Source organism: Anser anser, assembly GCF_964211835.1.
Source record: "Anser anser genome assembly, contig: HAP1_SCAFFOLD_50, whole genome shotgun sequence".
Classification (NCBI taxonomy): Eukaryota; Metazoa; Chordata; class Aves; order Anseriformes; family Anatidae; genus Anser; species Anser anser.
In genome coordinates, this window is record NW_028153903.1 from 1199804 (window position 1) to 1268555 (window position 68752).

General features: G+C 51.1%; 7 protein-coding genes, 2 long non-coding RNA genes and 1 pseudogene across 10 annotated transcripts in view; 5 read left to right on the plus strand and 5 right to left on the minus strand.

Moving 5' to 3' along the window:
- The window catches only part of LOC310891183, a 4585-nt gene extending 3615 nt beyond the window's left edge, over window positions 1-970 (plus strand). The window contains exon 3 of the long non-coding RNA XR_014577472.1: window positions 629-970. This is a non-coding gene — a long non-coding RNA (uncharacterized lncRNA). The remainder of the gene's footprint in view (window positions 1-628) is intronic.
- A 12093-nt stretch (window positions 971-13063) lies between these two features.
- On the plus strand, window positions 13064-14694 carry LOC310891181. Its single transcript, XR_014577471.1, has 2 exons — window positions 13064-13541; window positions 14359-14694. It is a non-coding gene; the product is annotated as an uncharacterized lncRNA (long non-coding RNA).
- A 2718-nt stretch (window positions 14695-17412) lies between these two features.
- On the minus strand, window positions 17413-19157 carry LOC310891180 (olfactory receptor 14C36-like). The gene has a single exon (XM_083853458.1). It carries the CDS (start codon window positions 18613-18615, stop codon window positions 17626-17628), a length of 990 nt encoding a protein of 329 aa, XP_083709584.1. The 5' UTR covers window positions 18616-19157; the 3' UTR covers window positions 17413-17625.
- A 5252-nt stretch (window positions 19158-24409) lies between these two features.
- On the plus strand, window positions 24410-25819 carry LOC310891182 (olfactory receptor 14C36-like; the record flags this gene model as incomplete). The annotated part of the gene is made up of 1 exon (XM_083853459.1): window positions 24410-25819. Exon 1 carries the CDS (start codon window positions 24887-24889, stop codon window positions 25817-25819), a length of 933 nt encoding a protein of 310 aa, XP_083709585.1. The 5' UTR covers window positions 24410-24886.
- Window positions 25820-32256: 6437 nt separating this feature from the next.
- LOC310891172 (olfactory receptor 14C36-like) lies at window positions 32257-33325 on the plus strand (the record flags this gene model as incomplete). The annotated part of the gene is made up of 1 exon (XM_083853452.1): window positions 32257-33325. Exon 1 carries the CDS (start codon window positions 32390-32392, stop codon window positions 33323-33325), a length of 936 nt encoding a protein of 311 aa, XP_083709578.1. The 5' UTR covers window positions 32257-32389.
- A 3691-nt stretch (window positions 33326-37016) lies between these two features.
- Window positions 37017-38112, minus strand: LOC310891174 (olfactory receptor 14C36-like; the record flags this gene model as incomplete). Its single annotated transcript, XM_083853453.1, has 1 exon — window positions 37017-38112. Exon 1 carries the CDS (start codon window positions 37980-37982, stop codon window positions 37017-37019), a length of 966 nt encoding a protein of 321 aa, XP_083709579.1. The 5' UTR covers window positions 37983-38112.
- Window positions 38113-43437: 5325 nt separating this feature from the next.
- Window positions 43438-53001, minus strand: LOC310891175 (olfactory receptor 14C36-like; the record flags this gene model as incomplete). Its single annotated transcript, XM_083853454.1, has 2 exons — window positions 52485-53001; window positions 43438-44376 (listed from the first exon to the last, which is right to left on the minus strand). Exon 2 carries the CDS (start codon window positions 44350-44352, stop codon window positions 43438-43440), a length of 915 nt encoding a protein of 304 aa, XP_083709580.1. The 5' UTR covers window positions 44353-44376; window positions 52485-53001.
- Window positions 53002-53492: 491 nt separating this feature from the next.
- Window positions 53493-54532, minus strand: LOC310891176 (olfactory receptor 14A16-like; annotated as a pseudogene). Its single transcript has one exon. The product of its transcript is annotated as an olfactory receptor 14A16-like (transcript).
- Window positions 54533-59653: 5121 nt separating this feature from the next.
- LOC310891177 (olfactory receptor 14C36-like) lies at window positions 59654-60601 on the plus strand (the record flags this gene model as incomplete). Its single annotated transcript, XM_083853455.1, has 1 exon — window positions 59654-60601. One exon carries the CDS (start codon window positions 59654-59656, stop codon window positions 60599-60601), a length of 948 nt encoding a protein of 315 aa, XP_083709581.1.
- A 4951-nt stretch (window positions 60602-65552) lies between these two features.
- Window positions 65553-68154, minus strand: LOC310891178 (olfactory receptor 14C36-like; the record flags this gene model as incomplete). Its single annotated transcript, XM_083853456.1, has 2 exons — window positions 67459-68154; window positions 65553-66533 (listed from the first exon to the last, which is right to left on the minus strand). Exon 2 carries the CDS (start codon window positions 66510-66512, stop codon window positions 65553-65555), a length of 960 nt encoding a protein of 319 aa, XP_083709582.1. The 5' UTR covers window positions 66513-66533; window positions 67459-68154.
- Between the last annotated feature and the right edge of the window lie 598 nt (window positions 68155-68752).

Sequence of the window (68752 nt, forward strand, 5' to 3'; positions counted from 1 at the left end):
CCTCTCCCCAAAGCACTTGTGTTGCACAGAAACTCATTCCTGCTTCTTGCTGAGACCTGCTGCTGGATCAGTCCTTTCCTCCCTGCCCTGGGCTTGTGATTGAAATATATACATATATTTTTCCCCATTCACTCTACGATACGTGACAGCCCTTGCACTGGTTTTAGAGGCGTAGATAAAGCCTGTAAGGTCCCTTGCTTTTTTGGTGTCTTCTCCCATCCTTCAGGCTACAGGGTGGCCACTGTTTGACGTGAGGCTGTAATGTCTGAAGCCCATTGCCAAATCTGCTGCCTTCCTCCCCTTGTATGCATTTTTCATCTTCATGTAATATGGAGAGTTTCCCCTTACAAGATGAATTCCTTGGGGAGAGCAGCAAAGCTGCCAGCCCTGGGGGGAACCTGATCTCTTGATGAGCTCCTCTGCTTGGGGCTGGGGTGGAGATCGGGAAAGGGAAGGCCACTACCTTCGGATAATTCTCTTTGGTGAGGAGTTTGGTTTAATTTTCTATGCAAGTCTCAAAATGCCATGTGTGGGGTAGATGGGAAGGAATGATGGGCTAGATCTCACTAGGTCTAAAATCTAATGTGGCTCTGGTCTTACTGACCCACCAATTGCCTATTTTTGACAGCACAGGATTAAACCTGATCCATGAATGTACTGAGTGTTGCTGACTTCCCTTCGCCTTCCCTTCCCACTCCATCCTTGGCACCCCTTTGAGATGAGAGTGGTAATGCAGATGTGCCCTACCTGCGAGCAAATCTGTGAGCTTATTTTTCTGCAGGAGGAAAAATGGTAAAAAGGGTGACTTGTATTTAAGTTACTCTCCTGGATTCTCTGTTGCCTATTGGAAAGGAATCTGCAGGAGTGACTGTTTCTCCCCATTCTTAAGCCCGTGATGTGCTTCTGTCTCATTGACTTCAACTGTGAATTGGTCCTTACTGGTTTGGTAAGGACTGAGAGCTGTGCACTGGGAAGCTGTAAGACAGTGACTGTAGACATGTCATCGGTTTTATTTTATTTTTTACCTGCCTACGATGCGAAAGAGTTTGACTGGCTACTTTGTACCTAGCCCCAGTTCCAAGTTAACAGACACATCATGTTTTCACATTCTCAGAAATCTTAAAAACATAAATAAAATTTAGTTAGCTTAGGAGAATGAGGTATATATTTTTTTCTGAGATATGGATCCTTTTCTCTACTCTTAGGTTCATCTGGGCATCGCCCAGCTTCAGCACTGGTGGCAGCTTTTGCATAGCCTCTTACAGCACTTTCTGGTCACTACAGAGAGCCGTCAGCACAAGTGTCTGACTTAAAAATTTTCCTCTGTGGCTTTTTTTTTTTTTTTTCCTGAGGACATCTTTCCTGCTGGGATTTGAAAGCAACTTCCAAAGAGAACTGATTTGGTGGCATTTTTTAATATATATTTTTAATATACCTACTGCATGAACTAATTCTACTGAGTCTGAACCATTTTTAATCGCAGCCCTTAATTATTTATTTGATTATTAGATTCTCTCTTCTATATTAGAACATGAAATATTCAGTTGTCTGACTATCCAGCAAGAAAACCTGCTTCCTTTTTAAGGGATCCTCAGCAATTCTATCAGGTTAGGTGCCGAAATGGCACAATGTGCTACAGCTCCCAGAACTCGTGGTGGAGGCGGGAGGTAAAACCCATCTCTTTTTTTTCCAAAGCACTGAAGATTGTCGTATTTAAGAAGCAGCTGGTGCATTTCAAGCTTCTTATATTTAAAGAGCTGATATGGAGTTGCGTTACTGTAGCCCTAGGTTTTCTTTAAACAAATGATTGATTTAAGTTCAGTGGGGCCAAGAGTTTGGGTGAGAGGGGCTGGCTGAGCTGAGATCGCTTCTGAGCTGAGATCTCTGTTAGTATCCTAACGTGTCTGTCTCAAGGTATCACGGGTTGGTATCACTAGATGATATTTTCCGTGCAAGGATGGGCTGAAGTGGCCTGTAGGCTGCTGGAACTTCAAGTTTGCTGAGCTCAGCTGGCAGTGAAAGGTCCAGCCCAAAGTCCAAGAAGAATGGCACGTATTTGAACGCCTTTCTTAATTACGAGCTTACAGATTCCCCAGCATCTTTCATATTTAAATATGAAATTTAAATATGACAGCTTAAGCTGTCAAAGGTGAAGGCTGAGTCTGTTTGTCTCCCTAGCATAAAATACAGAGACTTTTCGATGGTTTATTTTGATAGTAATAGAGAACATGTGGATGTATTTTGGGGTTGTAAACACACTGGATTGAGCGTATAGATAATGTCCTAGGGTGGGTCTCATGGTTTGCTGCTAATGACAGCTCTCAGCATCAAGGCTGGGGTCTTACAGAAGCAGGGAGCTGCCGGTGGTGGCAAAACAGCGAAGCCTGCAGGGGCTGGACAGAAACTTGCAGCCGAAATGGATGCCCCCAGGAAAGGGGTGGGAGGGCAACAGAGGATGGTGTTGCTCTGAGGAAGACGATGGGTGCTGGGGTAGGTGGAAGCAAAAGGTAAAAGCTCAGTTTCCCACCTGCTGAGGGAATTTGGAGGGTGCTGGAGCAGCCTGCGGTGGATTGAGGCATCCTGTTTGGGAGCAGAAAGGAGTGGGGGGCTCCTGTGCAATGAAGGGGTGCTCAGAGTGAGGACTGAGCCTTATTTATGTCTTTGAGCAACAACCCATGCTAAGCGAGCTGGAGCTAATCTGACCTGCTGCCAGGTGTCTGTGTGTCTTGTCCTGCTGGGAAATAACAAGGGCATTAGCTGTTTTAAAATCAGCTGGAAAACGTGTTCCTCTTTCTTTGTACTGCCTTGGTGTAACTCTCCGGTAGTGCCCGGTTTGTTAGGGTCAGCTCAGCCATTGAGAAAGCAAAACTGAAACCTTAAATAAAACCTGAATGAATGACCTGCTTCTCCTCCCCTTTGTTTCAATGACGCTTGCAGAAATGAATTGGGGGGTGCTTGAAGGAGTTGTGTTTCTCTGATCTGTTTTAATTAGATCTTACTTGATAGAGTAAAGTGACTTTACACTGAAAGCTGATGCAGAAAGTGTGATTTCTACCGCTTATTTTAACCGGTTTGGAAGTCATTAATGCTCTGAGAAACACCAGTGTGGAAGCAGGATGTAGAACCCAGCTTGAGGAGGAAGAGGAGGAGGCAGATGATGAAATTGACCCTCCTGGCTGCTTGTTGTCTGCCCAGGTAGAGCTTGGTGTCTGCGGTTCCAGGTGCAGAGGAGGAAACGGGGGAGGATTTGGGATCGGTCCCTAAAGCTGCCCTCCCCAGCATCACTTTTACATGGGGGGTCAGTAGGGTGAGGCTGATGACAAGAGCAGGACTTTATCACCTATATAATTGTTTGTGCAAGTGCCTCGTCCCAGCTTGGATTAAGGAACATCACAGGTTGGGGAGGACGCGTGTGCCCCCACAAGCCCCCTGCTGTAGGCTTTTATCCGCTTGTGGCTGTAGGGCAGAGCTGGGTGCTGGAAGTCCAAGAAACCAAGCCTAACGTGAAGAGGACTTTCCCAGGTCAGCCTCCTGGCGCTGGGAGCCCTGCCGAGCTCTCAGAAGCCATTTGGGTGCTGAGCCCCACGTCGGAGGGGGAGCTGGAAGAAAAGGGAACGTCTGGAAGGGGGAGCTGGCAAACTAGTTGGTGGTGGCACTGCTGCGATGTGCATCCCATGTCCTTGTCCTTGTACCATGAGAGCCAGGCAGCCAAACTGTGTCATCCTGCATCCTGCTTCTCCCCTCGTGAAACTTCACAAAGCCGGGCACCAGGCAGACCGGAGGGCCTGATAACGTACCCCAAAAGTGCCTGAAAAGTGGTAACGGGGCTGGTGGCTCTGCCAGTATTTCCCTCAACACCATTACTTGAGTGTTTATTATTTTATTTTATTTTATTTTATTTTATTTTATTTTATTTTATTTTATTTTAATTTAATTTTATTTTATTTTACTTTATTTTACTTTATTGTATTTTATTTTAATTTAATTTAATTTTTATTTTATTTTTTTTCCTGGGACTCTCTGTCCTCGTCCCTCTCTGCTTCTCCCCATGGCAGCAAGACCCAGGGCTGTTGGCAGCGCTCCCACCACCTCTCCTGCCCCTCTTGGCAGTGCCATGGCAAAGGAGACGAGCTTCTGCAGAGTTCCTGGTTGAAACCTCGTGGCTGCAAAATGCTTCCCAACACCAGTCCTCTCGTCCCACTGCCGCCTTTTCTTCCACCTGCACGGGAGGGAAATGTACCTGTGGTTATCTCAGAGGGGTCTCCCAAGGCTAAATATGCATTGGGAGACACAAAACCTGTCCTGGGTCTTTAAACTTTTACTTTTTCATACCTAAATTTAACGTTTTCACTTCTGAGCTCCTGTGCAGCTCTGGAGTTGCCCTACTGGAAGGTGTGATGCCTTGTGTTAGAGCAGGATTAGGGGGCGAAGAAGAGGAGAGGCTTTGGGGAACACACAGCATCAGGTCTGAGCCAGACCCAGCAACCTGGCAGCTAAATCCTGGTGGGAACAGTTCTGCAGGGTCTGAACTTATTTGGGAGCGAAGAGGAGGGAATGAGCAGGAGGAGAGGCAATATGCTGGTAGGTACAAGAGAGGAAGAGATATGTTAATTACCGCATGCTTCTGGGAAAACTGTTGCACTTCATATAAGTGTTGTTTTTGCTGCATCCCTGATTTTTATCGCCCAGAACGGTCCCAAGTTTTGTTCCCGAGGCTCATCTTTTGGGAGAATTTAGAGCTTGAACTCCGTGAGCTTGCCGGGCTTTCCTGGGTGCTCCCTTGCAATTCCTGGGGCTGTGATGCCCTCTCCCGGCAGCTGCACTGGGGATAATTCCTCTTTGTGTTTCCCTGCTGCCACTGCAAGGCTGCAAGTTTGGAGGCTGAAGGCAGGCAGCACACCCCAGCAGGCATCAGGAGATGGTTGTGGTGCTCCACAAGTAGGAGCTGGGGGAGGCATTGCAGCAAGGCTGTGGATGACCACACCGTCCTGTACCAGGAGCTTCCTTCCCCATAAATTCTCTGGCTTCTGCTCCAACAGTGAAGTTGGCTAAGAAGGATTTCAGAGTACATTTACCACTGGAATTATTGCATGACAAGGAATGGGAATGAGAGCACCTGGCAGAGACGAGGGGGAAGAGGAGTGTATTAAGCTCTGTCTTGCTATGAGATGCTAAGCTTTTTTTTTTTTTCCATTTTTTTCTCCCTTTTGTTTAGAGCCTCAGCTACAGTTTATACAGCAATGGATGTAGCTACAGGACAGGAGGTAAGTGCTGCCAGAATACCTCTTCAGTGGATTTTGGATCGTCTCCTAAAAGTTAGATTTGATGCTGCAGAATAAAGACATTCTTTCAAGGCTTTGTGACGTTTTGTTCTTAAAGAGACATTCATTTCCTTACTAATAAGGCATAGTCGAGTGGTCTGAGCAGAAAACTGGAAAAATGATTTCCCAGGTTTTAATTTCCATTTCATATTTGTAGGGAATCTTCCTGTGTCCACAAAGGCTGGAAGCAAATGTTGACACCGGATAGTTCCTCAGCAGGACTTTCTCTCTTCATCGCTGATATTTCTTCTTGTCCCCATTTAAAGTCTTTTATCTTCTACTCCTTTGTTTCCTATGCTTACACGAGTTGATTTGCATAGAAATAGTTCCTTTGCCCACCTGCTTTTTGCCCTCGAATTGAGAGATGAGGAGTGTGTCTTTTTTCTCCTAAATATTGAAAAGTGCTGTGCATATTGCATGCCTAGGTAATAAACTAGTAGGAATGGATATGCAGCTTCAGTGAAAATGATTATTGCTAGATGGAGGATTGTTAAAGAGTGAAGTGTGTACATGATTCCAGATATGTTTATGGAAGTCTGCAGCACTGCGTTTCTGCTTTGCTTTTGTACAACATCAGGGTTTCCCACCGGTAAATTTCATGGCTAAATTTCGTGACTGTGCTTTTGGATGAAACTGCCTCACCCCCCTACACAATTCCTGAAGAATTAAGGCATAATTGCAACCTCTGAGGAAGGGGCATCGCGTTTATTTTGAAGCAAGGAGAAATTTTATAGGAGGAGGAAATCCTTTGGTGGTTTTCTGCTTTCCTTCTGGACCCCTTCAGAGACTCCCCTGTGAATATTTGAACCCTTAGAGTACCAATGACTTTTAAAATGATTCCCCTTATACTAGTTTGATTTTTAAAGTTGCATTTGGGATCGCTCTATGGCATCCTGTTAACCTGTTCCTTCCCGTGAAGTGCTGCTGGTACCAAGCCTGCGAGCTCAGGAGCTCAGGGAAAGGCGGCACGTTTTAGAAGCACTAGAAGGAAATTTCTTTATTGCGCAACACAGAGGAGCCTTGGGCAGCTCCCAGGGTTAAGAATACTTGTGATTTTCACTGATGATAGCTATTTAGTATAAGCACAGCTGTTTAGTTTGTATTCTAATGCACATAACAGTACTAGGAGAATACCCCATGGATCAAGTATGCTCTTGGGCCTACTTTAGAACAGGAGTGCAGAAGTACTGGGGCTCCCTCGGTATCCTTGGTCTGGAATTTCTTTATCTGCAGCAAATGCCTTCCCTCTCTTCTTCACCTTTCATTTTCCTCTCTGGTCTTGTGCAAAGAGCAGCATGGGGCTTTTGTTTCTCCCTTATTTAAGTCCTGTTTGGCAGCCTCGTGAATACCATGGAAGAACAGCGCGGTGTCTGCCTGTTCTTGCCTTCTCATGTGTGGGGCTTTTCCTATAGAGTCTCCTGCCATACTATCAAAATGCTAGTTGTATCCATCCGTGTTGGCACTCTGTGGTTTGTTTCTTTCAGTCCTTGCTTTTGGGAGCCACATCAGTCTATACTGCTTTCTCTGCAAGTAGCAGTTTTGTAAAGACATAATTACATTTTGTTCCCTTTGCCGAAATATTGTGCTAAGGCCAGTTGGGCTGTTACATCTATCAAAATGTTGCTGCCTCCCGCTGGGAGGCATACAAAAAGGCAGAAGTAAATCCTTTAAAAGTTTATAGTTATAATTTGGAAAGAAGGAAGATCAGCTGTTAAGACTAGAGATGTAAATCCTAGAAAGGGAAAATGCTAAAAGAGTTTAGAAGAAATCTTCTGACTGGTCTTAAACGCTCCGTTGTACTTCGAGGGAAACTCATTAACTCTTTAAGGACTGAAGCTGAAAGTACAGGTTTTATGTGCTGAAGGGCATAAAATTATTGGAGAGTATCCAGAGGAGGTTGCTGAAGATGGTGAAAGGTCTGGTGGGCAAGAGGTGTGAGGAGCAGCTGAAGTCTCTTGGTTTGTTCAGCCGAGAGAAGAGGCGACTGAGGGGAGGCCTCATGGCGGCCCTCAGCTTCCTGAGGAGGGGAGTGGAGGGGCAGGCGCTGATCTCTTCTCTCTGGGGACGCGAGGGAACAGCACGGAGCTGGGACAGGGCAGGTTCAGGCTGGGCGTTAGGAAAGGGTTCTTCCCTGCGAGGGTGGCTGCCAATACTGATGCCCCCAGGCGTTGCTCTTGTTTGAGAAGTGTCCCATGGTGGTGGTTCTTCCAAATCCAGGTCACAGAAGAAGCAGAGAAACAGCCTGCATGTTTTCCGTGCAGCAATGTCTTGGCAGGCACTTTGAGAAAGCCAGCAGACACAGGCGCTGAGGAGAGAGGAGGCTTGTGAGAAAGCTGCATTTGCTCAGCATTTTCTGGCTGATGTTGTGGCCTCAGTCTGCAGCGCTCTTGCTGAGAGCGGCTCTTCCTGTGACTCAGCTGAGAGCTTTGTAATTTCTTTCCTTCTTTTTCCGTGTGCTAGCGCCCAAAGTACGAAGATGATGGCAATGCTGAACACAGAGGGCTCCTGGTTTTGAGAGCCCTTCTGCCCCTTTCTTAAGCATTTCCTGAGTAAGGGAGAAATGAGTGGACAGGAGAAACTGGACGCTCCTGTTGTCTCACTCCCAAGCCCTCGTGCAGGTCGAGGGGGCTCTGGCCCATCTCCGTGATGGTGGGGAACTGCATACTCAGTTCCAGTGCTCGAGTTAGGGCTAACAGTTCTGCTCGCTGTGCTGATGTTCCAGGTGGTAAAGGTTTTGCTTCGATTACTGTCTTCAGGATTGTTACTGCATACCCTGCATATCGTGCTCCATTCTTCACAAAACTACTACCATCAGTAAAAAGTTCCCAGTCATACCTTTCAAGGGGTACACCCTTCAAATCTTCAATCAAATCCATTCAAATCAAAATTCAAAGTGGCGCTGGGGCCGAGAAGCCTGGGTCTGAGCCCCTGTGGGGCTGAGGCCGCTGGCCCCTCTTGGGAAATTTCCACCTGCATCTTTGTCCCGTGACATTGCCTCAGCCCCCTCAGTCACTGCAGGGTGCTGGGGAAGAGGGAGAGCACAGCATGCCATGGCAACGTCTCTCATCTCTGCTTGATTTTAGATGATGACGGTGTTGCTTCTCCATATCCAGCTTCTCAGCTGGATCATGGTTTGGAGCCTCAGGAGGATCCCCGAGGTACGTTGCGAGTGTGCTTCCTTGAAGGAAGATGGCTAATGGGCTGTAATAGTTTATTCAGGGTCTTCCAAGTGGGTTTGTGCTTTGAGGGGGCTTGCACAAATGAGCCCTGAATATTTCTTCACTTGGAGAGATGCCACCCCTGCCCCTCTCCACAGAGAGGGAAGAACCCAGGCTTTTCTTCCTGTTTGGGCCATGTCATTACCTGACCCCCAGCCAGTGCCTCCCGGTCACTGAGGAATAGGCAGGCCCCAAGAGGCAATGGAAGCTCCCCTTACCTGTGTCTGATCCCACTTGTGCCCACAGGCAGTACTGGTCAAGTGCCTCCATGGAATCCTGCTCCTGAGCCTGCCAGTATGGGTCCCACAGGTGGTAAGTTGTCCGTGTTCATTTCCTTGCTGTTTGTTAACGGTTTGTTGAGCTAGCTCAGCAAGGGTTCAGCTGCTCACTGGCCAGCGAGCTTCTCCATGACAAACATGGATGATCATTTTTCCCGGGGTCTGCATGCTCCCCCTGCAGTGGGGTCTTCCTTTGTGTCCAGCAGAGATCTTCCCGTAAGAAACACCTGAGGGGCCACATCTTTGGCGGCGTGGTCCCTGTGGGGTGTTGCGCACAGCCTGGAGAGAGGATTTGGGAAGAGGCCAAGAGGGAGCCTCCAGCTCAGCAGGCCCCTTTGCGGCTTTGGAAATCCTGGCTCGTGTCTGGGTCCCACATCCTTGCCTGAGCCCCCTCCAGTCGCTGCAGGTCACTAAGGAAGAGGTAGATCACACCATGCAAGGGGAATGTTTCTCTTCTGTGCTTGATTGCAGCAGTTCTCGTAGGCTCTGGCTACTCCACACCTCAGCCTGATGTGGACCACGAGCCTCAGGTTAATCTGCCAGGTAAGTCAGCGGAAGGAAGGAGCATCTAGGTGCTGCAGAGCCAGCAGGCACCTTGCGCTTGAGTTGAGACCTGGGGTGGGCACGGGGAGGGCCCTTCTCCGGGCAGCTCCACGCACGCTTAGTTTGTACCAGCACGGTGCCACTGCAGGCACCCAGCAACTGTTTGCAAGATGCTCTGGAGTGGCAGGGAGAGACGAGTGCCGTGGAGCAGTCCCCTCTTTGAACTGCATTCTCTGTCACTCTGGTCAGAAGGAGTATGTTGGCGTAGTTCACAGGAGGGACTCCACTTGTGTTTACAGATGGGACCGAAGGCGAAGGTGATCCAGGCTCCCAGATGGGTTCCAGGACTGAAGCTCTGGGAGATGGCCTGGGTAAGTTGTGGCTTTTGACTTCCTTTGAGAGCTGCCAGCTCAAAGCCCAAACGTCAGCCAGGCATCTCTGCAGGTGGGAGGGTATAGACCGGCACGTGTGTGTGCCCTGTCAAGGCACGAGCCCTGGTATGCTCTCCTACTGAGCTATTGATGTAGATGGCGCTGGGACAGAAACTTCTCACGGGTCTTTGGTTGCAGAAGTGTCCCCAGGGAGGGCTTTGCCAGATTCTCGGCTGCTTCCTGCACTGGAGCCCAGCTGGTATCCCAGGGGTGGGTAGTCATTTCACTGACTTCACAAACTAAGCCCTGGTTCTCCAAATTGCACTGGTGCCAAAGTTAACTTCCTACTTTCTGTTCAGGTCCTCTAAGAGCAAAGGACAATGCTGAAATAAGAAAATCTTCCCCAACATCCTCTGACATCGTAGAGGATATCATAAAGGAGTTAGAGGAGGCAGCACCTGGTGGGTATATTTCACTCTGTCCGCCATAAGACTTGGGAAGCTGAGGTTCTAAATCCATGTGTGGACACACCGTAACCTGCACAGCAGGAAGGGATGGATCAGAGCGGAGACACTCAATTTCACACCTGGCAGGCACTGGTGAGCCTCAGAGAAGGCCGAGAGCCTCTGCTGCCGCTTGTGGGTCACGCCGTGTCCCGGGGGCAGCTGCTAGCCCAGCATTACCATTACTGGTCCGAGCTGTTCCATGCAAACATTGGTATCCAGCCAGCAGCAAAGGGCTTCTGCTGGACTTGTGTTCAGCTCCCGCACAGCGCTGCTTGCAGCTGGGCGAGTTCAAGGCAGGAGGCACAGCCCAAGCAGTCCTTGCTGTCTCATTTGCCGGGAGACACATGTCACCAGAGGGAAGAGCACCCTTGGGCAGAGGAGGGAAAGCGCAGGCAGATTTGGGGCAGCGGCTGGGATCGAAGCAGCCCAGCCCAGCCCTCTTGTTCTCCTTGATGTCTGAGGATTCTCGGTGACAGCCTGCAGGCAGGGGCGAGTTCAAGCTGCACACCCAGCTTGATGCCCGACCCCTAACTTGTAGGAGCTGAAAGGAAAGGCACTTACCTCAGTCTCAGCTGATTTAGCTGTCCACTTCTAGTTGGGTTTCAAATGACTTGGCCAAATGTCTAGGGATGGAGTCAGCATAATGGGATGGACATGCTTCTCAGAAGGGCTGTTCCTGCCTCTGAACTGGATGCAGCTTTTATATGTCCTCTTTGAAGGCACGAATTGAGCAACATCTTGCAGTGTACCAAAAATGCACTATGTGCGATGTGAACAAGAAGATCTGCAAACTCCTGGTCTCGCAGCAGGCCAGATTTTGCTGTCTGCTGGTAGACTGCCAGGAGTTGAACACTTAGATTTTTCTTTGTGAATGACATGTTGTTCGGAGTAGTGAGTACCTCCCCCAGAAGCCCAGGCCGTAGCTTCTAAACTTTAGGGATGTCTTTTGAGAAGCACTACCTTCCAAAGATACCGTCCTCGAAAGGAGGAGCAGTTCCTTAGGGTCACACTGTCCTGCTTTCTTTCTAAAGGGCTGGTTAGAGAGACTGTGCCGAAGGAGGTGCTTTGGCAAGGAAGCAGTCGCACGCTGCCGCTCCCTGGCAAAAGAACAGAGGCAATGAAGTCAACTGCCCCACCCGGTAAAGGCTGTTTCTTGGTCATCCGCTGTCACCAACCAGAACCAGCATGCGTGTGCAGGTTCTTGCCCTGGTACCCGCTCTTGCACCTCATGTCAGCAGCCAAACCCAAGAGTGTCAGTAGGCAGCAAGTGTTGCAGAGGAAGGCAGGAGTGGCTCCCTGAGGATGGCTGTCTTCCCCGGGCTGTGACAGCATGTGAGAGCAGTGCAGCGGAGAGACGCTCACAAAGCTCTGTGGCTGTGGCTAGAGAGGGGTCACCTCCCAGCGCACCCAGTTCCCAGGGATTTTGGAACCTTGCTCTTGGGGGAACGAGGCCGTCAGAAGCCCACTGAGCAGACGATGGGAAACGGGACCCCTCCTGTGAGCTGAGGCCCAGAGTGATGCCCTGACCCAGTGCAAACAGGGCACTGCCATAGAGCTACTGATGTAGGTGTCGATGTGACAGAAACTTCTCACGGGTCTTTGGTTGCAGAAGTGTCCCCAGGGAGGGCTTTGCCAGATCCTCGGCTGCTTCCTGCACTGGAGCCCAGCTGGTATCCCAGGGGTGGGTAGTCATTTCACTGACTTCACAAACTAAGCCCTGGTTCTCCAAATTGCACTGGTGCCAAAGTTAACTTCCTACTTTCTGTTCAGGTCCTCTAAGAGCAAAGGATAAAGCTAAAAGAATAAAACCTTCCCTGAGGTCCTCTCACATCATAGACGAAACCAGAAAGGACCTAGAGAAGGCAGCACCTGGTGGGTATATTTCACTCTGTCCGCCATAAGACTTGGGAGGCTGAGGTTCTAAATCCATGTATGGACGCACCGTAACCTGCGCAGCAGGAAGGGATGGATCAGAGCGGAGACACTCAATTTCACATCTGGCAGGCACTGGTGAGCCTCAGAGAAGGCCGAGAGCCTCTGCTGCCGCTTGTGGGTCACGCCGTGTCCCGGGGGCAGCTGCTAGCCCAGCACTACCATAACTGGTCCAAGCTGTTCTGTGAAAGCTTTGGTATCCAGCCAGCAGCAACTGGCGTGTGCTTGCAACTGTGCCCAGAATATGGTTCAAGGAGGAGCAGTTCCTTGTAGTCACACTGTCCTGCTTTCTTTCTAAAGGGGTGGTTAGAGAGACTGTGCCGAAGGAGGTGCTTTGGCAAGGAAGCGGTCGCACGCTGCCACTCTCTGACAAACGAACAGGGGCAACACAGGCAACTGCCACACCAGGTAAAGGCTGTTTCTTGGTCATCCACTGTCACCAACCAGAACCAGCATGCGTGTGCAGGTCCTTGCCCTGGTACCCGCTCTTGCACCTCATGTCAGCAGCCAAACCCAAGAGTGTCAGTAGGCAGCAAGTGTTGCAGAGGAGGGCAGGAGTGGCTCCCTGAGGATGGCTGTCTTCCCCGGGCTGTGACAGCATGTGAGAGCAGTGCAGCGGAGAGACGCTCACAAAGCTCTGTGGCTGTGGCTAGAGAGGGGTCACCTCCCAGCGCACCCAGTTCCCAGGGATTTTGGAACTTTGCTCTTGGGGGAACAAGGCCGTCAGAAGCCCACTGAGCAGACAATGGGAAACGGGACCCCTCCTGTGAACTGAGGCCCAGAGTGATGCCCTGACTCAGTACAGATGGGGCACTGCCTCACTGGCACTCCTGGGCTCCCGAATTTTGTTCAGTTTTGTCCCTAAGGCTCCGAGTGTGCCTCGAGCAGCGAAGGTGGGCAAGCACCTAAGAACTTTTAGAACTCCAAAGAGCTGGGGGAGCAAACCTGAGACACTGGGCCCTCAGCATTATGGCAGGGAAAACAAAGGATGGAGGGAAAACAAAGCTGAGAGGCAAAAGGGAGGCTCCAGAGTGCCTTGAGTTGCAGTGCCTTTGGCAGATTCCCCAGCTTCTGCTGAACCTCAGGAAGAATTGCGGCCTGAGGATTTTCACTTGCTCAAAGATGCTAACCAAATGAAACAGAACACTTCCTGGCAATGCCAGACCTCCTGTGAGATTACCAGTAGTGCACAGGACACAGCAATGTCCACAATTGTTCTTGCAGGCGTGGATGGGGAGAACAATGCAAACACCGCAAAGCCCCAGAATTTCCGAAGTTACTGCATAGAAGGCGCTGTGGCATTCTTGGTTCCCCTCCTGCTTGTGACAGTTGCGTGCTGCGTGCTTATCCGGCGTTGGAGGCAGAAAAATCAGTGAGTTGTTGTTCCCCCGCTCCCTCTCCTCCTCTCCCCCTCCCAAATTCGTTACCGTATCTTTGTCAACATTATTATGTGGCTGCTGCCAGCCAGGAAGCAGTTGTCGTTAGCGTATTGTGAAGTGAGCAGTTAGTTTTTGACCAGACTCTTCTGAAATTTCTGCTGTCCAGTGCTTTAGGTGGCCTCTAATTCCTGGGCATTCTGTTCTGGAGCCCATTTTTCTGTTGCTGGTCTTAGCGAAGCTTGGCCCTTCCGCAGCAAGAGCAGAGCCAGGGACAGCCGTAGGCAAAGCGAGGTCAGGAAGAGAAATGCAGGAGCTGAGAGAGGGTGCCATCAGAGAGAGAAGCGCAGCAGTGCCAGTTCCCCCCCAGCACAAGGCACCCTGTTCTGGGATGCCCTGAATTGCAGGTGTCCGCCTCAGCCAAGGTGTGCCAGCTACTGGGAGCATGGGGATGAGCCCTGCCAGCTGCGGGCATTGCCTTGGAGAGGGGCAGTCGGTGTGTCACAGCCGCACCTGAGCGCTGCCAGCATGCGTGTCCTCAGCACACACAGAGCTTGTGTGTTTAATTACACATCCCAAAGAGCGGATGGGCAGCACCTCACCGAACAGGGAGCCGAGGCCGTCACCTTGTTGGGCCAGGGCCAGGGCCAGGATGTGGAGGGGAGCAGAGTCCCAGCCGAGGGCACAGGGCACCCTGTTTTCTGCACAGAGCACTGTGTGCCCACAGCTCACGCACAGCCGGGTGCCTGCACCCTGCTGCCTCGCACCCGCCTGGCACCGCAGCACGGCCTCAGCAAGTTCCTCTCTCCGCAGGCGCCTCGCCGCAGCCCAGGCAGCCCAGACTGACACCCGCAGCCGCTCCGTGAGCCCCTACAGGCGGCCTGACCACCGTGGTACGCCTGAGAGCCAGGCCCGACGCCAGCGGCCACCATCAGTGCCTGGAAGACCGGCCTGCCTGCCACCAGCCCGGCCTCCACGGCCCCCACGCACGGCAGCAGACCAATGGAAGGCACGCGACCGGCCCAGTATCCCCCAGTCCTCGTGGGCACAGACATCACCTCCACAGCCCCCTCCACCCTCTTCCAAGGGCTGGGGCAGGCCGCCCCGGGATGCAGCCTTGGCCACACTTTCAATAAACATTGAATAATACAGCACAGCAGTCCGGGTCTTATGTACAGCAACACCCAGGAACCCACAGCAGGACTTTGTGACTGATCGAGAAGTAACCCTGAGGGTCCTCGGTGCTGGGGGTCAGCCAGACTGTGCCCACCATGCAGGGAACGCAGGGGAAGGGAGCTGGGGAGCAGCACAGCAGGAGCAGACAGAAGGGCTGTGAGCGCGGCAGCGACCCTGCACAGCGCTCACCCGAGAACCCCCTGCTCAAACTGGCAGTGCCGCAGCCACACACAAGCCCGGGCCCTTCCTGATCCTGGGCCGAGGCCAGGCTCCCCACAGCCAGCCCTCCTCAGGTCCTGACACTGCACGGATGGCCGATTTTGGCCAGGGCGCCCCATGCCAACGCTCCTACGGCTCAGCTCTCCTCAAGGAGTACAAGAAAAAATTCCTAACTCTTTGGAGTCAGGGCTGGGATTGCCACACGCTGGCACAAGCAACTGGGGCCAGAAGCCGAAGGAGAGAAGGCTCTCAGTTAACAGTTAATGGGTGCATGTTTAATGGTTGGACCTGATGATCTCAGAGATCTTTTCCAACCTAAGTGATTCCATGATTCTATCATGCTCTGAAAGCTTTTGCTTTGAGGTGAACAAGTGCAAGGGCGGTCTTCTCAGAGATGCCCATTTGGGTATCATTTCAGCTCCTTCCAGGTGTTTGCTGTGAATAGGCCATAGCTCAGAATGCAAAAATGAAACAGGAAATTGCAAAGTTGAAAAGAGGTGAAAAATGAAGGTAAGGGCCCTTCTACAATTTCTGCTGCAGCAATTAAATCTCTGTACCTAAGCCTGGCAGCGAGGCTGCTGCACCAGTCCCAGGCCTGAATATTGATCCTCTGGTGATGCCAACCACCCCACCTCATACCCTGTGTGCTGCATGGTTGCTGCAGAGGGTCTGGGACCTGGGCAGGAGCCCCAAGAGGACACAAGCGTCCATGGTGATGCTCAGAGGATCTGTGAATGTGAGTGTGTGAATCTAGAGAGTGTGTGCGTGTGTTCTTTCAGCTCTGGTGACGTTTATGGTGGTGGGACATCTCCATCCCCAAGGGCGGGGCAGCCATTCCACCTCTGGGCTCTCAGTGTCCAGATCAGCTTTGCGGTTTTTTTTTTATTTTTTTTTTTTCTGGGCAGGGAGGAGGGCCTGCAGCCTTGCAAGACCAACAGCGTTGGGTTTTGGTCTTCAGCTGAAGTCCCAGTTCCCTTAGCCCAACTAGTTAAGTGGTAAGCAAAAGAGCAGCAAGGACTCAAAGGGTTCCATGGAGTAATATGACGATACCAAAGAAAGCCAGGACAGGGAGAGACAATCAAGCATTGGGAATTTCTGTTATTTCTTGGGTTGTGGAGTAATGAATTCATGACCTCATCCCCATGGCCTTAATGGCAGAAGTTCTGATGGCTTGGAAAGGAGACCAGGGTTTGCTCCAGGGATGGTGTTTGGACTGCAGGGAATGACAGGGAGGTGCCTCAATCCCCCTTATCCCAGCATTTCTGGGAGCTGCTCCTTCCCACTCCCTGGAGCTGCCCCTGCTGGGAGCTGTGTCTCTGTGCCCACGTCTTCTCCCTGTCTGTGCTCCCAGACCCCATCCCACCCGCTGTGTGCTCAGCTCTGCCCTGCAGACTCCCCTAGCAGCAGGGCATGGTCCAGGAGCACTGCTGTTTATGCAGGGGTTATGCAGCAGGTGAGAGCAACCCTGCTAAACCTGGAAAGTTGCTATAGGTTCTCTAAGGCTCGGGTGTTTTCTTCGGATACTTCCAGATTTTTTCACCTCTCAGTGGAAGAGGTCTGGAGATTCAGCACCGTGTTCAGAACTGAGAGTTCCCATCTCAAAATTCTCACCTCACCAGCCAGCAGTAGAAAACAAAAAGCACACTCTCCTCCCCTTTCAGGTACACAGTGCCTCAATCTTCTTCAAAAATCCACTCATAAATGTTCTGAGGGTGGTGATGTGGAGCTGTGAGGAGCCTGTGCCATGCAGCAGCCTCTGGACAGCAGAAGGACCTTGCAGTGACCCTACGCTGGCTGTGCTCGTCAGGCTGGGAAGCTGACCTAGCCAGGTGGGTATCACTACTGCTCACAGAGCCCACCAGGGCTCTATGGAGGTGAAAAGTGCTTGGAGGGACTTCGGAGCATTTCCAAGGGCATTAGATATTCCAGGCGTGCCTCTAGATCCAGGCAGTGATACACCAGTGAGAGTGATGTGAATCCCTCTCCAGCCTCCCCTCCCTCTGCTGGGTCCCCACTGCCTCCCCAGTGACCACAGAGTCCCTGTTTGCCTGTGGATACCTGGAACGAGTGATTTTCATAGAAGTGAGCACACCTGGAGTGATCTCTCACTTTGTGGAGAGCCATTCACTGCCCACCTGAGGCACACGTGTCCCCTGCAGATTCCCTCTTTTCCCATATTGTCCTCCTGATGGATGGGTGTCTTCCATGCCATTTGGGGAAACCCTGGATATGTCCCCCAGTGGCACTCACCATCTCCACTGCCACTAGTCACCGTCACATAAATCCTAAATCCAAACCTGTCACTAGCAGGTCATGACGAGACAATGAGTTTTGTGCTCCCAAATACATGGAAAAAAAGGACCTTTTGGGGTCCTATTAGTTTTGGCACCAGCTTTGGAAGAAGAGCCCAGCCCAGTGCCTATGAGAGAGCCCAGTTTACTACAGAGATGGTGCAAAAAGTCAGGTCTGAGCCCATGTTAGACAGACTTTTCCACAGCCTCCAGGTGCAAAAGAGCAGGTCCATTCCTCAGATGTAGTGAGACAAATCCAATCATTTGTGTGGGAGAATGATAAGGAGAAATAACAACAGTAATGCAGTGAATAAACAAAGCTCTGGCCCAGTATGGCGTTTGCAGGGAACAATTTCTGGAGACAGATGGGAAGCTTTAGCTCTTAAAAAAATGTCTATGGCATCACTTTCCTAATGGCATCCTTGATCTCCTGGTTCCTCATGCTGTAGATGAGGGGGTTCAGTGCTGGAGGCACCACCGAGTACAGAAATGACACCACCAGATCCAGGGATGGGGAGGATATGGAGGGGGGCTTCAGGTTTGCAAACACAACATTACTGACAAACAGGGAGACCACAGCCAGGTGAGGGAGGCACGTGGAAAAGGCTTTGTGCCGGCCCTGCTCAGAGGGGATCCTCAGCACAGCCCTGAAGATCTGCACATAGGACAGCACAATGAAAACAAAACATGCCAAAGCAAAAGAGGCACTAACCACAACAAGCCTGACTTCTCTGAGGTAGGAGTCCAAGCAGGAGAGTTTGAGGATCTGGGGGATTTCGCAGAAAAATTGGTCCACAGCATTGCCTTGGCAGAGAGGAAGAGAAAATGTACTGGAAGTGTGCAGGAGAGCATTGAGAACCCCACTGCCCCAGGCAGCTGCTGCCATGGTGGCACAGGCTCTGCTGCCCAGGAGGGTCCCGTAGTGCAGGGGCTGGCAGATGGCCACGTAGCGGTCGTAGGCCATGATGGTGAGAAGGGAACATTCCTCTCCAGTGAAGAAGAGAAAGAGAAAGAGCTGCGCAACACATCCCCAGTAGGAAATGGCCCTGGTGTCTCTCAGGGAGTTGACCATGGATTTGGGGAGAGTGGTGGAGATGAAGCCCAGGTCAAGGAGGGTGAGGTTGAGGAGGAAGAAGTACATGGGGGTGTGGAGGCGGTGGTCGCAGGCTACGGCGGTGAGGATGAGGCCGTTGCCCAGGAGGGCAACCAGGTAGATGCCCAGGAAGAGCCCGAAGTGCAGGAGCTGCAGCTCCCGCGTGTCTGCGAATGCCAGCAGGAGGAACTTGGTGATGGAGCTGCTGTTGGACATCTGCTGTCTCTGGGCCCAGGGCTCTTTCCAAGGAGGAAAAGACAGGGACAAGTTAGGACAGAAATCTCTGCTCATACCAAGCCATTTCTCTTTGACTCTCCCCTCGCACAGTTTTTTCTTCTTGGTAGGACCTTCTTGCAATTCCCTGGTTTGTGCTGGCCGAATGTGCCATGAGGAGCAGGGTCTCTGCCCGACGGCTCCCAAGGGGGCGGTTATGCTCTAACTCCGAGGGCACGTGGGAGCATGGGGGATGCAGGGGCCACAACTGATATTTAGTCTCTCCAGGAAAATCACACTGACCACAGGAGGGTTTGCCATCAATTGCCCACCCGAATCCAAGGAAACTCGGTTTCAGAGAGGATTTTTAGACAGACTGTATTTTATAAGGCCTTCCCTGTCCCCCTACATCTCACATGGGGTGTCTTCTCTGGAATCAGAAATCCTCAGCACTTCTGCTTCTCCCAGGTTGAACAGCCACAAGTACTGAGAGGCAAAAGCATTTGTGGTGCAGAGCGAGGCGAGCTGGTCTGTCCTTCGGTATGCCTCCCAGCTTCCCTCTGCTTGCTCCTCTTTGAGAAGAAGGGGGAACACATGCCTCTGTTACCCTGAGAGGAAAGCAGACGCTGCTGAGAGCTCTGATGGGATGAACTGCAGATCGTTGCCAGGACTGGCCAAGTCCCAGACGTCTGGGACACCTCATTGCCATGGCCACATCCGCATGGGCAGTGCCCAACCTACCACCGCAACTCCCCACCCCAGCCCTGAGAGCACAAACAAGAGCAGCACAGGCAGCGGGAGGGAAAAGAGGAGACAAAGCGATGGGCTGGCCGAGAGAGGGGAGCAGGGAGGCTGCAGGCACTCAGGAAAGCCTCCCCCTTTGCCAGCTGCGCACACCTCCCAGCTGGTGGCATTGCAGGGCAGCCCCTCTCTGTCCCTTTGCTCTGCCAAAGGAAACGGGCACGTGACAGGAGAGAGGCACCTCTGCTGTGCTGGAGCTGGGGCTTCTCCTGACCTGGAAGCCCTGGAAGTGAGAGCAGAGGCTTTGCTGGCTGGGAGAGGAGAGCAGGGGGCTGGCTCAGAGCAAGGGGGCTGCACTGCAGGAGGTGACAGGCAGCAGGTAAAATCCACCCTTCCCAGCAGTTCTGACACTAGTTCCTTCCCACTGCCCACCCATGCTGCTGGCTGGCGCTGTCCCTGCCAGGATCTGTTTCCCTGCCACCATCTCAGCTCCCTGTCCAAGCTCCCAGACCGCATCCTAAGTGCTGCATGCTCAGCTCTGCCCTGCAGGTACCTCCCCGGGACAGGGCACTGCACAGGGACGGCTTGGTGCTTGCAGGCACTAAACAGCAGGTCAGACCAGCCCTGATGAAACTGGGAAGGTGATGCTAGCATTATTTCCAGGTTGGTGGGTGGTGAAGGCGTTTCCTAATATTCTTTGTTGTCCTCATGATGGCGGTGTAAGAGCCTCAGCCCCTTTTCTAAACCTCACAGCTCTATTTTGGTTCCCATCAAGAGAAACAAGTGAAAACTGAAAGCACAGCTACAAGGGAAGCACAGAGTCAAGCAGGAAAGGCTGCCTCGATCATACTTACAAAAAGTCCTCTTGGAAATGTGCTGTGGGTGAGCTGAAGCTCTGAGCAGATCCATAATCTATGGGAAGTGCAAATTTAGGGCATCCGTCTGTGCACTACATCCCTATTGCCCTGCAGCCAGAGACTTACCATATGAGTGGGTGTCAAGGTTCCTCCCACAGTGAGCTCTAAATTGTATTCCAAGTTCAGAAAGCTTTTAATCTCTGGCTGTCTCCTCTTCCATTGCCCCCTCCAGGCAGTGTCCCCAGCCCTGCTGCAATGTGCAGAGGAGCTGCTCCTGGGCAGAGCTGTCTCTGCAGAGTTGCCAACTTGACAGGAACTCCCTCTGTCCCAGGAGCCTGGCTGAGATCAGGAGCAGCTGCCCAGCCCAAGGCATCATTTTCTCTCCTCTCCATGCTCCCCCCACACTTGCTTGAGCTGTCCCTGGAGCTTTTCTTGTTGTGAGACAGTGACAGGCAACCATCTCCTTTACCCAGGATGAGAGAAGGGAGTCAGCTGATTCAGTATTGCAGGTTTGTAGGCTTGTAGACTGCTATTTCCCATATTGACCACAAACCCACTCCCAGGTTGGAGTCATCTTACCTCGGTTCAGGAGTGCACAGAATAGGCACCTGCATGTGCACAAAATAGGCACCTGCATGTGAACTGCATGTCTTAGCTCCCATTGGAATTAATTGAAATGGAGGCCACCAACTCCTGATAAACTTTGAGGCGCCAGAGGTGGTCCAAGATATAAGCAGGTAACTGCAAGCTGAGGTGGACCGATGTGGAGAGGCAGGGCACTGTATGAGGGTGTCGTCCTGGAGCCTTGTGGGGAATGTCTTCTGCCAACTGAAATGACAGCAGGTGTCCAAGCTGAGGATAACTGACCAAGTTCCTGCTCAGTATGTTCGCAGAAGCCCATTGCAGTACTCAGCTGACTCAGTGGAAGGGAGCTCACAGAATCACAGAATAGTTTGGGTTGGAAAGGTCCCTAAAGATCATATAATTTCTTTGAAATTATATCATATAAGAATTTCTTTGAAAGATATTCCCCTGCCATGAGAAGGGACACCTTTCACTAGACCAGGTTGCTCAAAGCCCCATCCAACCTAGCCTTGAACACTTCTAGGGATGGGGCATCCACAACTTCCCTGGGCAACCTCTTCCAGTACCTCACCACCCTCAGAGTAAAGAACTTTTTTCTAATGTCTAATCTACCCTCTTTCAGTTTAAAACCATCACCCCTTGTCCTATCACTACACTCGCTGATGAAAAGTCCCTCCCCAGCTTTCCTGTAGGCCCCCTTTAGGTACTGGAAGGCTGCTATAAGGTCTCCCCAGAGCCTTCTCTTCTCCAGGCTGAAGAACCCCAACTCCCTCAGCCTGTCTTCATAGAATAGGTGCTCCAGCCCCTTGGTCATCTTTGTGTCCCTCCTCTGGACTCGTTCTAATATGTCATGTCATTCTTATACTGGGGACCCCGGAGCTGAATGCAGTACTCGAGGTGTGGCCTCACCAGAGCCGAGTACAGAGGAACTTCCTGAGTCCTGCTGGCCACACTATTCCCGATACAAGCCAGGATGCTGTTGGCCTTTCTGGTCACCTGGCTCCTATTCAGCAGGCTATTGATAAAAACCCCTAGGTCACTTTACAACTGGCAGCTTTCCAGCCACTCTGCCCCCAGCCCGTAGCGCTGCATGGGGTTATTGTGCCCCAAGTGAAGCTGAAGGCTCCCATGAGAACTGGTCTTGCTGAAAAAGACTGAGACAAAGGCGGCAGTAAGCACCTCAGCCTTTTCCTCATCCCTTGTCACTATATTTCCTTCCACATCCAATAAAAGATGAAGATTCTCCTTAGTCCTCCTTTTTTGTTTATGTATTTAAAAAAACATTTATTTTCTTTAACAGCAATAACAGACTGAGTTCCAGTGACCTACCCCTTCTTCCAGCAGTCATAAACACTCCTTTTCTTCCTGAGATCTAGCCTCAACTCTCTGTTCAGCCAGGCCTGTCTTATTCCACGCCGGCTCATCTTTTGGTACATGGGAACAGCCTACTCCAAGAACAATGTTGTGGTGCAACAGGTCCCCCAGAAGGAGATTGGATCCAACCATGGCTTTGTGTTTCAAGGAACCATCAGGGAGCATGGAGTCCTTGTCAATAAAGGCAGGAAGATGTTCAGGTGAGAGCAATGTGGGAAAGAAGGGTGAATGTCTACATCCAACAGGGAAAGAGGCACAGGTTTGGGAATCCATAGAACAGCCTGGTGTGGAGAGGATCAAGGGCTGTGGCAAGGCTAAAAGCCCCCACAGAGCCAAGGTCTTTGTCTCCTTGTCTATGGCTGTTGTCTCTGCCACTGAGTCTTATGAGAAGACGTCTTAGCCTTCAAGCTCTTGGGCCTCATTGCCTCCTCACCCCCACCTGTGAACCAGGAAAGTGTTGTACCAGTGTCCTGCACTTGGCAATGTGCATTCCCATATCATATTGCCCTAGGAAGAGCACACAGACACATGTGAGGGACAGGATCTCCCTTCCCAGGGGCCAGGGGTCCAGGTTTGGCCATCATGCTTGGTGAAACACATCCATGTTTTCTAAGCATCAGAGCCACTTTGGCATTGTCTTCTTGTCATCACTTCCTCCAATTTTCTGCTCTAATGAACTCCAGGGAATCTTTGTCAGTAATGGCCCTCAGTGGGACACTCCAAGAAACTTTGGAGTTCACATCTGACTTGGACTTGAGAGATTTCTTGAAACTCCTCTCAGTGCCTGAGGTTCATGGGCTCATCACCAAACACACCAGAGAAGTCATTAAAATGACCTGGGAGGAGACTGGGCCTCTGCTCCTGAGCTGGACTGGGCTCCTGGGACAGAGAAAATTCCTGGCAAGTGGGCAGCTCTTAAGAAACAAAGCTCTGCCCAGGAGCAGCTCCTCTGCAAAGGGTGGCAGGGCTGGGGTCACTGCCTGCAGGTGAGAAGGGGAGAGGAGAGAGTGAAAGAGAGGTTAGGGGCAGGCTGGAGTGGGAGGATGCTGAGATGTCGCTAGAGGAGAAATCATTACCACCCTTGGCATGGTAAACCTCTGGCTACAGGGCTGTAACTGCCCCTCGAAGGGTCTACAAATCTGTGTGTAACTCAGACCCCATCAGGTATTTCAGAAGGACTGCCAGGGGGTCTTATTAAAAATATGTAAAGGGCTGTGAAGCTGGGGGGCAGGCAAGGGTGCCCAGGGTGCTGTGGGGAGAAGTTGTGGGTGGAAGCCCCGCCCCCCCCGGCAGGGCAGGGCAGGGTCCTGCTGCTTTCAACAAGGTGTTGTGTGTCTCTACTTGCGTTTGTTATTCACCGTGGTGACAAGGATGTTCAGAGGACTGAAGCACCTCTCCCGTGGAGACAGGCTGGGTTATTCAGCCTGCTGAAAAGAAGGTTCTGGGGAGACCTCATTGCAGCCTTCCAGTACCTAAAGGGGACCTACAGGAAAGCTGAGGAGGGACTGTTTGTCAGGGGGTGTAGTGACAGAACAAGGGGTAGTGACTTTAAACTAAAAGAGGATAGATTTGGAGTAGATATAAGGAAGAAATTCTTTGCTATGATGGTGGTGAGTCAGTGGAACAGGTTGTACAGAGAAGTTGCTGATGCCACATCCCTGGGAGCATTCAAGGCCAGGTTGGGTGGAATTTTGAGCAGCCTGGTCTACTGGAAGGCCCATGGCAGGGAGGTGGAATTATGTGGGTCTTCCAACCTAAAACATTCTATGATTCTTCTATGTTTTTCCCCAAAAAAGCCCCCCTCGTTTTCTCTCCCACCCAGCAAAGCCTCTGCCCTTAAGGCCATGGGGACTGAGGCATAAGCTGCCTCCTCTGCAGCCTGAGCCCCAGTAGAGTAGACGCTCCCGAATGTCCATCTGTCCCTCCCTGGCCTTGCGTCCCTCCCCTGGCAGGAGCATTGTGACAGTTCTCCTTCTCTCTCCACTCAGTTGTCCTGCTGCTGTTCTCCTCAGATTGTCTGGGGACAGAGAAGCTCAGCTGCAGCTCAGGCATGCATCTTGCAGGTCCTGCCATACAGAAGTGTCCATGCAATCAAGGTGTCCAAGTTCCCTTCTAACCTGTGGGGCTCAGCAATGCAGTCCTTGGGTTGGGGATGAAGCTGACTTTCTATTAAGGAGAATTTTGAAGAAATGCTATTTAAAATTGCACAGCTCCCATCACTGCCTAATTCCCTTTCAGGGGAACACCTGAGTGTGATCATGAACTAGCTTAAAGAGTTGCCAGCACAAGGCAGTTGAGACCAAGACAGATGGGGAGACTCTCCTCACTCTGCACTAAGATTCTGTCCCATTGCCTCCCAGGAATACTAATATAGCACTTGCAGCAGCATGGTGGAAATGCCAAGGATGTCTACCTGCAAAAAACACTCCTCAGGTTTGACCAGGGCAACAGGAACAAAAGAAACAAAACATAGTCCCCACAGCGTAGATCTGCAGTCTGGTGAGTTGGGAGCAGCAATACTGCAAAGGTCTTTGATGTCATAAGTGTATTTAACCAGAAATCACTCCCGGCTCCAATGTTCTTGCTGCAAAGCAGGATGGACTTCTCTAGAGCCCACAGCAGAGTCCCCTACTCACCACTGCACCCTCAGGAAGCAATAATTCAGAACTCCATCCAGGCAGTTGGATGAAGTTCTTCCTGAAAGGACAGAGGCTGTGAGAAATGGATTAGTCTGTCCTCACTTGTCATTGACTTTTCCTCCTTGGACAGGCACCCATGGTCAGAAACAGCAAATGTCCAACAGCAGCTCCATCACCGAGTTCCTCCTGCTGGCATTCGCAGACACGTGGGAGCTGCAGCTCCTGCACTTCGGGCTCTTCCTGGGCATCTACCTGGCTGCCCTCCTGGGCAACGGCCTCATCCTCACCGCCGTAGCCTGCGACCACCGCCTCCACACCCCCATGTACTTCTTCCTCCTCAACCTCGCCCTCCTCAACCTGGGCTGCATCTCCACCACTCTCCCCAAAGCCATGGTCAACTCCCTGAGAGACACCAGGGCTATTTCCTACTCTGGATGCACTGCCCAGCTCTTTCTCTTTGCCTTCTTCATCACAGCAGAGTGTTGTCTCCTCACCATCATGGCCTACGACCGCTACGTGGCCATCTGCAAGCCCCTGCACTACGGGACCCTCCTGGGCAGCAGAGCCTGTGCCACCATGGCAGCAGCTGCCTGGGGCAGTGGGGTTCTCAATGCTCTCCTGCACACTGCCAATACGTTTTCTCTTCCTCTCTGCCAAGGCAATGCTGTGGATCAATTTTTCTGTGAAATCCCCCAGATCCTCAAGCTCTCCTGCTCAGACTCCTACCTCAGAGAAGCTGGACTTCTTGTGATTAGTGTCCTTGTTGACTTTGTATGTTTTATTTTCATCCTGGTGTCCTATGTGCAGATCTTCAGGGCCGTGCTGAGGATCCCCTCACAACAGGGATGGCACAAAGCTTTTTCCACGTGCCTCCCTCACCTGGCTGTGGTCTCCCTGTTTGTCAGCACTGGCATGTTTTCCTACCTGAAGCCCCCCTCCGTCCCCTCCCCATCCCTGGACCTGGTGATGGCAGTTCTGTACTCGGTGGTGCCTCCAGCACTGAACCCCCTCATCTACAGCATGAGGAACCAGGAGATCAAGGATGCCCTGAAGAAAACGAGGGAATGTACAGTATTTCAGTGTTAATAAAGTACTCTGCTGCTCATATGATTCCCAGAATTTCACATGAAAACCCAGGACTGTCTTTGTCCATAGTTTTTTTCTTTTCTTCCCATTTTTTCTTCGTTTTGTCTTTGTTTGCTTTCCTTCCATAGCGACCAGCACAGATGACCCCCAACACCTTTAAAAGTAGATTCCCAGCAGACCTTACTAACTACTTCTCTGAGCAGCCGGAAATCTGCTCTCCCAATATCCAAGGTCAATGTTTTGGTGGCAGTTTTTCTTCAACCACCAAAGATTTTAAAGTTGACTGCTTCACTCTTACTGTGGCCAAGACAGACACTAATCACCACTTCACCCATGAGACCATCTCTATTTAAAAGCAACACATACAGGAGGGCACCTTTCCTAGTCATCTCCCTTAATATCTGTACCAAGAAGTTATCAGTGTGAATTAGAAATTTCCTGGACCAGTTTGTATCAGCTGTATGGTATTCCCAGTTAACATCTGGCAAGTTGAAGTCACCCATAAGGACAAAGGCAGCTGATCTACAGATTTCCCCTCATTTCCTATAGAATAATTTTCTGATTGTCATCATGCTGGCTGAGTGGCCTATAGTAGACTCCCACAACACCACATGCTTTATTTGCTTTTCCCTTAGTCCTTACCCAGAGGCTCTCAACCATATCATCACCAACTGCAAGCCCTGTACAGTCCAGCCCCTCCATTACATACAGTGCCACCCCACCACCTGTCTGCCCTGCTTATTTCTCCTGAAGAGGCTATAACCATCCACTGCAGCATACCATTGTCCTGGTTTCAGCTGGGATAGAGTTAGTTTTCTTCCTAGTAGCTGGTATGGTGCCGTATTTTGGATTTAGGATGAGAATAATGCAGATAACCCAATGACATTTTCTTTGCTGCAGAGCAGAGCTTTTACTAAGTCAATGACTTAGCTTCTCTGGGGGGAGTTGTCTGGGGGGCTGCCACTGCTCAGGGATGGACTGGGCATTGGTCAGTGGCTGGTAAGCAATTCAGTTGTACTGTATATTCTTTTATCATTATTATTATTATTATTATCCCTTCTTTTTTTCTGTCCTATTAAACGGTCTTTATTTCAACCTATGAGTTTTACCTTTTTTTTTCTGATTCTTTCCCTGATCCCAATGAGGGGGATTGAGTGGTGCTGAGCTCCCTGGCAGGTTAAGCCACAACAATCAGTCACAGAACTCTTCCCACCAAGTTTTGTTTATGGCAATGATTTTGCAAGTGGGGGACTGAGCCAAAGTTTCTAGCTCCTCTTGCTTGTTTGTCATGCTGTGTACATTGGTGCAGAAACATTTCAATTGTAATTTATTGTACCCAGCACCTTGTGGAGCAGATTGAAGGACCACACTAGCACACAGTCCCTCAAATTCTGGTGTGCCATCCCATAGATTATGACTGGTAAGCCTGATTTTATCCCTTTCCCCCTTCAAATCTAGTTTAAATCTAGCTTAAATCCAATTTAAAGGACATGTTAAATGTACAGCCCACAGTGAAGAAACATAGACTTACCTCTACCTAAGGCACATGACTCCATTTCCTCAGCTAAATACCTCCACAGGCTGCCCTGAATATAACAAGCAGGGAGAAGGTTCAGTTGTCCTACATGTGTGCATCTGCTTCCATTTCACCTGCCAAAGGGATTTCCCACCAGGCCCCAGATGCTGCCCTGACTCCCAAAAATACTGCATTAGAGCTTGCAGATACCTGCAAATATCTTGGATCACCTCTGGCACTGAGTTTGTGTTTGATCAGCTCACTTCTACTCTACAATATCTATTATTTACCGTGGAAGGTTAGACAAGAGTATTTTGTGCACGCTCGAGGAGAGGCCAGATAAATGCCTGAGGGGGGTGGTGATACAGTGAAAGTCATGTCATGGTCCTCTGCTCCTGAGTTGGGCTGGGCTCCTGGGATGCTTTGCCCAGCAGCAGCTCCTCTGCACCACGCAGCAGGGCTGGGGGCACTGCCTGCAGGAGATGAGGGGGCAAGAAGGAGAGAGGTGTTAAAGGCTGAGTGGAGTGCAAGAACAGGGCAATCCCAGACATGAGGACAGGCTGGGTGAAGGGCTCATCGAGAGCAGCCCTGAGGAGAAGGACTTGGGGGTTCTGGTAGATGAAAAGCTCGACATGAGCCAGCAGTGAGTGCTTGAAGTCCAGAAGGGCAACTGCATCCTGAGCAGCATCAACAGAGGGGTGACCAGCAGGTGAAGGGAGGGGATTGTCCCGCTCTGCTCTGCTCTTGTGAGACCCCACCTGAAGTCCAGGTCAGGATCCCCCAGTACAAGAAGGATGCGGACCTGTTAGAACGGGTCCAGAGGAGTTCCACGAAGATGATCAGAGGAGTGGAGCACCTCTCCTATGGAGAAAAGCTGAGAGCTGGGGATGTTCAGCCTGGAGAAGAGAAGGCTTCGGGGTGACCCCATTGCAGCTTTTCAGTACTTAAAGGGTATTTAGATGGAGAGTGACTCTTTGCTCAATCAGATAATGACAGGGAATGGTTTTAAACTAAAAGAAGGGAGATTTAGATTAGATATTAGGAGGAAATTCTTTACTTGGAGGGTGGTGAGGCACTGGAACAGGTTGCCCAGAGAAGTTGTGGATGCTCCATCCCTGGAGGTGTTCATGGCTAGGTTGGACAAGGCTCTGGGCATCCTGATCTAGTGGGTGGCATCCCTGCCTATGGCAGGGGTATGTAACTAGATGGTCTTTAAGGTCGACAGGGGAGGTTCAGGCAGGATATCATGAAGAGGTTCTTCACCGAGAAGGGTGGTTGCACATGGGAACAGGCTCCCCAGGGACATGGTCACGGCACCAAGCCTGTCAGAGTTTAAGAAGCGTTTGCCCTGTGCTTTTAGTCATACGGTCTGAATTTCTGGGTAGACCTGTGTGGAGCCAGGAGTTGGACTCAATGGTCCTTATGGGTCCCTTCCAACTTGGGATATTCAGTGATTTTACTTAAAGTGCATCTTGTTCATACTCTGTAATTTCCAGTCATTTCTGCTGTTGGACTTCCTATAACATGCAACTCCGATCACGAGTTACAACAATTTGAAAGTACATCCGTCATAATCTCCATCCCTGGTCCCTTCAGACCAGGCTACAGAATTTAACATTGCAATGACCTCCTCCCATCACCCCTGCTCCATCCAGTGTCTATTGGCCACAGCCTCTTAGAGGTGTACCTCCTCCGGCATGGCCTTATCCATAAGCCACAGTCCCTTCAGAAGTCTACCTGCTGTGTTGAGGACTTACCCATGGCCACAGATGCTCTGAGGTCTTCTGCCATGGCCTTATGCACGGGCACAGACACTGCAAGGTGTACCTACTACGACATGGACTTCTCCATGGCCACAGATGCCTCGAGGCATACTTTGCTCTGGAGTGGACTTGTCCATGGACACAGATGCTTTGGGTTGTGCGTGCTGCCATGTGGAATCACCCACAGGTCACAGTTCCTCTGACTCAAGTTCACACTGGAGTTCCAGCCTGTCCAGTACAAGCAGCACAGGAACAGCAGCAGTGCCCTGGCCATCCACCAGTCCGGGCACATGGCCGTGGCTCTTATGAGAATGTTCCCAGGCACAGCAAAGAAAGATGAGAAGGAGTAGAACAAACAGCAGATTCAAAAGCAGCCACTAAAAAGCACTGGAATCTCATATACATACAGAAAGGCATGGAAGCCCTGTGGCAAACACAGGAGACTGCCAATTAGCAGCCAAACCACTATGACATCGATAAATTTGGTCTCCACACTCAAATCTGTCATTGTCCGAACCCTTTGTGCCCCAAAGAACTGTTTTGGTTTAGCACCAGAAGGCAGCTGAGCATCGCACAGCCACTCACCCACTCATCCCAGGTGGGATGGGGAGAAAATCAGAAAGGTAAAAGTGTGAGAACACATGGGTTCAGATACAGACAGTTCACTAGGCAAAGCAAAATCCACGCACACAAGCAAAGCAAAACAAAGAATTCATTCGCTACTTCCCATTGGCAGGCAGATGTTCAGCCACTTCCAGGAAAGCCAGGCTCGTCACCTGTAATGGTTTCTTGGAGGACAAATGCCATCATTCCTAGTGTGCCCCCTTCCTCCTTTACCCCAGCTTTTATTGCTGAGCATGATGTCGCATGGTATGGACTGACTTTGGTCAGCCCAGGTCAGCTCCTGGCTCTGTCCCCTCCCAGCTTCTGGTGCACCCCCAGCCTCCTCGCTGGTAGGGCAGCAGGAGAAGCAGAAAAGTCCTTGGCTCTGTGTGAGCACTGCTGTAACACATCAGTGTGTTATCATTGCTATTTTCATCAAAAATCCAAAATGTAACGTCATATGAGCCTCTATAAAGGTAATTTGACAATAATCATGCCAAAACCATGACAACTGCCTATGCTACCCAGAAAATAACAAACAAGGCAAGATTCACTTGTCCTAAACATGGGCATCATCTATTTCAGTTGGCCAAAGGAAATCTCTTTCATACTTAATAATGATCCCTTATCTCTTAATTACCTGCACGTGCCTTGAACCAATACTGGCTCCACAAATGTTACCAGGTGTTTGCATCAGAACAACTGGCCCTACTCTCCATCACCATTAATTAGCATGGGAGATGAGACAAGGAGCTCAAATGCAAGTACTTATTTCATGCTTGCCTGAATTGGGGCAAGAGGAATCCCACTCTGAGGGCTTGTGGGGTGCATAAGAGAGAGCTGTCTCCTTCCACCTCCAGAATGGCAAGCCCAGAATGAAATGCTTTTTTTGACTCAGTTGAATCTCTTTCCTCAGCAGCAGTAAAGGAGATCCCTCCTAGGAAAGATGATTCTTAAACATAATTCTTCGTGAGATATAAGCAGTGACACTGCATGAAAGAAATGTCTCTCCCCAGCTGAGATAAGTGGTTATGTCAGTGTCTTTCACAATGGTTTCTCCTGGAGCCCCAGAGACATCTCCATGGACCAATAGTGGCAGAAAAAGAGATGCTTTGGGCTGGGTCTCTGCTGCTGAGCTGAGTCAGGCTCCTGGGACCAAGGGAGCTCCTGGCAAGTGGGCAGCGCTGCAGAGAGACAGCTCTGCCCAGGAGCAGCTCCTCTGCACGGCACAGCAGGGCTGGAGGCACTGCCTGCAGGCACAGAGGGAAGATGAGCAAGGCAGAAGGGGAATAAAGGCAGTCAGGATGGTGAGAGCAGGGATAAGCTCATCGCAGGAGGAATCTTCACAGACCTTTACATGGTAAGTCTCTTGCCACAGAAAATGCAGTTCCTTGAAGTGTCTCCTAGACCTGGCACATCTCTCCATGGGGAGGACCTGTCAGTTTTCTACACATAGTTGGGGACGGTGACACGTTAGAATTTTTAAGAAGGGATTAAAAGTTGAAATCTGTTTCACTGACAGGCACCTCAGTCTCTAAGCATCAAATACCAGTCCCACATGGCTTTTAGGCAGCAGGAATCAGCTTTCCAGCCTCCTAAGTACCTGCACACACCATGATGCCCCGGGGCTCCCAGGCTGGGAGGGGGGAGTTGGGGACCCCCCAGTCAGCCTTCAGTGAACATGCCTTTCTCCAGACAAACTGCTGGGTCTCCTCTTCTACCCAGTAGAGACCCCTTAAGGCCATAGGGTCCAGGGCGGGAGAGGAGGCTCTCCTGAGTGTCCATCTGTCCCTCCCTGGCAGGAGGATCATGACAGCTTTCCTTGTCTCTCCACCCAGCTCTGCAGGTGCTGTTCTTCTCAGGTGGGATGGGGGGGGCTCAACCCATACAATCCTGCCATACAGATGTGTCCATGGGAACAGGGTGCTCAAACCCCCTTCTGACCTGTGGGGTTCAGCAATGCAGTCACTTGGGTGGGGATGAAGCTGACATTATCTCAAGGACACCCTAATTTTTGGACACACGGAAGTACACAGGTTTCCACTAGGGAGGGGTTTTTGAAGAACTGCTCTATGAAATTGGATTCCTCTGCTCTCAGCAGTGCCAAATTTCATTTCAGGGGAATATCTCAGTTTGATCATCCTCAAGCTCAAAGAGTTGCCAACACAGGGCAGTTGAGAGCTAGACTGATGGACATAGTGGCTATAGTCCCTCTGCACCAAGGATCTATCCTTTTGCCTCCCACGTCTCTCCATACAGCACTTGGAGTACGGTGGTAATGCCAAGGATGTCTACCTGCAAGAAACACTTCTCAGGTGTTATGGAGGCAACAGGAACAAAATAAACCAAATTAAATACCCACAGCTTTGTTCTGCAATCTGGTGAGGTGGGAGACGCTCTTGGATACCGTGATTTAACTAGAGGTGATTCCTGGTTCCAATTTACCTGACGCTGCACAACAATACTGACTCCTCCGGAGCCCACAGCAGAGTCCCCTGCTCTCCATTGCACACCCAGCAAGCAATAAGACAGAGCTGAACCAGGGATCTGAATGGAGGTGCTCCTGGAGGACAGAGACTGTGCGGGTGGGGTCTGTAAGAAGTGGAGGAATTTTTCCTCACAGAAGCCTGTCCACACTTCGCACTGACTTTTTGACATTGTACAAACCCCCATACCCACAGGCAGCAGATGCCCAACAGCAGCTCCATCACCGAGTTCCTCCTGCTGGCATTCGCAGACACGTGGGAGCTGCAGCTCCTGCACTTCGGGCTCTTCCTGGGCATCTACCTGGCTGCCCTCCTGGGCAACGGCCTCATCCTCACTGCCGTAGCCTGCGACCACCGCCTCCACACCCCCATGTACTTCTTCCTCCTCAACCTCGCCCTCCTTGACATGGGATCCATCTCCACCACTCTCCCCAAATCCATGGTCAATTCCCTGAGAGACACCAGGGCCATCTCCTATGCAGGATGTGCTGCACAGATCTTACTGCTTCCTTTCTTCATCACAGCAGAGTGTTGTCTCCTCACCATCATGGCCTACGACCGCTACGTGGCCATCTGCAAGCCCCTGCACTACGGGACTCTCCTGGGCAGCAGAGCCTGTGCCACCATGGCAGCAGCTGCCTGGGGCTATGGGTTTATCAATGCTGTCCTGCACACTGCCAATACATTTTCTCTTCCTCTCTGCCATGGCAATGCTGTGGACCAGTTCTTCTGTGAAATCCCCCAGATCCTCAAGCTCTCCTGCTCAGACTCCTACATGAGAGAAGCTGGGCTTCTTGTGGCTAGTGGATGTTTAGCCTTTGGGTGTTTTATTTTCATTGTGCTCTCCTATGTGCAGATCTTCAGGGCCGTGCTGAGGATCCCCTCACAGCAGGGACGGCACAAAGTCTTTTCCATGTGCCTCCCTCACTTGGTCGTGGTCTCCTTGTTTGTCAGCACTGGCATGTTTTCCTATCTGAAGCCCCCCTCCATCTCCTCCCCATCCCTGGATCTGTTTGTGACTGTGCTGTATGTGGTGGTGCCTCCAGCAGTGAATCCTCTCATCTACAGCATGAGGAACAAGATGCTCAACGAAGCTCTGCAGACAATATTGGAACAAATGCTAGTTCAGGGTCACTAAGGTGCCCATCAGCCTCTTATGATTTCCAGGAATTCACAAAAATCCCACCTTTTTTTTTAAATTTTATTTTATTTTATTTTATTGTTGTTGTTCCTTCTTTGTTATACCTATGACTAGTAATTCCAATTAAATAATATTAATCATCTAACTTCATCCTTATCCTTATACCTGTGGCATTTTTCCTGAGCAGCTAACCTTATATACATAAGGAACCAGGCTGCTTGGAAAACTACAGAAACCAGGAGAAAATGATCAGTTTTACCTTCCACCTCTTCCCATCTCCTCTGGAGCTGGGGAGCAGCCCCAGCGTTCAGGAGGGGCTGAGGGGCTCTGAGCTCAGCTGGAACAGGGAGGAGCTGCCCAGGTGGCCTTCAGAGTTGCCTCTCACTGCCCAGTGGGTTCTCCCTCTCTGCTGCCTTCCATCTGGGGCTGCTGCTTCCCTGGAGCCATGGCCAAGGACTGCAGCAGTATGTGGTCTTGTCAATACTGCTCTCATTTCGTTGATGCTCTCATTTTCACTGATAACATCAGGGTGTTATCAACATTATTGTCATCCTAAATCCCAAACACAACACCATACCAGCTACGAGGAGGAAAATTAACTCTATCCTAGCCAAAACCAGGCGATGGTCTTTGACGTATATGCCAAGTTCTGTCCTCCCTGCAGTAGGGCTGCTGGCAGATGCCATCCTGGAAAGGTGTCTGAAGCTGCCAGGAGATATCAGAGGACCTCTAGGGACAACATGCAGATCTGGGTGGGCGGTGAGTGGCACTCCACAGAATAAGTGACCATCTAAGGTGGAGTGCCCCAAAGGAAAGGTGAACCTGAGGAGCTCACAGGCTAATGAGGGCTCTACAATGCCAGGACAGGGCACGAGGAACCAGCAGGCAAGGGCACATAAGACCAAAGGGGACACATAAGACCAAAGGGTAATTCAGGATACCACCTTTCAAACTCCACAGACTAGATCTAGTGCAGAACTCGCCTGCCTCTTGTGTCATTAGACATACCCCATGGTCCTGCCAAGCAACACCCTGGGCTGCTGAGCCATCGTGGAAGATGAAAAGGGGCATAGCAGGAGTGATTTCCATCTGGCTGAGTCTGCTTCCCACCCTGACCAGTACAGCCAGTGCAGGGTCACCCTGTGGCCCCAGGGCACCACAGCCCTCGCTCTGCAGCACAGCACCACCAGACTGTGGTCCTGATAGGAGTATGGGGAAGGAACCAGGGGGGGTTCAGGCCATATGGACATACTCCTCTGGGAACGGCTATCTGGGGAGCTGGGATGTCCCTGAACAAGAGCAAAGGAGCATTCTGTGCCTGCGGAGAGGAAAAAGTGACAAAGAGAAACCTATTTCTGAAGGCATCCGCTCAGGGCAGGCTGCTGTGTCACTGGGCCAGGACTCTCATGGTGGCCTGGGGAGAGGTGGTGGGGATGTCCAGGACTGGAGACCAGGGATCCTAGAATTTAACTGGCCTCTGCTTCCTTGGACCATAGTCAGCCTCCTCCTTGTTGGCCCCAGACAGCCACTAAGCACCCACTGGATGAAGGAGAAGGAGAAGGAAAGAGGAAAGAGGAAAGGAAAAGGATTATGAAAAAGCAATCACAAACCACCTCCCACCAGCAGATTGAGTCCCAGCCAGTCTCTGAGCAGCAATTTCCTTGGAAAGACTGCCACAGTTTTATTGCTGAACATGATATAATGTGGCACGAACTTCCCTCTGGTCATTTGTCCTGGCTGTATCCCCACCTCCACCCAGTGCCTTATCAACTACCAGACTTGCTGGTGGGGGCAGAGTGACAAAGAAAGAAGTCCTTGTAGGTCTGTAAGAGCTGCTCAGCAATAGATAGATCACCGGTGTGTTATCAGCACAGGTTAGAAAACCAAAACACTGCACCGTACAGGTAATATGAATAGTATTAACTCTGTCTGGACAGATCAAAGATGTATTACAGACAGGAACATGCCCTCTGAGCTCTGGAAAGGAGCCATGAAGGTTTTAATAAGCACATCCATGCAAAAACCTCCTGAGGTGAGGTCCCACTCCTTCAGGGGAAGAGGGGAAGGTTGGTGAGACATGGGGGACATCAGGGCAAGATGGGGGTGTGCAGAGCAGTGAGTGTGTTACAGGCAAGAAGAAGGTCTGAAAGAGCATGGAGTGGCCGTGCAGAGATGGAGCCATTTGAACGTTATGTTAGGGCAGCAGAGGAAAGAGGGTGTGGAGTTCATTTCTAGAACAGAGAGTTAAATTGAGGAAGCAAGCAAGCATGGGGCTGGGACATCTCAGGTGACTGAGGAGCATTAGGAGGTCTTTGATAAAAAGCTGGGCAAGTAGTGTGGAACTCATGAGCTATGGCAAATCCCCAGAAGACCAGAGCTTTGTGTTGGAAGGAAAAGGTGGGTGGAGGGGTTGAGGGTGCATAAAACTTGGGAGATGGCAGAGTCAGAGTGAGGTACGTAAGCACGATAGTGGTCAAAGCCTGCAGGAGAACTGTTTGCAGGTATGGGACAGCATGGGAGAGCCTGTGGTGTGGATGGCTGAGGGCCTTGGTGGGGCTGGGACTCCCCCAGAAATAAAGATGTCTTTGTTTGCTCATCTATGACTGTTGCCTGTGCAACCAACAGTCATGAGGGGACACTGTTTGCTTAAAGACTTGCAGCCTTCTTGCCTCTCTCCAGTTTAATCCATCTCCAGAGCACATCCTTTCATGGCTTCATCATCGGTGGTGGCCCTCAGGGAAGCCACTAACATGGAGGCTTGTGCCTGCCTTCCTCAGAGGCTTCTTCAATCTTCCTTCAGTTGCTGCAGTTCAGGAACTTGGCACCAGAGAGCTCATGAAAATGCACAACGCCCTAACAAGACAAGCCTCTGCACAACTTACCCTAATTCTTCTGCTCTTGTGTGGTTGATTAGAGAGAATCCATGACTATAGTCTAACCGAGAAGATTTCCAAAATAAATAACAAGAAGTTTTCTATTTTCATTTTTCTTTATTTTTCCACTTAGGGAACATGCAATCTCAACCATCTCCAATTCATATTGATCCAGGGTGTTGCATGATGAAATCTGAATATGTAGGAAAAACAAGATCCTTTTTGTCAGACACTGGATAGGCAGTCTTCACCCAAGCCCCCCCCCATCTGCCATTTCTCCTATCAGTCACCTGGGATTCCCATTAGTCCTGTTAAAATCAGAGCTTTTCCCACCCAAGGCTACCACTGAATGTTTTTGCACCAATTTCCACCTGCTTTGTTTGTAGAACTGGCTGCACACAGACACAGGGTTCCTCTGTCTTACCAGAACAAAAAGAAAGAAAAAAAAATGATAAAAATAGATCTGATTACAAAATAAAATACATTCCTCAGCTCTCTGTTAAGTCCAAGTTGCCTCTACTGAAGTCCATTTTCAGCCATGCCCCGCCTCAGTGGAAAATCTCCAGTGAGAAGAATAGGAAAGGACAGACAGGAAGGCAGGTAAGGAGCTGGCTGCAGAGGCATCAGGCAATAACAATAAGAACAGCAATAAAAATAAGATAATTACCAGCAATAATATAATATAATAGTATGTATTATAATATGATAGATAATAATTACCAGCAATAACAATAAGAACAAAAATAATAACAATAATAACAAGTATAATAATAAGACAAACCAAGGAAAAGACAGCAATCGGTTACTAAGATTTGTCACAGACATTTGTCAAGAAAAGTAGGATGTTTATTGCCCTTGAGAAATGTCCATGAAATCACTTTCTTTATACCATTCTTGATTTCCTTATTTCTCATGCTATAGATGAGAGGGTTCACTACTGGAGGCACCACCGAGTATATAAATGACACCACCAGAATTAGAGCTGGGGAGGAGACGGAGGAAGGCTTCAGACAGGCAAACATGGCAGTGCTAAGAAACAGGGAGACGATGACCAGGTGAGGGAGGCATGTGGAAAAGGCTTTGTGCCGGCCCTGCTCAGAGGGGATCCTCAGCACAGCCCTGAAGATCTGCACATAGGACACCAGGATGAAAACAAAATACATGGAGACTATGTAGACACTAGCCACAAGAAGCCCAGCTTCCCTCATGTAGAAGTCTGAGCAGGAGAGCTTGAGGATCTGGGGGATTTCACAGAAGAACTGGTCCACAGCATTGCCTTGGCAGAGAGGAAGAGAAAACGTATTGGCAGTGTGCAGGAGAGCATTGAGAACCCCACTGCCCCAGGCAGCTGCTGCCATGGTGGCACAGGCTCTGCTGCCCAGGAGGGTCCCGTAGTGCAGGGGCTGGCAGATGGCCACGTAGCGGTCGTAGGCCATGATGGTGAGGACAGAATACTCTGCTGTCATCAGGAAAAGAAACAGAAAAACCTGGGCTGCACATCCTGCATAGGCAATGGCCCTGGTGTCTCTCAGGGAATTGGCCATGGCTTTGGGGAGAGTGGTGGAGAGGCAGCCCAGGTCGAGGAGGGTGAGGTTGAGGAGGAAGAAGTACATGGGGGTGTGGAGGCGGTGGTCGCAGGCTACGGCGGTGAGGATGAGGCCGTTGCCCAGGAGGGCAGCCAGGTAGATGCCCAGGAAGAGCCCGAAGTGCAGGAGCTGCAGCTCCCGCGTATCTGCGAATGCCAGCAGGAGGAACTCGGTGATGGAGCTGCTGTTGGGCATTTTTTTCTCTCTAGTCTCAAGAAAACATTTGGTTAGAAGGAATTGTTGAAAGAGAAGATATAGGCAAGTTAGGGCAGACTTCTTTGTGCTAATTCTATGCCATTTCCCATAAAAGTTTTCCCACAAGGGCTTCTCTTTGTCCTTGGGACCTTCCTTCAGCTCTGTTTTGACAGCTCAGTTTTGTTCTGCTCCATACGTCACGAGCAGCAGGGTCTCTGCCTATGGACTCCAACCAAGTCAATCCCACTTCACTTTTGTGGTGACAAACAGCCAATTTTTTTCCTTAGGATTTCCCAGCATTGGCTGCCTTTAGACAAGTGAAAAGTATTTGCTGCAGTGACCTTGTGAGAATTGTCCCTGTTTAGTGCAGTGAGGTGGGGTTAGCATGCAGCCAGCTGCCTCGCAGAGGGCAGAGCCCTGGGAGGGACTCAGCTCCTCCAACTCTGCCCTTCTGAACAGTCTGCGTCTGTCACTTACTGCCGAAACAGATTCTTTCTCACTTGAATTTTTACATTTGCATTACATCTGCAGTGTCTACGTGAGGGAGAATGGGACCTTGTGTTCACACCCTCCCGTGTTGAAGTAACACCCAGCACTGGGAGGAACAGTTCACTACCTTCAAAACCTGGCCTCCATAAGATGATTTGGAGAAGGAGGTTTTTATTAACCAATTATTTCAAATTTATACCCTTACAGCCACTAAGGTCACTTCCTATGATGGGGCAGAAAACCTCTGGTTTTGCAAAACTTTATTGCAAACTTTTCTCTCTTTTCCAGTGCAGCTGAGCAGAGTGATGCCAAGTGGTAGCATTGCTCCCTGCTTCTTGAAACTGTCCCTGCTGCCGGCTGCTTCTCTGTCCCCATGTCTCCTCCCTGCCCAGGCTCACAGAATCCATCCCACCCACTCAGCTCTGCCTTGAAGACATCTTCTGGCATCAGAGCACTGTGCAAATAAAACATTTCTTTGTGTGCAGAGGCTAAGGAGATGCTCAGACACATGCTAGCAAGAGCTGGAGATTCAGTGTCTTCTCCAGAATGGAGAAAGGAATTCCATCTCCCACTGCCCACTCAGCCACCCAAAAGGAGAAAATCCAAAGCAGACTCCTACATTTTCTGGTAAACCCAATCTTTACTTTCTCTTGCACGATGATGCCCCTGCAGCAGGGAAGCCCTGCTCTGGAGCACGTCCTCCTCCACACTGCAGAAACAATGAGAGACACCCTGACAGGTCCTCCCCATGGAGAGAAGTGCCAGGTCTTGGAGACACTTCAAGGAACTGCATTTTCTGTGGCAAGAGACTTACCATGTAAAGGTCTGTGAAGGTTCCTCCTGCAATGAGCTCATCTCTGCTCTCACCATCCTGACTGCCTTTATTCCCCTTCTGCCTTGCTCATCTTCCCTCTGTGCCTACAGGCAGTTCCCCCAGCCCTGCTATGCCGTGCAGAGGAGCTGCTCCTGGGCAGAGCTGTCTCTCTGCAGCGCTGCCCACTTGCCAGGAGCTCCCTTGGTCCCAGGAGCCTGACTCAGCTCAGAAGCAGAGACCCAGCCCAATGCATGACTTTTGCAGCCCCCTCAGGCTCCCTGGGGACGTCCCATTGACCACACCCCTCTGGCTTCTTCCCTTCAGCCAGTTCACAATCCACCTCACTACCCAATCATCCAGACCACACTTCCTCAGTTTAGCTGCTAGGATGCTGTGGGAGACGGTGTCAAACACTACTGAAATCAAGATAGACCACATCCACTGCCTTTCCATCATCTATCCACCTGGCTATGTCCTCATAAAAGGCTATCAGGTTGATCATGATCAAGCACGACTTCCCCTTGGTGAAGCCATGTTGACTGCCCCTAATGACCCTCTTATCCTTGACGTGTCCAGAGACAGCAAGTGGTGCCCTCAGTGGTGTACTAGGCACGGTGTGGACTTGTCCATGGCCACAGTCACATCAGGGTGAGCCTGCTTTACCATGGCCTTATTCCATGGTCATCAGAGTGCTTCAGCACGGATTAATTCACAGCCACACACTCTTCTGTGTTTTCTGGCACGGCATTATTAACAGCCTTAGAGGCTTCCAGATGTACCTGCCCCAGTGTGGACATATCCTTGGGCCAATATGCCTTCAGGGAAGTACCTTCTGCACTGTGGACATATCCATTGCCATAGACCCTTTGGGGTGGACATGTCCCCATGTGGACTTATCCATAGGCTACAGTTCCTCTGACTCAAGTACCCCTGCGAGTTCCAGCCTGTCCATTACAGCAGCAGAAGACCAGCAATGCCCTGGCCATCTGACAGCCCAGGTACATGGCCAGTGCTGCTATCAGAACATTCCTGGGCACACCAGAGTCAAATGATAAGGGGAACAGCAAACAACAAAAGCAAAAGTAGCCACTAATGAACATAGGGCAAGCAAGACTTATGTCAAGAAAAGGAGCCTGCCAATGCATTGCTGAAAAGCTATAACAGCAGATGTTAATTCAGGTTACCAGACTCCAATCAAATCTATTGTCATCTCAAACCCATGGAGCCCCATGCTGGGCATCAAAAGGGACCATTCTGGATTAATCCCAATAGGCAGCTAAGCACAACAGAGAGGTTGTGGAATCTCCTTCTCTGGGGATATTCAAAACCCACCTGGATGCCATCCTGGGCAAGGTGCTCTAGGTGATCCTGCTTGGCAGGGGGGTTGGACTGGGTGATCTTCAGAGGTCCCTTCCAACCTCAGCCATTCTGCGATTCTGTGACCACACGGCTGCCGATGGCTCCCCCAGCAGGATGGGGGATAGAAGCAAAAGGGTAGGAGTGAGAAGTGAGTTGAGTCTAAGGGAGCTGAACAGGTAAAGCAAAAACTGCATGCAAGCGAAGAAACAGGCCTCTACAATCACACTTCTTTAAGCTGGAGGATAATTGCACTCAGGTGTTACCCTGATAAGACACTGGATACAACTGAGAGCAGAGAAGCGAGGGTCAAAGTGCAGTTTAACAGAGTCATCAACTTTTCTTAGGGTACCCGAGGAGGGTCTCAGCTCTTCTAGCCAGGGATGCAGAGGCCTCCTTCCAGCTGCCCACACGCAGACATCCAGCAGCATTTACATGTCCTTAGCATTGAGGTGTCTTCTCCATGAGGCACCTTGATAACACAGAGGTGCAACGAGAGAGATGTATCCTGCTGGAGAGCAGCCTGCAGCCCAAGAAGACACCCCAAAGATACTGCTGGATGTCCCAAAGCTGGGGTGTCCCAATATCCCAGCTCCACTTGCTGCAGTGTCTGGAGGAGTCACATTGTCCTCCCTGCCCATGCTCACAGCCCCTGGGGCACAGCAGGGACCCTGCTCTGCACCACAGCCCTTGGCACAGTCTTGCCCTGCCACAAGTCTGTGCTCAGCCCCGTGCCACAGCTGAGGTGCTGCAGCCCAAACGTGTGCAGCCAGGAGGAGCTGGAGCTCCATGGCTTGTCCCAGAACAGTGATGATTTTGGGTGAAGGGACATTGGAATTTGGATTAAGGGATGTGATCACACATCTTGGCCACCTGTGGTGCTGAAGTGGAGGGATACAGGCTCTGCCAGAGAGAGAGTCAGGGAAGATGAGAAGGTGAAGGTGAAGCTCAGATGCATGGAGCTCCTCTGTGCAATTGACAACAGGTTGGGTTAGCTTTTGTGAGCGAGGAGGAGAGGAGCCAATGTGGGTGACATTCTGCTGCCTGTTACAAACCAGTAACTGAGATGAAGGCAGTTCACTAAGTAAAGCAAAAGCCGTGCGTGCAAGCAAAGCAAAACAAGGAATTCATTCACTACTTCCCACCGGCAGGCAGCTTTTCAGCCACTTCCAGGAAATGCAGGGCTCATCACGTGTAACAGGCTCTTGGGAAGACACGTGCCATCACCCTGACCACCCCTCACCCCCTCCTCCTTCTTTATCCCAGCTTTCACTGCTGACCGTGGTGTCATATCATATGGAATATGCCTTTGGTCAGTTTGGGTCAGCTGTCCTGGCTGTGTCCCCCCCCCCAGCTCCTGCTGCACCATCATCTTCCTTGCTGGCAGGGCAGCACGAGAAGCAGAAAAGTCTTTGCCTCTGTGTGAGCACTGCCCTGCAACAACTAAAACAGAGCTCTGTTATCATCACTATTTTCATCCTAAATCCAAAACATAGCATTGTGTGAGCCTCTATGAAGAAAAAGAACTCTATCCCAGCCGACATCAAGACATCTCTCACATCTTATGTTCCTACTTCAGCCTCTGGTTTGTTTGTTTGTTTGTTGTTTGTTTTTTTTTTTTCCTTCTTCCTCTGCCTATTCAGTCTTCAAAGAGCCCTCGAAAGGAAAGAGTCATTGAATCATGCAATAACTCGGTTGGAAGACAACTCTGAATGTCATCTCATGGTTTACATTAGATATTTGGAGGAAATTCTTCACTGTAAGGTTAGTGAGGCCCTGGAACAGGTTACCAAGAAAAGTTGTGGATGCCCCATCCCTGGAGGTGTTCAAGGCCAGGCTGGATGGGGTCTTGGCCAACCTGATCTCATGGGTGACATCCCTGCCCATGGAGGGGGTTGGAGTTAGATGATCTTTAAGCTCCCTTCCAACCTGAGCCTTTCTATGATTCTATGACCCATGGTGTCAAAGGAGACACTGGTCCCAACTAACCCATACTCATCTACTCCCCGTGTAACAAGCTATGCAACCAAGAAAAGGTGACAGGTGAAAGTTCCTCTCTCTCTTCTGAGAGGTGTTGAGACACCCATCTGCCAGCCTGATCCATTCCCAAGAGAGGTGTGTTGCCTACCAGGGGCTCGTATTAGGGACAATGCCATGAGACTACCAAGCCTTGTTCATCCCACAGACTACTATCTACTGCTGCTGTGCTCGGACTCTCTTTCCCTCCACCTCTGCACACAAGCAGTGCTCTCAGCTCCAGAAAAGGGCTCACAAGAGGAATGTCAGACCAATAAGTCAATGAAGGGTCCTTTATTTTGTTTAAATTCACCAAGACTCCTCATGGACGGAGTCTCTGGGCTCCACTAGACAGGCACACACTGAGTTAGAAAGGGGATGAAGATTTAGAGACTCACAGAATGTTTTGGGTTGGAAGGGACCTCTAAAGAGCATCTAGTTCCAACCTCCCTGTCATGGGAAAGGGACAGCTTCCACCGGACCGTGTGGCACAAAGTCCCATCCAGCCTGATGATCTGAACACTTCCGAGGAAGATGCATCCACAGCTTGCTAACAGGCAACCAGTTATACGATGACATAACAATGTCAAAATCCTAATGACATTTTAGTGCACAGCATCAGGAGAATGAAACCACAGATAAAATAAACACTGACAACAAAGCAAAATAAAACCAGAAATGACAATACCCATAAATACATTAGAAGAGGAGCTGTGCCTTTAATGAGCCACATTATGAGTCTAATGCAGAAGCTGGGAAGTTCATTGCTTCTGAAAAACTTTATTTCATCAGTTTCCTGAGGGCATCCTTGATCTCCTGGTTCCTCATGCTGTAGATGAGGGGGTTCAGTGCTGGAGGCACCACCGAGTACAGAACTGCCATCACCAGGTCCAGGGATGGGGAGGAAATAGAGGGGGGCCTCAGGTAGGCAAAAATCCCAGTACTAATAAATAGGGAGACCACAGCCAGGTGAGGGAGGCACGTGGAAAAGGCTTTGTGCCGGCCCTGCTCAGAGGGCATCCTCAGCACAACCTTCAGCATCTGCACATACGACAGCATAATGAAAACAAAACAACCAAAGGCTATGCAGACAATGACCACAAGAAGCCCAGCTTCGCTCATGTAGAAGTCTGAGCATGAGAGCTTGAGAATCTGGGGGATTTCGCAGAAAAATTGGTCCACAGCATTGCCATGGCAGAAAGGAAGAGAAAACGTATTGGCAGTGTGCAGGACAGCATAGAGGAATCCACTGCCCCAGGCAGCTGCTGCCATGGTGGCACAGGCTCTGCTGCCCAGGAGGGTCCCGTAGTGCAGGGGCTTGCAGATGGCCACGTAGCGGTCATAGGCCATGATGGTGAGGACAGAATACTCTGCACCAAAAAAGAATAATAAAAAGAAGACCTGGGCAGTACACCCTGCATAGGCAATGGCCCTGGTGTTCCAGAGGGAATTGGCCATGGCTTTGGGGACAGTGGTGGAGATGCAGCCCAGGTCGAGGAGGGCGAGGTTGAGGAGGAAGAAGTACATGGGGGTGTGGAGGCGGTGGTTGCAGGCTACGGCAGTGAGGATGAGGCCGTTGCCCAGGAGGGCAGCCAGGTAGATGCCCAGGAAGAGCCCGAAGTGCAGGAGCTGCAGCTCCCGCGTGTCTGCGAATGCCAGCAGGAGGAACTCGGTGATGGAGCTGCTGTTGGACATCTGCTTCTTCTGGGCATGGGGGACCTTTACAAGGAGGAAAAAGCAATAACAAGTTAGGAGAGGTTCCTCTGAAAAAATCCTATTCCATTTCTCACAGAAGTCTCCCAAAGTACCTCTCTCCTTTCAAAGACCTTCTTGCGGCTCCCTTGATTAACTGTAGCATGTGCTGGCTGAGGTGGGCGGACAGAGCAGGGATTCATCTGTGGGTCAGTCCTGTACAGCAGTAGGTTGATGGGAACATGGGGTGATCTCAGATTAAATCCACTCACAATATCAAAGAGCTTCTCAGTGTTCTTATTCCCAAATCACCCAACAGCAGGACAGAGCTGAACCTGAGGTGAACCTGGGCACTGCTGAGAGCAGAGGATTCCCGGTTCAAAGCACACACCTCCAAACCCCTCACCCTGTCTGCGCACTCCTCTTCCAACCAACAACAACAAGGGCTTATTTCACTTGCCCTCATGCATCTCCCCAGCAGCATTTCTGTGGCCTTGGCATCTCCACTGATTCTTCTTGGCTTCCGTACATCACTATCACTCTAATGGAGAACTGTGTCCGTTTGGGACCGATAGGATAAGATAGGACAGGACAGGACAGGACAGGACAGGACAGGATAGGATAGGATAGGATAGGATAGGATAAAAGAATAGAATAGAATAGAATAGAATAGAATAGAATAGAATAGAATAGAATAGAATAGAATAGAATAGAATAGAACAGAACAGAATAGAATAGAATAGAATAGAATAGTTCAATTGGTAGGCATCTTCTAGTCCAACTGCCTGACCTCTTCAAGGACATTTTGAACCAGAAGCTAAAGCAAATTATTGAGGGCCCTTCCAGCCCTTTTACCAGTGTTGTTGCCCTCCTCTACACTCTTCCAAGGACCTTTTTTTACAGTGGAGACCAGGACTGCACATAAAATTCAAGGTGAGGCTGCTCCAATGCTAAAGATAGTGGGACAATCACCTCAACTGAGTGGCTCTGCTGTGTTTAATGCATCCTAAAACGTGTTTTGTGCTCTTCACCACGAGGGTATATTGCTGACTCACACTGAGCCTGCTGTCAACCAGCACTCCCAGATCCCTTGCTGCTGAGCTGCTCCCGAGAAAACTGAAAGCACAGAGTCTTTCTTTTTCAGGTAGCCCCTGAACGGCTGTGTGCACCAGAAATGTCACTGCAGCAAATTACAAATGCAAGCAGACCACTGACCAGACTCCTGGCAGCTGCAGGACCCTGCCCTGCCCTGCCCTGCCAGGGGGGCTCCTTCCACCCGCAGCTTCTCCCCGCAGCGTTCTGGGGACCCTGCCCTGCACCACAGCCCTGGGCACCCCTGCCTGCACCCCCGGCTGCACAGCCCTTCACACTTTTCCAATAAGAGCCTCTGGGCTGGGAGTCCTCAAGAAAGGTCCCAAAATCTGTGGGCTATGCTGCCCTTCGGAGATCCTTCCAGGAACTGCAACAGCATTGCCCTGCAGCCACAGACTTACCATTTCAAGAGCTGCAATGTTTCTCCTCCAGTAAGCTCTCTTCACCCTCCTTAGTGCCTTTAACCTTTCTCTGCCTCCCTCCCCTTCCCCTGTCCCCTTGTGACCCCCAGCCCTGCTGCGCCATGCCGAGGAGCTGCTCCTGAGTACAGCTGTGACTCTGCAGCGCTGCTTGCTTGTAGACAGATCCCTCCATCTCAGGAGCCTGGCCCAGCTCAGCAGCAGAGGCCAAGCCCAATGCATGACTTTTGCTGCCCCCTCAGGCTCCCTGGAGGTGTCCCTGGGGCTCCAGGGACGACAGCTCCTGAAAAGCAGCAGGGTCACCCCTGGGGAGCACGATTTTAAGCAGACTGAAGTAATCACCAACTGCCCTGCTCTGAACAAAGGACAGAGACTGGTTCCAGCAGCATGATTTGTGCTACCAGAGCACGCTTGTCTGCGCGAGATATCCAAGTTCACCTCTGGACACCCATAATAAAAGTTTAGAGAAACAAAGGGAGGCTTTGCTGGTTTCCCTTGGTCAGGGCAGTGATTCAGCTGAGGTAATGCAGGCATCATCATCAAGCAACCTGACCTAGTAGAAAGTATTCTTGCCTACAGCTGGTGGGTCAGAACTGTATGATCTTTAAGGTCCCCTTCAACCAAAATCATGCTATGATTCTGGGATCTCATCCCAAGTTGGAAGCCCTCAGGCTGAAGCAGGATTCAGTTCCCCCATGCATCCTACACACCCTACAGCTGGCATTCCTCTTGGTTCAGCTCAGGTGGACACAGAGGAATTGCCTGTGTGGGCTCTGAGCCCCTGGTCTTTGTTCAGTGGAGGGGGCAGCTGGTCCCACACAGATGTTTGGTGACAGCTGAGGTGCCAGGGGAGGTTTAAGACATGTGCCAGTGTTTGCAGGCTCTGATGGAGAACATTTCTGAGCATCAGCTGAGGGCCAGATGGGGAAGGGGGATGTCCTTGGCTGCCCACAGGGACAACTAACTTGTATACGTAGGGCACCTCTGGATGTACTTTTATCCAATATCTCCTCAAAGCATACAGAGCTACTGAGCTGACCAAATGCAGGAGTGGTCCAGAAGGACTGTTCAATCTTCTTTCTGCTCTCCAGCCTTGGAGATCGCAGGGTTTGCTCTCTTTGTGGTCCTCTCCTTTGCTCATTATGCTGTTATCTGCTGAACACTCAGCATGTCTAAGCTCACAAGCAAAGCTTTTGCACACATGTGATCCTGGGCTGTTGTTAACCACGTTTCCTTGTCACAAGTCTCTACTTGGACCCAGTGCCACAGCTGAGGTGCCCGGGGCTGTGCCCAGCACATTTCTGAAGGGACTCTCCTAGTTAACAGAAGGTGCCTCCTGTTTGAGTTCTTGCTTTCCTTGATCCGGGCTTCAGGTTTACTCTGTTTCATCTGGGTGGTGATGTAAAAACATCTGTCCCAATTAGGGAAGGGTCTTAGATACCCAAACCGTTACTCTGAGCTTTACCAGGCAAGTGCCTGCACCACATGCCAACCTCCAGACAGCACCAGCATCACCTTTCCCAGCTCATCAGAGTTTGTGCATCTGCTCTTTAGCTCCTGCACCTATGGAGAGGTTGCTCCATGAGATGATTGAAATGCTGCTGGCACAGTGCTGCTGCTCAGAAGGGCACAGCTCTCCCATAGGATCTCTGAGCTATCCAAGAGCTATTCTGAGAAGCTGCAGAGAGGCTAAGGTCATGAACATGCTGCTGGGCAGCTTCAGATATATGCCACTGACATGAACCCTGCTTGTCCTTGGCTGTCACAAAGGGATGAGACTTTCCTTGGGTGTAGCACCCGCACTGTGAAGTCCTTGGTCTGGTCACTGGAGTCAGGAGCCAAGTCCTTCCCCAGCAGCCCAGGTCCATCCTCCTATTAACAGGGTGCTGCAGAGGTGAGGGCTGCTGCCAGCTCCAGCTCACCCTTGTCCTGCAGGGATCTTTCAAGAGGATGAAAAAGGCAGGGACTACACTATCAGGAGGGAGCTTTTCAGAGGCTGTGCTTTCAGTTTCCTAATTGCCAAAGGGGAAAACAGAGAAACAAGAAAAATTATTTGCACAAGAGACAGACACTGCAGACAGCTCCAGCTTCCTCCTTCCATCCTCATCAGGGTAGGTCTGGCCTCCCCCTGAGATGCTGCAACCACAGAGATGCCCTAGGACAGTGCCATACAACCAGGAGATGCCCGTAGGGCAGAGCTGAGTGCAGCATGCGTAGGGAGAGTCTGTGAACACTGGCACCAAAGAGATGGGGGAGCAGAGAAACAGCTCCCAGGGACAGCTCCATACAGCAGAGAGGTGGTCAGAAGGAGAGGAAACTCCTAAGAGCAGCATTGTGCTGGGGGGATTGGAGCACCGCTGTGTCCTCTCCAGCATGGATGCCTTCCACTGAACAAGACCCCCTTGCCTCTCCTCTCCCTCTCAGCATGGTCTTCTGCCCTCATGGCCACGATGTTGACCTTGCAGCTGGGAATGCATAAAGTCTGAAGAGGGTTCAGAGGAGGTCTACCAAGACAGGGGTAGGCATCATGTGTGGAGGCCGAGAGGCCTGGGCTTCCTAGGCCTGGTGAAGCACAGGCTCAGGACAGTCTAGTAGTAGCTCCAGACAGCTTGAAAGTTGCTTTCAGAGATGATGGCACATTTTTGGTAGGGGCATGAGAAAGGAAACCCACCATAATCTGCCATTTGGGAGGTCCTGGTCATGAGAAGAAAGAAATATCACTCCAAGGGTACTGCTGTGGTCCCTCAGAGGGAGTCTGGATCAGCCCATGGCTTTGTGTTGCAAGGAATAGCCAGTGAGGACAGGCAGGTGCCAGTAGAGGCAGGGAGATGCTGCGGTGATGAAGTAGGTTGGGTGTCTACAGGCTGCAAGGAAAATAACACAGGCAAGGGGCAGGGTAGGACAGACAATGGCCAAGGGCACTGGCAAGGCTGGAAGGCCCTGACAGAGCCAAGGTCTTTGTCCCCTTGGCTGGAGCTGTTGTCTGTCCCTGAGGCCTATGAGAAGACACATTATCCCCTTGGCACTGGAACCTTGGGGCCTTCTTGTACCCCCCCGGTGGTGTTGTACTGTTGTCCTTCACTCAGCATCACACACCCCACATCCCAGTGTCTCTTGAAGAGCCCTGAGTCATGTGTGGGACAGGAGCTCCCTTCCCAGGACCCGGGGATCAGGCCTTGGCATTTGGTTTGATAAAGCCCATCCAGGCTTTACTCAGCAACAGAGCCACCTACACGTTGCCTTTGCCTGACTGGCATCACTGCCTCCAATTTTCTTCTCTAACAAGTCCATGGGGAGGCTGTGCTGGTAATGGCCCTCAGTGGGACCCATTAACACTCCAAGAAACTTCAGCGTTTCTTCTGGCTTTACCTTCTTGTTCAGCCTGTGCTATCTCCTCCCAGCATCAGAGGTCCATGGACTCAGCACCAAATACACCCTGGGGCTTGTTACAATACAGAGAGCCCTCGTGTGCCTTGTTTCTTCCCATCATTTTCTTCAAGGCTGCAGGGCTTGTATATCTAATTGGAGAGATTTCAGAAGGGTAGTTAAAGAGGCAGATTTCAATGAGCAGTTGATAATAAGGCGCTTTCGTTTTAAGTTTTGTTTTTTTTTTTTCCGTTTTCAATTTACTGACCTTTCCAATTGATATTGATCCACAGGATCTCCTAAGGAGTCCTGGTCAGCTTGGAAAAGCAGTCCCTTGAGGCCAGACACTCTGTGGGCAACCTTGCTCCTCACTTCCCCAACCCCTCCATTTCTCTCAGGATCCACCTGGGACTTGCAGCACTTCTCCTGCCGTCAGACTTCTCCACTCAGGCCTGCAGCTGCATGTGATAGCTCCTTTGCACCAATTCCTGTCTCTATTCCCCAAACTGCCTGCACACAGGCACAGAAGGATTTCTCTCCATTGCAAACAAACAAAAGTTAAGCGTTACACAATTCAATAAACTTTAAAACATTCTCCTCAGCTGGATGCCAAGTGCAAACTGCATCTAACGAGGTTCACCTTGCACAAGGGACAGCTGTACAAGAAACGTTTTAGACAGAGAGATAAGCAAGGATAGAGATAAACACAATTAAGGAGTTCACTAAAGAGTTCATTAGACTTCTGAAGGATGGGGAAAGTTTTTACCTCCCTAAGCTTTTATCAGAGAGCTGGGAGGTGTCTGAATGAACAAAAAGCAAAGAGAGGGAGATTCTGGAGAGCGATGGGAAGAACATATGTCCAAGGAGTCTCCTGGAAAGACACCTTCAGACATGACCACTCAATCATTTTTTTTAATCATTTAATAATTGGAACTACATGATCTTTAAGGTCCCTTCCAACCCAAGACATTCTATGATAATCAGGAGAGGTGGGAACACCAGAAAGACGAGGGTGACTGGACACACAGCATAACAGACAATACTGGTAGTGCAAGGAGAGGGAAAAATCACTATTTCCTGTGCAATAAGTGCACTTCTTGGTAATTCCCATTCTGGCATGGTGAGAAAACATTACCATTCCATAACCAGAGCTCAAGGATTTCGGGTGATGAAAATGTGCTCATATATACATGTATGCATGCATTTATATACGTGTGTGTGTCCTGGTTTCAGCTATTATCATTATTATTCTTATTTTCCTTTCTTTTCTGTCCTAATAAACTGTCTTTATCTCAACCCACAAGCTTTCACTTCTTTTTTTTTTCCAATTCTCTCCCCCATCCCAATGGGGGCAGAGGGGGGAAGGGAGGGGTGCGAGGATTGTGTGGTGCTTAGCTGCAGGACGGATTAAGGACAAAAATACGTTAATGGTGGAAGAAGTTGTTCACCTTTCCAGGCAGACTTTGGTTGTCTGAACACAAACATCCAGAACTACTTTCAGAGGCCCCAGTGTACCAGAGGTTTTTGCCTGCAGTTGGCAGCCACCAGGAGGACCTGTGGGAGACCAGAGGCTGCAGGTGGAGGCTGGGCAGGGGATCCCAGTGCGTTGACACTGGCACCAGGTGTCTGTGTCCCTGTGACCCACATCTAACCCCAATTCTGAACATCACTTTCCTTTTCAAAATAAAGAAAGTGGACACAAAATCCACCCCAGGTCTCAGAACCACCCTTGGAAGATCCAGTATGTTAAAGCAAAAGAAAGCAAAATCACAAAAAAAGAAAATTAAATTTTATATATATATTAAAAAAAAAAATGAAATTTTCATGAATAAAAGATCTTTGGTTTAGATCTTAGTCTTTGTGGTTTGGTTTCGTTTTGTTTTCCTTATTATTGACATTTTCTAAATGTTTCTGTTATTACTAGGCGAACACCATTCAAAAAAAGATTATTCTGCATCTTTGATAGAGCCCTGTTTCCTCCCAAAACCTTCCCTGCCCAGGAATCTCCATGATGCTTCTCAATCTTAGCACAAAGCCAGTCACACTGAGGTGTTGACCTCTCTGCATTGATGGAGGAAAGCAAGACAAGCTTCCATGCAACCTTCTGCTTTCCAGCTGAAGAGTCCTTTAAATATGGAGACGTAGAAAACATGCTCAGCTGTCCTTTACTACCAGGATAAGGCATGCATTTAGCTTCAGGTACAAAAGAAAGTGAAAAATGGCACCATCTAATAGAGGAGCAGAATGCAGAGGAAAAGAATCAACACCCCAGAAAAGCCCCAAAAGGCTCCCTGCCCTCTGCCCAGCTGCGGTGCTCTTGCCTTGCTGGGCAGCTGAACTCCACCACAACTGTTCTCTCACTCCCCCACCTCGGGAGAGGAAGGGAAGAAGAAAAGGAAAGAAACAACTCACGGTTTGAGATAAGGATAATTTCATTAGAGGAAAAATAATTATTAAGGGAAAATTGTTACTAATTACATAATGTAACTGAAGAAAAAAAAAAAAGAAAAAGAAAAAGCAAAGGCCATGTGGAAGTGCAGAGGAAAGAAATTATTCTTATTACTAAGAGCATAAAGGGCAGGTGAGTGCTGAGCTAGACCCAGCCTGTGCAGTTTCAAAGCGGGTGTCCTCTGGTATGTGTCTTTGCCTGCTGGGTCCTCACAGCCCCTCCAGGCATTGCAGAGCCCCCATGGGCTCTTGAGGACCACAGTCCCTTTAGGACACTCCACCTTAGATGGTCGGTCATTTTATGAGGTGCCACTCGCTGCCCACCCAGACTCGGACACTGTCCCTGGAGATCTCCTGGCATCTCCTGGCAGCTCCAGGTTCCTCTCCAGGACGGCGTCTGCCATCGGACCCACCACCACTGGGACCAGCTGCTGCCTGCTTGGACACCAAGTGGTGGTTTTACTCGGGTGGGCGGCCGAGCTCCACCTCAGCCGCTCTCTCTCTCCCCCTCTTCAAAGGGAAAGGGAGAGAAAATATGATGCAAAGGGCCCAAGGGTTGAGATAAGGACAGGGAGATCGCTCAACTATTACCGTGATGGGCAAAACAGAGTCAGCATAGGGAGACAGTAAGCTTTATTGCCTATTACAAGCTAGAGAGGTGAGAAACAGAGGAAAGAAACCAAAACTGCCTTTCCCCCATCCACCCTCATCTGCCTCCTCCCCCGAGCGGTGCAGGGGAACAGGGGTTTGGGAGTTATGGTCAGCCTATAGCGCTTTGTCTCTGCCGCTCCTTCTCGGTCACTCTCTTACCCCGTGCTGTGGGGTCCCTCCCACGGGATGCCGTCCTTCCCGAACTGATCCTGCAGGGGCTTTCCACAGGCAGCAGCTCTTCAAGAACTGCTCCAGATATGGGTCCGTACCACGGGGTGCATCCCTCAGGAGCAAACTGCTCCAACCTGGGTGCCCCACGGGCAGCAGCTCCTGCCAGGTCACCTGCTCCTGCGTGGGCTCCTCTCCACGGGCTACAGGTCTGACCCGGAATCTGCTCCGGCAGCAGTCCTCCAAAGGCTGCAGCCTCCGTCAGTGCAGGTCCACCTCCTCCACGGGCTGCAGCTTGGAACCCTGCTCCACCGTGGTACTCCATGGGCTGCAGGAGGACAGCCTGCTTCACCACGGTCCTCACCACAGGCCGCAGGGGACTTCTGCTCTGGCACCTGGAGCACCTCTCCTCCTCCTCCTTCACTGACCTTGGTGCCTGCAAGGCTGTTTCTCACTCCTCTCACTCTCCCAGCTGCTGAGAAGCAGCAGGGTTTTTTTTTTCCTTTTTTTTTTTCCTTTTTTTTTCCCTTTCTTAAATATGCTCTCACAGAGGCACAAACAACATCACCTATTGCCCACGGACCAGACAACAGGACTGTCACAAGGCACACAGGGCCATAAGGCTGACACAAATGCAAGGGCTACGTGGAAGAGAAAAGAGACCAGGGCTGCAAAGACCATGTTCTCCTTCTATATATGGCTGTATCGCCCCAGAGCTCCAGAGAAAGAAGGAAGACATGGGAATTGATGAAAAATACTTTACTTCAGGCTTCTGTATTTTCTTTATCTATGGAGGGATGCTAACACCATCAGTACCTGAGATCTTGGAGGGAGTCAAAGACAGGAGATATGAAAGACGAAATGGAATAAATTACAGTATTTTTTCACATATAATTTTATCACAGTTATAAGATTAAACAAACAAAAAAAAAACACAAAGACAAAACAGGCTTTGCTTCTTTGTGGTACAGTGGGAACCGTACAAATATGATGGCCACGTTATTGATGATGGGATAATGCATATCCCAATACATCCCTGAGGGCATCTTTGATCTCCTGGTTCCTCATGCTGTAGATGAGGGGATTCAGTGCTGGAGGCACCACCGAGTACAGAACTGCCATCACCAGGTCCAGGGATGGGGAGGAGATGGAGGGGGGCTTCAGGTAGGAAAACATGCCAGTGCTGAGAAAAGTGGAGACGACAGCCAGGTGAGGGAGGCACGTGGAAAAGGCTTTGTGCCGGCCCTGCTGAGAGGGGATCCTCAGCACGGCCCTGAAGATCTGAGCGTAGGACAGCACAATGAAAATGAAAGCACAAAATGCTAAACAAAGACAAACCACAAGAAGCCCAGCTTCCCTCATGTAGGAGTCTGAGCAGGAGAGCTTGAGAATCTGGGGGATTTCGCAGAAAAATTGGTCCACAGCATTGCCTTGGCAGAGAAGAAGAGAAAACGTATTGGCAGTGTGCAGGACAGCATAGAGAACCCCACTGCCCCAGGCAGCTGCTGCCATCTTGGCAAAAGCTCTGCTGCCCAGGAGGGTCCCGTAGTGCAGGGGCTAGCAGATGGCCACGTAGCGGTCATAGGCCATGATGGTGAGAAGAGAATACTCTGCTGCAAGGAAGAGTAGAAGAAGAAAGACCTGGGCAACACATCCTGCATAGGAAATGGCCCTGGTGTCCCAGAGGGAATTGGCCATGGCTTTGGGGACAGTGGTGGAGAGGCAGCCCATGTCGAGGAGGGCGAGGTTGAGGAGGAAGAAGTCCATGGGGGTGTGGAGGCGGTGGTTGCAGGCTACGGCGGTGAGGATGAGGCCGTTGCCCAGGAGGGCAGCCAGGTAGATGCCCAGGAAGAGCCCGAAGTGCAGGAGCTGCAGCTCCCGTGTGTCTGCGAATGCCAGCAGGAGGAACTCGGTGATGGAGCTGCTGTTGGGCATCTGATCCCTTTGCTCATGGGGTTCTGCCAAAGGAATAAGCCAACTCACAAGTTAGGACTGCTCCAATCCAATCTCTTTCCACTCCTTGCCCTCCAGTCCCACAGCATCACCCCAAAGCACATGGCCATTCACCTTCCTTTCAGCACCCTCGTGCACCTCCGTGGCTGGAGCTCTGCTTCATGCTGGCTCAGGGCACTGTGAGGAGCAGGGTCTCTCCTCCTGAAGGACTCAGCCCCACTCTACACCGGCTGCCCCGTTGGAAACATGCTGAGATACTCCAAAATTCAGCATTTACCTCTCATGTCACCTACTTGCAATGCAGAAGGGCTGCTCAGCACCTTCCAGCAGAAGAAGCTCCTGGGTGTGCACTAAGAGGTTGCCTGCAGAGACCAGCTCGCTGCCCAGCCCCATGCACCGTGCTGTCAGGTCCCACGGACGGAGGTGCTCCGAAGGACTGTTGCTGGACAAAGCTGCACGGCAGGACCTGCACTGCTGTGTGTGAGCTGCTGCAGGGAGCGAGGGGCAAAGCAAGGGCAGCATGGGCAGGGAGGGAATGGGAGAGCTCCCCAGCACTCCTGCTGACTGGGGTCAGGGCAGACAGATTGCACTCGGGAGCTTCTCGTCCTCGCGCTCCAGCTGCCAAGGAGGTCACTCAAGCCAGGAGCCCGTGGCCTTGGTGACAGAGGCTCTGCTGGCTGGGAGAGGAAAGGGACTTAAGCCAGCAAAGGCCTCTGCACTGCAGGGGCAGGGGCAGGGAGGTGCCTGAATCTCCCTCCCATGGTGTTTGTGGTAGCAGCCCCCTCTCCCCCCATCTGCTACCTGGGACTGACCCTGCAGGCGGCTCTCTCCCCATCCCCACCTCTCCTCCCTGCCCATGCTCACATACATGCCCTGGATGCTGACCCTACAGTGGGAAAACCCTGCTCTGGAGCACATCCTCCTCCACACCAGAGAAGCTGGGAGAGTCCTGATGGGTGCTCCAGGCTGTGGGACATGCCAGCTGTACCAGACACTCACCTACACCACCCCGCAGCCAGAGACTTACTGTGTGAAGGCTGGTGGAGATTCCTTCTGCAGTGAGCTGGCAGTTGTCCTCCCACCCTACGCTGCCTCTCACCTCTCTCTCTGTGTGTTCTCCTCTCCCCTTGTCCCCTGCAGGCAGAGCCCCCAGCCCTATTAGTGAGCTGCTCCTGGGCAGAGCTGTCTCTCTGCAGCTCTGCTCGCTTGCCACAAGCTCCCTGTGTCCCAGGAGCCCAGCCCAGCTCAGCAGCAGAGGCTCAGCCCAAGGCGCCACTTGCTCTGCCCCTCTTGCATCCCTCGAGACGTCCCTGGGGCTGCAGGGCTGATGGCTCCTGAAGGCAGCAGAGTCCCTCGTGGGGCACCTACTTGGAAGCAGAGCGACGCAGTCCCTCTCTGCCCCTCTCTGCACGCTGGACAGACTGATTCCTGCAGCAGGAGTTGCCCTGCCAGGTCGCGGTGATCTACGGAAGGCGTCAGCGTCCCCCCCTGGAGCCCCCTGTTCCTGCCCCAGTGTCAGGCAGGACGCGGGCAGCGGCAGGCAGGGATCCCGTGGGGCAGGGCAGGGGTTCAGCTCGGCCAGTGCTGCTCTCTCAGCTCTCATCAGTGGCCCTGAGGCTGGCAGCTCCCTTCCTGCAGCCCACAGACCCCCAGCAGCTGGGATCCCTCTTGCCTCTGCTCGGTGCAGAGACAGTGGGTGCCTGCGGGCCAGCCCCTTCCCTGAGCTCCCCCTGGGTCAGCAGGTCGGGAGGGGGGCAGTCATTGCTCACACACACCCCAAAAAACAAACCAACCTTGGTGGCACTGGAGGTGCCAGGGGTGGTCCCATCCTTGTGCATGTGTCTGGCCCTTCTAACGGGGCACGGGTGGGACACCCCCGCCTGCCTGAGCATCAGCTGAAGGGCGGTAGGGAGAGGGCCATTTGTCCAAGTGAGACGGCACCAAACATGGAGGGCATTCAAACCTGCCCTGGGCACTTATTTCCTTGGAGCAAAGCCATTGCTCACAGCGGGTCCCGGGCTCTCTAGATGGAGCACTAAAGCAGTGGTTGGAGGGTCAGACTCAGACAGACAGTGGATCATACTCGGCCTGGAGACCAGTAATTAGTGGAGAACTGCTGACTGTGGGACCTGCTCGTGCAGGACTTTATCAGTGAGCTGGGGGAGGCGACAGAACCCGGGATAAATTGCAGAATGAGGGAAGAACCTGCTGGAAACTCTTGTGAGGTCATTTTGACTGAAGTGATGTGGTCGATATAAACACCCCCTTGCAAGCACACTAAAAAGCAGGATCGGCTCCACATGCTGTGGCCTGACTAGAGGTCCATCTGATGTGGTATCTGCTTGGGGCTCCCAGCACTGGGAGATGCAAAAGATTTGATATACTCCTATGACCTGTTCAGGGATGTTAACAGAACTGCTGTCTTTTCTGAGAGAACTTGTTCCTTTCACATTGGACCACAAAGAACCAGCACCCCTTGGTGCGCTGTAGCACCCTGACTACATGGTACTTGATGAGGAAATGCCAGGGAAATTCAAGCCCCTTGTAAGAGATGAAGTCGTTCTTCTGGAGATGTCCATGGGTTGCTTGAACAACACTTGGACCACTTTTTCACCACATTTGTAACCCCCAACACAATGTCACCACCACCAGCTTCTCCTGTGATGCTCTGATGAGTCTTATGTCCTGAATAACCTGCGTGTGTCTTTTACAGCACCACCAGACCTATGAGTTCTTCCCACATCTCAGGAGTTATTCCATAAGTGTCCCTATTCTGTGACAGCACGAGGGGCTCCAGTTCCCTCTGCCTCTTCCTGGCTGAGGGCATTGGTGCACATTTGGGCAGCTGTACCTCAGCTGTGGCACCAGGGCCAAGCACGGACCAGTAATGTGATACCCTTTTACAAAGAGCCCGGGACCCCCTGTGAGCAATGGCTTTGCTCCAAGGAAATAAGTGCCCAGGGCAGGTTTGAATGCCCTCCATGTTTGGTGCTGTCTCACTTGGACAAATGGCCCTCTCCCTACCGCCCTTCAGCTGATGCTCAGGCAGGCGGGGGTGTCCCACCCGTGCCCCGTTAGAAGGGCCAGACACATGCACAAGGATGGGACCACCCCTGGCACCTCCAGTGCCACCAAGGTTGGTTTGTTTTTTGGGGTGTGTGTGAGCAATGACTGCCCCCCTCCCGACCTGCTGACCCAGGGGGAGCTCAGGGTAGGGGCTGGCCCGCAGGCACCCACTGTCTCTGCACCGAGCAGAGGCAAGAGGGATCCCAGCTGCTGGGGGTCTGTGGGCTGCAGGAAGGGAGCTGCCAGCCTCAGGGCCACTGATGAGAGCTGAGAGAGCAGCACTGGCCGAGCTGAACCCCTGCCCTGCCCCACGGGATCCCTGCCTGCCACTGCCCGCGTCCTGCCTGACACTGGGGCAGGAACAGGGGGCTCCAGGGGGGGACGCTGACGCCTTCCGTAGATCACCGCGACCTGGCAGGGCAACTCCTGCTGCAGGAATCAGTCTGTCCAGCGTGCAGAGAGGGGCAGAGAGGGACTGCGTCGCTCTGCTTCCAAGTAGGTGCCCCACGAGGGACTCTGCTGCCTTCAGGAGCCATCAGCCCTGCAGCCCCAGGGACGTCTCGAGGGATGCAAGAGGGGCAGAGCAAGTGGCGCCTTGGGCTGAGCCTCTGCTGCTGAGCTGGGCTGGGCTCCTGGGACACAGGGAGCTTGTGGCAAGCGAGCAGAGCTGCAGAGAGACAGCTCTGCCCAGGAGCAGCTCACTAATAGGGCTGGGGGCTCTGCCTGCAGGGGAAAAGGGGAGAGGAGAACACACAGAGAGAGAGGTGAGAGGCAGCGTAGGGTGGGAGGACAACTGCCAGCTCACTGCAGAAGGAATCTCCACCAGCCTTCACACAGTAAGTCTCTGGCTGCAGGGTGGTGTAGGTGAGTGTCTGGTACAGCTGGCATGTCCCACAGCCTGGAGCACCCATCAGGACTCTCCCAGTTTCGCTGGTGTGGAGGAGGACGTGCTCCAGAGCAGGGTTTTCCCACTGTAGGGTCAGCATCCAGGGCATGTATGTGAGCATGGGCAGGGAGGAGAAGTGGGGATGGGGAGAGAGCCGCCTGCAGGGTCAGTCCCAGGTAGCAGATGGGGGGAGAGGGGGCTGCTACCACAAACACCATGGGAGGGAGATTCAGGCGCCTTCCTGCCCCTGCCCCTGCAGTGCAGAGGCCTTTGCTGGCTTAAGTCCCTTTCCTCTCCCAGCCAGCAGAGCCTCTGTCACCAAGGCCACGGGCTCCTGGCTTGAGTGACCTCCTTGGCAGCTGGAGCGCGAGGACGAGAAGCTCCCGAGTGCAATCTGTCTGCCCTGACCCCAGTCAGCAGGAGTGCTGGGGAGCTCTCCCATTCCCTCCCTGCCCATGCTGCCCTTGCTTTGCCCCTCGCTCCCTGCAGCAGCTCACACACAGCAGTGCAGGTCCTGCCGTGCAGCTTTGTCCAGCAACAGTCCTTCGGAGCACCTCCGTCCGTGGGACCTGACAGCACGGTGCGTGGGGCTGGGCAGCGAGCTGGCTCTCTGCAGGCAACCTCTTAGTGCACACCCAGGAGCTTCTTCTGCTGGAAGGTGCTGAGCAGCCCTTCTGCATTGCAAGTAGGTGACATGAGAGGTAAATGCTGAATTTTGGAGTATCTCAGCATGTTTCCAACGGGGCAGCCGGTGTAGAGTGGGGCTGAGTCCTTCAGGAGGAGAGACCCTGCTCCTCACAGTGCCCTGAGCCAGCATGAAGCAGAGCTCCAGCCACGGAGGTGCACGAGGGTGCTGAAAGGAAGGTGAGTGGCCATGTGCCACTGTGCACCACCAGACTTATGAGCTCCTTGCCACATCTCAGGAGTTATTCCATAAGTGTCCCTATTCTGTGACAGCACGAGGGGCTCCAGTTCCCTCTGCCACTTCCTGGCTGAGGGCATTGGTGCACGTTTGGGCAGCTGTACCTCAGCTGTGGCACCAGGGCCAAGCACGGACCAGTAATGTGATACCCTTTTACAAAGAGCCCGGGACCCCCTGTGAGCAATGGCTTTGCTCCAAGGAAATAAGTGCCCAGTGCTTTGGGGTGATGCTGTGGGACTGGAGGGCAAGGAGTGGAAAGAGATTGGATTGGAGAAGTCCTAACTTGTGAGTTGGCTTATTCCTTTGGCAGAACCCCATGACCAAAGGGATCAGATGTCCAACAGCAGCTCCATCACCGAGTTCCTCCTGCTGGCATTCGCAGACACGCGGGAGCTGCAGCTCCTGCACTTCGGGCTCTTCCTGGGCATCTACCTGACTGCCCTCCTGGGCAACAGCCTCATCCTCATCGCCGTAGCCTGCGACCACCGCCTCCACACCCCCATGTACTTCTTCCTCCTCAACCTCGCCCTCCTCGACATGGGATCCATCTCCACCACTGTCCCCAAAGCCATGGCCAATTCCCTCTGGGACACCAGGGCCATTTCCTACGCAGGATGTGCAGCCCAGGTTTTTCTGTTTCTTTTCTTGATGACAGCAGAGTATTCTGTCCTCACCATCATGGCCTATGACCGCTACGTGGCCATCTGCAAGCCCCTGCAGTACGGGACCCTCCTGGGCAGCAGAGCCTGTGCCACCATGGCAGCAGCTGCCTGGGGCAGTGCTTCCCTCTATGCTCTCCTGCACACTGCCAATACATTTTCTCTACCTCTCTGCCAAGGCAATGCTGTGGACCAATTTTTCTGTGAAATCCCCCAGATCCTCAAGCTTTCCTGCTCCTACTCCTACATGAGGGAAGCTGGGCTTCTTGTGGCTAGTGGGTGTTTAGCCTTTGGTTGTTTTGTTTTCATTCTAGTGTCCTATGTGCAGATGTTCAAGGCTGTGCTGAGGATGCCCTCTGAGCAGGGCCGGCACAAAGCCCTTTCCACGTGCCTCCCTCACCTCTCCGTGGTCTCCCTATTTATTAGTACTGGGATTTTTGCCTACTTGAAGCCCCCCTCCATCTCCTCCCCATCCCTGGACCTGGTGATGGCAGTTCTATACTCGGTGGTGCCTCCAGCACTGAACCCCCTCATCTACAGCATGAGGAACCAGCAGGTCAAGGATGCCGTTAAGAAAGTGATGACAGACATTTTTTTAAGAACTAAAGCGTCACATCTCTAGAAAGGATTTCCTGCAAACACCATACTGGGCCAGAGCTTTGTTTATTCATTGCATTACTGTTGTTATTTCTCCTTATCATTTTCCTACACAAATGATTGGATTTGTCTCACTACATCTGAGGAACTGACCTGCTCTTTTGCACCTGGAGGCCATGGAAAGTCTGTCTAACATGGGCTCAGACCTGACTTTTTGTACCATCTCTGTAGTAAAATGGGTTTTCTTGTGTGCATTGGTCTGGGCTCTTCTTCCAAAGCTGGTGCCAAAACTAATAGGACCAAAAAGGGATAAAGACAGTTTGCTTGGCAAAACTAAAGCCATGCATGCAAGCAAAGCAGAATAATGAATTAATTTGCTACTTTCCATCGGCAGGTAGATGTCTGGCCATTTCCACAAAAGCAAGATCCATCACACATAATGGTTTCCTGGGAAGACAAACGCCACCTCTCTGAATGTTCCCCGGTCCTCCTTCTTTACCTGGGTTTTTATTGCTGAGCACTATGTTGCATGATATGGAATACGCCTTTGGCCATTTGGATTCAGTTGTCCTGGCTGTGTCCCTTCCCAGGTTCTTGTGAAACCCCTGGAGTCCTCACTGTTAGGATAGCACAAGAGGCAGAAAACTCCTTGACTCAGTGCAAGCACTACTAAGCAATAACTAAAACATCGGTGTGTTACCAACACTTTTCATCACGAATCCAAAACATAGCATGATACGAATGTCTATGCAGAAAATTAACCCCATCCCAGGCAAATCCAGGACACGTGGCCAGTGCAGGGTAATGCAGTGGCCCTGGGGCACTCACACCACAGCCCACAATTGGTCTGGTCTGGTCTGGGGACAGGGGAGGGAGGTGAGGGAGCTGGGGAGGGTCTGTCCTGGGCTGTAAAGTGCACAGCAGAGGAAAACATGACAGCTAGCTGAGCTGTGGCACCGTGCAGGATGAAGACTCACCTCAACGGCTTTGTGGTGCAGAGCCAAGGCTCGTGGAAGGGAGCTGAGACATGCAGTTACAGCAGAGAGGAGAGTGCCTTGGTGGCATAGGCAGAGCCCAGGGTGGTGTCCCAGGGCATTCGTCACCCCCTAGCCTTTCTCACCAACCACTTCTAGCACTGGCTGCTCACCCCAGGTTGGGCAGTGAGTTTTGCTCTGGGGTCATCTCCCACTGGGCTCCATGCCTGTGCTGGGGGACAAGACAGCCCTGCCCAGGCTCTTCCCTGGCCCCGACCTCTGCAGCCATGGAATTTCGACTGTTACTGGACTTAAGAGTCTCGACAAATTATTTTCAGAACACATCCTCATACAATTCTCCAGGGTAGCCCTTGGTTAAACCTGACGGTAGATGGCGACAGATGATTGACTACCGATGTCTCAATGCCAACGCTGCAGCAGTCCATATATCGCAAACCCGACTGCCACTATACAGGCTCGTGGTTGGCTGTTCTAGACATTAAAGATATGTCCTTTATGGTCCTCTTGGAGGAACAGATAAACCCCACTTTGCATTTACTTGGGAAGGAGTGCAGTATACTTTTAATAGATTTCCCCATGGTTACAAACATTCACCTACAATTGCCTGTGGGGCTTTAGTGGAGGTTTTGCAACGAGTATCAATCCCATCAAAGACATAGCTTTATCAACATAAGGAACAATTTTCCAAAACAACCTCCATCTTTTAGCTCAACTGCATTGAAAGAAAGAGGAATGAATGGGAGAAAGGCCTTTCATCCCTAGTTAGAGCTGTGAAACAGATTGAGAAAATACATCAGGGACAGCCTCTAGCCCCGAACCTGACTGCAGGATCTTGCGCTTGCACTTGTTGAACTCCATGAGGTTTGTACGGCCCCATCTGGATGGCATCCCTTCCCTCCAGTGTACTGACTGCACCACACAGCATGGTGACATCCGCAAACTTGCTGAGGGTCGATCCCACTGTCCATGTCGTCGACAAAGTAGTTCAACAGCGCTGATCCCAATACGGACCGCTGATGAACACCACTGATTACTGATCTCCACTTGGACGTTGAGCCATTGACCACATTGACCTTGAATAAGCCACAAGGACCTCTGGCTTGGTACACCATTGAGAGTGGAGGGCAGAACATAAAATCAATGCTAGATGGATTTATCCTGCATCATGAAAGGGGTAGCCTGTTTGGAGCTTGCCACCAAAACAGTTTCCTTTTATTTCTTGCAGATACAGCAAATAAGGAACGTCGCCCAATCCTGTTAATTATGTTCATTATGATCTACCCATCTTCAACACAAAGCCCAGGGGACCATGCACTGCTGGGATATACAGGGCAAATGGGCATTATGCCCTACAGTCAGTTGAACCTAGTCACCCTCGTAATGAACAGCAATGAAGTATACTCACAAAATAGGTGGGAATGGAATAAGCACAAACAATTGCCACAACTGATCAGAACACTAAGTGATGATATGAAGGTGGGCTGCCTGCTTATTAACAACCTTCAGTATGAGAGAATAAGCCAAATCTCTATAACCATAAGTAATTGCACAACAAAACAATGTCATGATGGCCTTATGTGTTGGTGGTATAACTTTACCCTGACTCAGTCACCTAGAGTAGCATGTTTATGGGGAAATCGAGCAGGACATATGGGGCTCACCTGTAAATTCAGGATTAATGTGTGCAAGATGTGAGACTCATGTGTGATGCGGTAGCCATGGGTTGAAGCTTACAGATAGGTTACGGAGAGGTTATTTGACACCTATCCTGCTAGATCCTTAAATCTATCCAGAGTAGCAATACGTAATAATATTACTTTCTACAAAAGGGAATGGATTCTGACAGCTGAAGACCTAGACCAATATATCCTATCTTTGAGAGGGACAACAGGGGACACCATTTCAATAGGATGTTGGGTTGAAAATCATACTGTGTGTACGCCAGCTTCACAAATTATTGTAGACTCTGTTGGATGGGCACCTGGACATGACTCTGATAACACACACCTGTCCTGTCCATCCAGATGTGAGTGTTGGTATAATTTTCCTATATCCTGCTCAGTGATTGTACCATGCCTTTGGGCAGGCTCCACGTCTCAATCCATCTTAGGTCTCCGGTTCAAAATTAACATTGAGCAACCCCCCCCCCCCCCCCCCATCCCAACTCATCTTCCTGGTAAACTGTTTCCTCACATTTATAACACTGGCCCTCGTGTAATTAAAAAGAGAGGAGAACAATGAGTTATCTTTAATCAGAGCATTAAAGAGATATCCTTTCCTATCTCTCTGCCTAATCTGTTCTTGTACAGACATCCCCTGTGGAAGGTGAACCTCATTAGATGCTGCTTGGGCTTAGCACACAGTTGAGGAGAGTTCTTTACTCTTTTGCATCATGTTTAACTTTGCTTGCAAGGAAGAGAAACCCTTCTGGGCCTGTGTGCAGCCAATTGTCTGAGGAAAGCAGCCGTCAGCTGATGCAAAGGAGCCGTAACATCCAGCTGCAGACTTCAGTGGAGAAGCCTGGTGTAAGGAAAAGGGATGGTAAGGAAAAGACCAGGTGGGCAATTAGAGAAATGGTGGGTCAGGTTGTCCTTACAGTGTCTGGCCTCAGAAGACTGCTTTTTCTGCCTGCCCAGACCTCCTTAGGAGTCAACCTGGATCAATGTCAATAGGAGAGTGCTGCTATCGTTTCATCTATGAACTGAAAAATGGTTTTTAAATACCCTTAAAATTAAAGGTGTTGGGTTTTTTTTGGTTTTTGTTTGTTTGTTTGTAGGGGGGTGGAACTTTTAGGTCCCTTCCAACCCAAACCATTCTGTGACGATTCTCTGATTTGGTGCTGAGTCCATGAACCTCCAGTGCTGAGAGGTGATTGCACAAAGTGATGAAGAAGGTGAAGCCAGAAGCAAACAGTGAAGTTTCTTGGAGAATTACTGGGCTCCACTGAGACCCATTCCTGAGAAAGCCTCCCCAAGGAGTCATCAGAGCAGAAAACTGGAGGCAGTGATGCCAGGCAGGCAAAGTGTAGGTGTCTGATGCTGAGTAAAGCCGTGATGGGTTTTAGCAAGACAAACCAAGCCCTGACCGCCCAGCTCCTGGGAGGAGAGATCCTTTCCCTCCATCCTCCATTAGGGGACATTTAAACAAGCTGGAGGATCTGGGGCACAGTGAGCCTCTCCCCCATACCATGTTCTTGACAAGGTGACAAAGTATAGACTGAGTACAAGTGGCAAATGAGGTGGATCAAGGGCTGATTGAATGGGCCAGGCCCAGAGGGTTGCTTTTGCTCTGTTGTTGCCCCCTGGAAGCAACAAAGCTGCTCCTTCGCTCTTTTTCCTGGATATCTCTGCCCCCAAACAGCCTTTTGTAGACTTGGCAGTGCTCGGTTAATGGTTGCACTTGACCTTAGAGGTCTTTTCCAACCTTAATAATGCCATGATTCTATGATTTTCCCAGGTTTCTGTGTCTGTGCTGGCCTGGCCAGCCATTCCTGACCCTCCCGATGCTTCCTGCAAGCCAGTGGAGCTGTTCTGCAGAGCAAAGGATTAGTGATGCCCCAAAGTCATATGGGGACAGATCCAAGCAGATCCCTTTGGATCATTCATCTCCAGGGGCACTGGGCACCCACATGTGAAGGCTCAGTCCAGGCTCATTTCCCAACGCATCACCCCTTGCCCTCCTCCCCTGAGCCCATGCAGAGCCCAAGCAGGGTGGCAGGGCATCACAAGGAACACTTGTTCAGCATGTTCTTGACCTGAACTTTGTGAGAAGAGCCCAACCTCCAGACACCAGCAGAGAGGAAATCCACTTTTATTACAGAGATGGGACACAGGAGGGTGGCTGTACCCTTGTTCTAGATACCTGTAGAAAGGCTTCTTGCTCACAGAGACCATGGTCTGGTTCACGCCTCTGGAGAAGTGGAGTGAATTAGGACATTCCTGAACAAATATGATTATCACAGATTACACAATGAGATGGAAATCACTTTTGAAGAGAGTTGGGAAGCTTATCGCCGGTGAAAGACAACTGACGGAACAACATTTTCAGTGCATCTTTGATCTCCTGGTTCCTCATGCTGTAGATGAGGGGGTTCAGTGCTGGAGGCACCACCGAGTACAGAACTGCCATCACCAGATCCAGGGATGGGGAAGAGATGGAGGGGGGCTTCAGGTTGGTAAACACTGCAGTGCTGATAAAGAGGGTGACAACAACCAGGTGAGGGAGACATGTGGAAAAGGCTTTGTGCCGGCCCTGCTCAGAGGGGATCCTCAGCACGGCCCTGAAGATCTGCACATAGGACAGCACAATGAAAACAAAACATGCCAAAGCAAAAGAGGCGCCAACCACAATAAGCCCGACTTCTCTGAGGCAGGAGTCTGAGCAGGAGAGTTTGAGGATCTGGGGGATTTCACAGAAGAACTGGTCCACAGCATTGCCTTGGCAGAGAGGAAGAGAAAACGTATTGGCAGTGTGCAGGAGAGCATTGAGAACCCCACTGCCCCAGGCAGCTGCTGCCATGGTGGCACAGGCTCTGCTGCCCAGGAGGGTCCCGTACTGCAGAGGCTTGGAGATGGCCACGTAGCGGTCGTAGGCCATGATGGTGAGAAGGGAACATTCCCCTCCAGTGAAGAAGAGAAAGAGAAAGAGCTGGGCAGCACATCCCCAGTAGGAGATGGCCCTGGTGTCCCAGAGGGAATTGGCCATGGCTTTGGGGACAGTGGTGGAGATGGATCCCATGTCGAGGAGGGCGAGGTTGAGGAGGAAGAAGTACATGGGGGTGTGGAGGCGGTGGTCGCAGGCTACGGCGGTGAGGATGAGGCTGTTGCCCAGGAGGGCAGCCAGGTAGATGCCCAGGAAGAGCCCGAAGTGCAGGAGCTGCAGCTCCCGTGTGTCTGCGAATGCCAGCAGGAGGAACTCGGTGATGGAGCTGCTGTTGGGCATCTGCTGCCTGTGGGTATGGCGCTTTGTCAAAGGAGAAAAAAACAATAACAAATTAGGAGAGAACTCTCTGAGCAAATGTAAATTCATTGCTCCACCAGTTACACACATACACTTTTCCCTTTCCAGGAGCTTTCCATCAGCCGTCTGGCTACAGGTTTTCCTTTTGCAGGCAGATTGTGCTGGCCTCTGCCTGCCAGGTCCCAAGGAGTCAGCCCCTCTCTACAGCAGGGGCTTCTTGGGGATGGTGTGGGAAGGGATCAGTCCTGATTTTGGTGTTTGTTGGATTAAGTAAGTTACCCCTAACACAGAAGTGCTCATCAATGTCAGCACTAGAACAGGGATGGCAGAAAGCAGTCTGGGCGAGATTGCTTTTTACAGGTCCCTTCCCATCTCAGAAGGTAGAGATGTAGAGCAATCACAGGTGTCGTGAGACATATAGCAATCATACTCATCTCTTATCCTGAAAAGCCAGCAAACACTACTGAGAGCGGAGGGATCCGTGCTCACAGACCCCACTCACTCTATGCTCAGCTCTGCCCTGCAGACACCTCCTGGCATCAGGGCACTGCCTGGGGGGCTTCTTCATGTCTACAGGGACCGGGGAGCATCTCAGACAAGTCCTAACAAGAAATGGTGTCTGCAGAATGAAGAAATAAATTCCCCTCTGCCACTGCCCACCCAGCCACGAGTAGGAAACTCACAGTACCAACTCTTTCCTTTCAAGCCCTTTCTCTAACCTTGCTCTTGAAAAGCCCCTTGGGAAAAGTCCAGGTTGTGATGAGGAGCTATGAGCAGCCTGTGCCATGCAGCAGCCCCCATACAGCAGAAGGATCCTGCCCTGCTGGGGGGCTCCTTCCACCCACAGCTTCTACCCACACGCCCTGGGCAGCTCTCCGGGCAGGATGAGTGCTGAGCCTGGCAGGCAGCATAGGTCCTCTACACTCACCTAGACGACCCTGCAGCCAGAGACTGTCCTGGTTCCAGTTAGGACAGAGTTAAGTAGCTCATAGTAGCTGGTAGGGTGCTATGTTTTGGATTAGGATGAGAAGAGCGCTGATAACATGCTGATGTTTTAATTGTTGCAGAGCAGTGTTTACACCAGGCCAAGGACTTTTCGGCTTCTTGCTCTGTCCTGCCAGCGAGCAGGCTGGGGGTGCAGCAGGAGCTGGGAGGGGACAAACCCAGGACAGCTGACCCAAACTGGCCAAAGGGGTATTCCATACCATCTGACGTCATGCTAAACAATATATAGGGGTGGCTGGTCGGGGTGGGGGGCCGGCTGCTCGGGGATAGGCTGGGCATCGGTCAGCGGGTGGTGAGCAATTGCATTGTGCATCACTTGTTTTCTTACACATTATTATTGTTAATACTATTACCATTATCACTATTATTATTATTATTGTTATTATTATTTTCCTGTCTTAATAAACTGTCTTTATCTCAACTCACAGGCTTCACTTTCCCGTTTCTCTCCCCCATCCCAGAGAGGGAGGGGGGAGGGTGAGCGAACGGCTGTGTGGTGTTTAGCTGCCAGCCGGGTTAAACCACAACAGAGACTTACCATGTGAAGGCTGGGGAAGATTCCTCCTGCAGGGAGCTCGCAGTTGTCCTCCCACCCTACGCTGCCTCCAACCTCTCTCTGTTTTCTCCTCTCTCCTTGTCCCCTGCAGGCAGAGCCCCCAGCCCTATTAGTGAGCTGCTCCTGGGCAGAGCTGTCTCTCTGCAGCTCTGCTCGCTTGCCATAAGCTCCCTGTGTCCCAGGAGCCCAGCCCAGCTCAGCAGCAGAGGCTCAGCCCAAGGCGTTACTTGCTCTGCCCCTCTTGCATCCTTGAAGCCATCACCTTTCTTTGTCACATCACAGACAGGACACCCAGCTGGTGACAGGGAGGGAAGGGATTCAGCTGAGTCAGTTGAGGGATCTCACCCTGACTTTATAGTCCTGGGGCTGGAAGGGGACTCAGCGCCCTCCCATGCACCCCACAACCCCCCAGGAGGTGGGATTCCTCTTGCCTCAGTTCAGGCGTGGACAGCATGGGCACCTCCAGTTCATGGAACCGGAGGGCAGGAGTGATCTGCTGGTGAGCCACCAGTACCAGGCGATTCAGAGGCACCAGCTGTAGTCCAAGCCATGCACAGGTAGCTGCAGGCTGTAAAGTATGAGGGCTGGCATCCTCTTGGAGGCTGTTGAGGAGTTCCCTTGTCAAACACCAGATGGCCACCTTTAGGACAAGTGAATCCCT

Bases quoted from the DNA above. Each gene is read 5' to 3' on its own strand.
- LOC310891180 (XM_083853458.1), bottom strand. From the start codon at position 18,615: ATGAGCAGAGATTTCTGTCCTAACTTGTCCCTGTCTTTTCCTCCTTGG.